The sequence below is a fragment of the Nicotiana attenuata genome, unplaced genomic scaffold (assembly GCF_001879085.1).
Source record: "Nicotiana attenuata strain UT unplaced genomic scaffold, NIATTr2, whole genome shotgun sequence".
NCBI classification, from domain to species: Eukaryota; Viridiplantae; Streptophyta; class Magnoliopsida; order Solanales; family Solanaceae; genus Nicotiana; species Nicotiana attenuata.
The window spans coordinates 87,578-159,666 of NW_017672860.1; the positions used below are offsets into that span (position 1 = coordinate 87,578).

Sequence of the window (72,089 nt, forward strand, 5' to 3'; positions counted from 1 at the left end):
TTTCTTAAGAAGAGCTCAAGTCAACTCAACACAAACTAGTATTTGCAACCACTAATTCAGCAATTAACCATGAAATTGGCCCAAATAACAAACACCCATAGTCAAATTAGCCCTAAAATACAAGACCCATCAATTACCCACACTAGGGTTGAGCCACAACCCTAGCTTATGGGTCTAGCTACTCATAATTAAAGAAGAAAAACAAGAAATAGATGAAGATAAACTCATATTAATTAATTACTAAGATAAACACAAAGAGTCAATGATGAAATGTAGATAAAATTGCCCAAAATGGCTATAAACTTCGAACCCACGAGCGCAGCTATGTTCTGATACTATCTGCCTGACCTAAAAATGGAAAAGAAGCTATTTATACTAAGCTGACAATTCTGGACAAAAATGCCCCTGCGGGGTTAGTGCGGACCGCACAAAATGGTGTGCGGCCGCAGTAGGGCTCTGAACCTCAAAATCTGATTCTTTGAACTCAGGCATTACGGACCACACAGGATGGATTGCGGCCGCGGAGGCTTCTTGTGCGGTCCGCACAAAATCGACTGCGGACCGCATTGGCTTGAAACTCTAAAAATGGCATCTCTCTGATCTTGTGTTCTGCGGACCGCACTAAACCGAGTATGGCCGCATTGCCTTCAGTGCGGACCGCACAAATCCTAGTGCGGCCGCATTGCCTTTATGCCTGAAATTCCACCTCTCTTAATCTCCTAGTGCGGACCGCACAAAGTGGTGTGCGGCCGCACTGGGCCTGTTTTTCCTGAGCTTGTCTTGTCTTTGGCACTTGTGCAAGTTTCACTCCTTTTGAGCTGATCTTTGACATCTTGTCCTTTTGTTCATCAAATATGCAATCAAGTACAACTTGTGAGCCTTTTGGGACTATTTTTTATGAATTTCTAATCAAAGCATAAGCAAGAAAGAGTATAAAATGCGTCAAAATCCCTAGTTATCATATTAAAAAAAATTGAGAAATATCCTATTTTTAAAATATTGTCCCGAAATGTAATGTGGAATAATTGTCTTTTTCTTAGTATATGACCATCCATAAGTAATTTTTATTTAAAATTAATAAATATAAATAAATAAATATTTAAATCGTATTACTCGAGTGCCAGTATATTAGATTTTGTTTATTTGATGAATCACACTATACTCTTAATTTACTGTTTATTTGATGAATCACGATATACTCTATAAAGCTAGTAGTAGTGGTGATAGCTATTGAGCTTAATTAATTATTATATTGTTCCCACTTTGTACTGTGCTGAGTCAGCATATAACTATATCCAGTTAGTTGTAGTAGTTATAGAATTAGTTGTATTTGTGCAGCTGTCATACGTGTACATATATACACATTTGCAGTAATGAGAAATATAGTAGAGTTTCATTTTACAATTTATTTCATATTCTCTCTCTACTCTCTCAGAACTTTCGACAACCTCCATTAGAGCTTCTGTGTCAGCTTCATCTCTTCTTCATAGTGATAATCTCAATATGATATTAGAGCCCGGTTGAACACATCTACTCGAAGTCTACCGGAGTTCCTTTTCTCAGTATCTCAAATCTCTTTTCCTCTTTCATGTGCTAGGGTTTTGGATCCGCGACTTCGACCTGCAATTTTCATATGGATTGAAGATTTTTCAGCAAAATTGATCTATCTACTCACAAGATCGGTTGATATATTCGTCAATTTTATTGATTAGAGCTTCTCAAATGGCTATCGATCAAAACAAAGAAACCACGCCCAGTACGAGCAAAAATGACCAACCAGTCATCAATGCGAGCAGTCCTTTGTAAATTCACCCTTTGGACAGTCCAGGAGTAATGGTAGTGTCGGTTTCATTTGATTGAGTTAGGTATAGATCTTGGAGAAGAAGTGTGTTACGAGCTCTATTAGTCAAAAACAAATTAGGATTTATAAATGGGGAATGTAGGAAACCTAACCCCAATTCACCTTAGTTCATTAATGAGAGAGATGCGATGATATGATAACTTCCTGGATTCTTAGTTCCCTCGTATAAAAGATCTCTGATAGTGTGGAGTATGTTAATGACTCAGTCGAGCTATGGAGGGAAATGGAAGATCGATATGATCAAACAAATAGGGCGAAGCTATATCAAGTCCAAAAGGAGATCAACAACCTTGTTCAGGGCTCCTTAGACATCACTACCTACTATACACGAATGAAGAGACTATGGGAAGAATTAAACACCCTGAGTGGTAAATCTCAGCACAGCTGTGTTTGTACATGTGGGTCAAAGAAAATGTTGCATAAGGAAGAACAGGATCGACGACTCATTCAATTCTCGATGGGCCTAAATGAGGTCTATACAATAGTGCGAGGAAGTATTTTGATGATGAAACCTCTGCCATCTTTGGCACAAGCCTTCTCCCTCCCAATCCAAAAAGAGAAACAAAGGGAATTCAGGCCAAATAATCAGCTAAACCTCGAGTCTACTTCACTGCATGTGAACGCCACATTTGCACAACATCAAAATCCATTCGGAGCTAGAAATTTCAAAACACACTACACTCCAAATAACAGGGGTCAGCCATTTTGTGACTATTGCAAAAGACCAGATCACGCAAAGGAGAAATGTTACAAGTTACATCCCCAAGTCAATTCGTACAACAATCAAAGCTTCAACAACACCGGTGCTCAACAGTTTAATCAGAGAAACAACTCAAATCAGACTCAACGTCATAAGTTCAATAGAGGGAAAGGATCTTGGCAAATGTACATGGAGTTCCAGCTAATTTGCTTCATGAGAAGGAAGATGATTCAGTTCCACATGATGAGAATCAAAATGTCAATCTAATAAGGGAGCAATATGGGAAGATAATGAGCGTGCTGCAACATTTTCAGACAGGCAATACAGGATGATCTCCCAACAATGCCAACATCACTAATGGTGTTGTCAACTTCGCAGGTATCGTGGTATGCACCTATTCTATTGATTTTAACAAACCATTATGCAAATGTTATGAATCAAAGTCTGACCTATGGATCAGAATCAGGAGCATCTAACCATATGAACTTCAATAAAACATCACTTAGCAATGTCACCACACTACCATATCCTCTATTGATAAGTTTACCAAATGGATATAGGGTGAAAGTACTTGAATTTGGAGATGTGATACTCGGCCCTGAAATCATCTTACACAAAGTCCTCTATGTTCCTTCTTTCAAATACAATCTAATTTTGTCCATTCTCTTGCAGTGCATCTTAGATGTATTGTGCTATTTACTGATGCAATGTGTCTGTTACATGCCCCTTCAATGAAGAGGCCTCAGGTGATTGGTAGTAGTAAGGAGGGACTATACTGCCTATGTTCCAGGTGTCCAAAGGGTAAAAATACTCTCTCAAATACAGTTGTGTCAGTTTCCTTTTGCAACTATTTTTCTTCTACTAGTATAAATAGTGAAGACTTCAGAAGTCCTACTCATTCATATCATCATTCGCCAAATGTAAATAGATCCACTCACAATAATAAGAATGAGTTCTCAGCTGTGTTTGGTGAGTGTTATGTGAATCTTCTGTGCCATAATAGGCTTGGTCATGTTCCTTTTGTCAAAATTAGAGGGATATCCTCCATACCTGTGCATTTCTCACCTAAACAACCCTTCATCTACTTAATTTGCCCTATGGCTAGACAAGCCAAATTTCTATTTCCACAAAGAAACAGTACCTCTACTCAAATATTTGAATTACTGCATATTGACATATGGGGTCCTTACCATGTAACCACCCATGATAACTACAATTAGTTTCTCACATAAGTAGTTGACTTCAGTAGGTCCACTTGGACACATTTACTAAGCAGTAAGAGCAATGCTCTACAAGCCCTCAAAGCCTTTATAACCATGATTGAAAACCAATTCAATACTTCTGTAAAGATCATCATATCTCACAATGGGCTAGAGTTTACCAGTCATGAAGCTACCATATTTTATCAATCCAAAGACATCATTCATCAGAAAACCTGCCCTTACACACCACAACAAAATTGGATAGTGGAGAGAAAACACAAATATCTCCTAGAAACTGCTATGGCACTTATGTTTCAATCCAAATTACCAACTAGATATTGGGGAGAATGCTTTTTGACAGCCACCTACTTAATTAACCGATTACCTACTACCTACCTGATGTTTTATACTTCAATACCACACAAGAGGGGGGGTGATTTGTGTGGTGACCAATTTTTCTCTTAAGTTGTTTATGGAAGGATCTGGTTCTTCTATGTGTTCCTTAACCTACTATTGAAGAAATAATAAATGCGGAAAGTAAAGAACACAAGTATTTTACGTGGAAAATGCCTGGCTCAAAAGGTGAAAAAACCACAACCTACTTTCCAGTAGGATTTTTCCAAACTCTCCACTAAAATCACTGAGCCAAAAACTGCATTTACAAAAACTCTTTTGTAAACCTAGGACTAACTCTAATCCCGTTGTAGCGCACAACCTCAACTGTTGCGACAACTTCAAGTTAACTCTAACTTGAAAACTCTGAGTACGTAATACAATTGCTTTCTAGATAAAGCTGAAAGGTACAATATATAAACACCTACTACAATTGAACTAGAATAAAAGATAGACACTTGGAACTGGTTCTTCTATCTGGTTCAAGTAGCTTTAGGTTTGCACGCTTGAATCACACAAATTGCTTATAAAATTACCTTGCTATTTTGCTCTCAATTCGCGTTTAACTTTTCTCTATGTGTGTTACCTGTAAAAGAGAACAACACTGATATTTATGGAGTTAGTAAATAGAGATTGACTAGAAGTCTGATGCTAATCTTCCTTGGTGGAAGAGTTCTAGTTGATCTCAACCTCTAACTCCTCCTCTTTCTTAAGCCGTGTTCTCTTTGAGTAAGGGGTCCTTCTCCTTATCCAATATGCAACCTTTTCAATCAGGATCAGGAGATATCACTTCTGTTAAGTTAAGCTTATCTCCTTCACGTGCATCTCACATGCTTGAGTTAACCATATATGTGCTTAACTAGGATGGATCTGGTCCATGTCTGAGTTCCTTTGTCAATCTTCAAAACTCACATTTACTTGGGCTAACAAATTCCCCCTTTTTGATGATGACAAACTCTGTGCTTTTCATACACTTGGGCCCTACCAGAACTCAGCTCAACATCAATGCAAAGTTAGAAATTTTTACTTATCATCAAGGACCAGGTTCATTAGGTTATAAACATCACTATTCAGAATATAAAGCACACATCTTTACCCCCTTTTGGCATCATCGAAAAGTTGCATAAACAAAGTGTGATTTCCAGATTTTAAAATTACTCATGGCCACTGGGGAAACTGCAAATGCATTCATGGATTAATCATCAGCAATCAACTACACATATTTAGACTATCAAGGAAAAATAAACAGTCAACAAGAGCAAAAACAGCAAACATCATTGATAGAGAATATGATTCTGCCACAATCCACAAAAAGAAACAAAAATAGTTAAAACATGAGCAAAACAACCAAAAAAATCCCTAATCTGGGTCACTGAAGGGTTTGGACAAGGTTTGGGAAATGAAGGCTAAGGAAATTAAGGCTTAGAAGAACTAGAGGGTTGGGCTTTGGCTTGGAGAAGGTGCAGCATGTCTTGAAGAATGCCATCATTCTTCTCCTTTTCCTTTGTGAACTCAGTTCTGAGAGAATCTCTCTCAGATTCAACCTCTGCCAAACAAGTCTTCAGCCTTGCTATCTTAGCATCCTTTGCCCCACTCTCCTGTAATAGAGCTCTGACCTTGCTATTGATAGGTGTCTTTTTAGATGAACCATGTTCATGGGAATGACATTGACCTCATAATCACAAGCAATCAGAGTATTGATTCCAAAATGGTCTTTGCTTGTGGTCGTCTCCCACTTCTTCAATGGCACCTTACAACGAGCAAGAACAGTAGTGAGAATGAAACCATAAGGTGTGGCATGTGCCTTGGAGCCATTGATGACCCTATCAAGTAGCTTGATCATAAATCCAAGCCAGTTGATCTGCCGCCACTTTCAAGACACTCCATCCAAACCAAGTCCACGTAGTTGGCAATGTGCCTTCTTTCCTGCCTAGGCAGCAAACATTTGTTGACAAATTCAAACAGGACTTTGTTGAATGGCTTCATTTCACTCTTATACACAACCTTGGCCTCATTCACTTCTACGCTATCACTAAACTTCCTAGTAATGGCAAGGGCAGTGGGAAGGGAGTTCAGACTTGGCCATCTTTGCCTTGTGTAATCATTATACCCTTCAGAAGGAATGTCAAGGATTTCACCCAACCTTTTTGCATCAAAAGACACTTGAACCCCCCTTTCACCTGGCTGGTAACTCTACCATCCTTGACCTCTGCATTGGCCATGAACTCAATAATCTCATTCCTTTCCAGCCTTCCATCCAACTGAAGGACCATGTCCTTCCATCCTTGAACAGCTAGAGCATCAACCAGTCGAACCGTCCCTGGTTTCTCCAAATCCTTCAAAAGTCTACCCTTCAAGATGGTTCGTTTGCCAAACTTGACCAGCTTGTCTTGTTCATTATCAGATTCACTCTCTTCTTCACCACTCCAATCTTCCTCCTCAGTGATTTTAACTTGCTTGGCTTTCACAGCAGACCTTGGCCTTTTAGCCAAAGGAGGTTCAGCAGTCTTAGATACAGATGAAGACTTCTTGGAGGAAGTCTTGGTCTTCTTGGGCTTAGGGGTCTGCACCTCCACAATCACATGTTCACCCTGATGGACCGGGTCCATCTCATCCACATCAACAGCCTCAACAAGCTCTACAACCTTAGCTTTCCCTTTGTCCATTCTTTTCTTCTTGCTTTCTTCCATAGCTTTTTGCAACTCATCCTCACTCCTCTTCAACTTACTCCTTGTGGCCCTCCCTTTTGGTAGATGAATATCAGCAGTTGTTGGAGAAGTAGCCTTCCTTTTCTTGGTAGTTTTTTCAGTTCTAGGAGCTTTTGGTGTTGGAGTTCTCCTTTTCTTGGGGTTATAGCTTGCACCCACTTTCTTCAGAAGGTCTGCTAGGGTCTCCTCAATAGATGAACCAGGTTCATCTGCTTGTGAACTGAGATTGACAAGCCCTTTAGCAGCCTCCCCTGAACCACTCCCCCCTGTTTTATTGCTACTTTCTACCACATTTTCATGCTCAGCCCCACAGATAGCCATTCTAACCATTTTAGAAGTGGGTGAAGAATCAACCACTTTTTTCCCTTTTTCGCTCACATCACTACTCACACCCCCACTCTCCTTTTCTTTTTCACTTTTATTTTTACATCCTCTCCTTCTTGACTCAGACTTCTCCACATTCACAAAAGACCCAACTAAAACATTTCAACTAGAGCAGAACGTACCTCAGAAGGGAGGATTTTGCATAGATGTTGCATGTTCAGAGTCAGAAGACCCAGTTCCTTCCCCCTCACTAGCAGACATGAAAGAATCATTAGAATTTTTAGAATCTTGGGCTTGACTAGCCTTTAATTTTGCGTTTAGTTTCTTTGAAAGCACACTTGTAGCCACAATTTTGCGAGCAAGCATCTTCACTCGCCTTCTCCTAGGTTGGGGGGTTGTGCTAGGTTGAGGAGTAGTGGAGGAATCGGAAGGGGTAGGTTGTGGAGGATTGCCTGGGTTATCTTGGGGGTTGGTCATCTTTAATAATTCTGGAAGAGAATTTTTGAATTGATTTTTGGAAGAGAGAAGAGTAAAGAACAAAAAAATTTTACGGTTCTAAGAATTATGGGAGTGGCAGTGGTGATGATGATGGATTTTAAAGGGAGAGGGTCAATTAATGTCCAACAGTAGCTTTTTGTAGTCAATTAGAAGTCCAATCACTCTGAAATTTTCAGGTTGAAAGGGTGGTTAAGCTTCCCTAGATTCTAAGCATTTTTATACGGTGAGGATTCTAATTGAAAGAGAACTGGTTCAAACTCAAAAGGATAGGTTTTCTTGAAATTTTTGGACATAGGTAGGACTTTGCTCATGAATTAAATTTTAATGTTTCTAATTGTGCAGAGTGTAGAAAACATACCTCGTTATTCAGATGAACCAATACTGATGAACCAGGTTCTTCACTAAGAATCCTCTTGATCATGCCTCAATTTGCCAAAATAGAAATTTAGAGATCAGTGAGTCATATCAACACATGGCACAGGAGTATACTATTTACAGTATGAAACTGAGCAAAAATTAATCTAAATATTTACACAAGTTCCAGATTTCCTAACCAAAAACAACTTTTTTTCATTGTGCATTCTGAACTGGTTTCATTAGGTGATCTTAATCGTCCATAGTTCTAACCTGTTCCTTTCAAAGCTTTCTCTACTCAGTACTTTTGTAAAAATGTCAGCAATCTGCTTATCAGTAGCACACAATTCTATAGTGATCAGTCCTTTTTCATAGTTGTCCCTTAAGAAATGGTGTCTAACATCTATGTGCTTAGTTCTCTTATGATGAACCGGGTTCTTAGTCATACTAACAGCACTAGTGTTATCACAAAAAATAGGGATGCAACCAACTTCAATACCAAAATCCATCAACTGCTGTTTGATCCATAGCAATTGGGCACAGCAAGAGGAAGCAGCAACATACTCAACTTCAGTAGTAGATAAGGCCACTGAATTTTGATTTTTAGTGGCCCATGACACCAGACATGAACCAAGAAAGTGTGCCATACCTGAGGTTCTCTTCCTATCCACAAGGAAACCTGCATAGTCAGCATCAGCATATCCCACTAGATTAAAGTTACTACCTTTTGGATACCAAAGGCAAAGGTCAGTAGTGCCTTTTAAGTATCTCAATATTCTCTTGACATCAGTCAAGTGGGATTCCTTTGGATTTGCTTGAAATCGAGCACAAAGCCCTACACTGAAGACAATGTCAGGTCTGCTAGCAGTAAGATACAAAAGTGAACCAATCATACCTCTTACAACTTCTGATCAACAGATGAACCAGGTTCATCTATGTCTAATTTTGTGGCTGTTGCAATAGGAGTGTCTATTTCCTTTGATTAGTCCATTTTAAACTTCTTAATCAACTCTTTTGCTTATTTCTGTTGATGGATCATGGTTTCATTTGAGTTTTGTTTAATCTGTAAGCCTAAGAAGAAGTTAAGCTCACCCATCATACTAATATCAAATTCACTCCCCATTAATTTAGCAAGTTCCTTACTAAGTTTTTCAATGGTTTCCCCAAAAATTATGTCATCAACATATATTTGTACCACTAGAAGATCCCTACCCTTTTCCCTCAAGAATAGAGTACTATCAATTTTACCTCTCTTGTAGCCATGTTCAAGCAGGAATTTGGATAGTCGTTCATACTATGCTCTAGGAGCCTGCTTGAGTCCATAGAGTGCCTTGTCCAGTTTGTATACATGATCTGGACACTCATTTCTTTCAAACCCTGGAGGTTGTTTGACAAATACTTCTTACTTTAAGTAGCCATTTAGGAAAGCACTCTTGACAAATACTTCTTACTACGAGGAATCTTATTGCTTCCAATCTTGCAACTGGAGCAAAGGTCTCATCATAGTCTGTGCCCTCCCCTTGGCTATAACCTTGAACCACCAACCTTGCTTTGTTCCTTGTAATAGTTCCATCTTCATCAAGTTTGTTTCTGAAGACCCATTTAGTGCCAATTACTGATCTGTCCTTGGGTCTTGAAACCACATGCCAAACTTGACTCCTTTCAAACTGATTGAGTTCATCGTGCATTGCATTTACCCAGTCTGCATCCTGCAAAGCCTCGGCAACATTTTTAGGTTCAATAAGAGATAGGAAAGCATCAAAAGCACACAGATTCTTTAATTGACATCTAGTTTTGATTCCAGAAATTGGGTCAATAATTATGTTCTCAATGGGATGAGAACTTTGATACTTGTAAGGTTTCACAACCAACTGTTTTCTGCTTGATGTTTCTCCTATGTTTTGTTGTTGAGGAACAGGCTCATGGACAGGTTCCATTTGGGAGTTAGATTGAGTTATTCTTTGTTTAGTTTCCCCTGTCAGGTTGCCCTAGATGCAAGAACCTATTCCATCACCTGTTCCTTCTTCTGGTGCAGCTTCGGCTTGGGCTGTGACTTCATTTAAACCTTTTACCAGCCCAATAGCTTCATCTTCATGTTCCTATCTCTCAAAAAGAATGTTAGTTTCATCAAAAATTACATGTACACTTTCTTCTACACACATAGTTCTTTTGTTGTACACTTTATAAGCTTTGCTATGTGAAGAATATCCCAAGAATACTCCCTCATCACTTCTGGGATCAAACTTACCTTGGGAGTCCTTTCCATTGTTGTGCACGAAGAACTTACATTCAAATGCCCTAAGATAGGGTATATTTGGTTTTCTTCCTTTAAGTAACTCATAGGGAGTCTTCTCTACAAGAGGTCTAGTCATGCACCTATTAATGATGTAACATGCAGTGTTTACAGAATCTGCCAAGAAGCTATGGGGCAATTTACTAGAAAGAAGCATAGTCCTAGCCATATGTTCAAGTGTCCTGTTCTTTCTTTCAACTACTCCATTTTGTTGTGGAGTCCTAGGGGCAGAAAAATTAAGATCTATGCCATGCTCATCACAAAATTCAGCAAACTTAGCATTTTCAAATTCAGTTCCATGATCAGACCTAATTGATGCAAGTTTATTACCTAGTTGTTTCTGAGTTTTTCTAACAAAAGAAGTAAACATGTCAAATGCTTCATCCTTAGAAGTTAAAAACAATGTCCAAGTAAACCTAAAGTAATCATCAACAAGCACCATCACATATTTTTTACCACTTCTGCTTAATGTTCTCATTGGACCACAGAGATCCATATGAACCAGTTCCATCGACCTGGTCGTGCTTACCACTTTCTTGCATTTAAAAGAGGATCTTACCTGCTTCCCCCATGCACAAGCCTCACAAACTTTGTCTTCCTTGAACTTGATGTTAGGCAGCCCTATCACCAGGTCCTTGGAGACTAATTTGTTGAGTTGACTTAGACTTGCATGTCCAAGTCATTTGTGCCAGAGGAGGAGATCATTGTCCAACACACTTAAGCAAGTGAGTTCATTTTCTGAAAGAGTGGACAGATCTACAATGTATATATTGTTTACTCTTCCCTGCAAAATGATCTTGTCAGTTGTAAGATTTAACACAAAACATTTGGTAGAGGTGAATGCTACCAAGTTACCTCTGTCACACAATTGTGATACACTGATTAGGCTATATTTCAAGCAATCTATCAGGTATACATTCTCAATGGACTATGAGTCTGTCTTACCTACCTTTCCAACCCCAATGATCTCACCTTTCTTACCATTTCCAAAAGAGACATTACCTCCTTTTAGGTTCTCAAGTGAAAGGAACTGGTTCTTGCTTCCAGTCATATGCTTTGAGCAACCACTATCCATGTACCATATTTGGCTGCTCCCTCACTTGGACCTGCAAAAGGAAATCAGGGGTTAGTCTTAGGAACCCAAACAAGTTTTGGTCCCTTTCTATAGGCAAAGGGGTGAATTAAATTCCTTTTAGCCCATCCTAATAGCCTAATTTATCCATGAACAAAAGTTTTGTTCTTTTGACTGCCTTTTCTTTTGCAGTGCACTCACTTTTGTAGTGACCAGTCATACCACAGTGTGTGCAGATTTTGTTCTCAGGAAGTGTGATATACTTTCTTTTGGGATCCCACTTAGGTGCAGGGTCCCATAGCCAAGTCCTCTCCTATTGCTGTTGTGGTGTTCTTGTAGCCATGATAGAGCATCAGAGGACTTATCCCATTTACAAGTTCTGTCTAGTTCATGCTTAACCTTGCTTAGATCTTCTTTTTTAGGACTCTTATCTGCTCGTCCTTTTTGTACATCTCATCCTTCATTTTTCCTAGATTTTCTTCTAAGGTGAGATGTGTGTGATCAGCTTTCTTTTTACCTGTTCCTAGTTTCGGTTTTAAATTTTCAGATCTAAGCTCTAGCACAGTGGTGTCAAGTTCAAGAACTTGGTTCTTCAACTTAGCATTTTTACTATCACTTTCACTAGCCCTGAGATCCGGATTTTTGCACTTAGCTTTCAAGATTACACATTCCTTAGACATCTGTTCCTTCTCATTGTTTATGACCTCAGATTCATCAATAAAATCTAGCAGTAACTCAGATAGATTTTCTTTGGACAAAAATTTAATCTTGTCTTTGAGATGAATCACACTTACCTCTGATTCCTCATTGGATTTTCCAATAGCCATCAGTGCTTGTTCATCTCCATCTTCAATTTCTGAATCCTCATCTAAGCTCTCTCCCCAAGCAGCAACCATAGCCTTTGTTGATCCTTTGTTCTTCTTGGGATGAACCTGTTCCTTCTTCCTGTTTCTTCGTTCAGCCCTTTCTTTCTTCCATTCAATTTCCCATTGAGGACAATTTTTGATCATGTGGTCAGTCTTACCACATTTGTAGCAGCCCTCGTTGGTCTGTTTTTCAAGGACCCTTGGTTTGTTAAAGGTTGCACCTCTTGAAGAACCCTTTCCTCTCATTAGATACTTCTTGAAATCCCTCGTGATCATAGCCATTTCATCTTCCTCTAGATCTGCACCTTCAGCTATTCTGAGGGCCAGGCTCCTTTCCTTCTTGGGTGCATCCATCTTCATGGTTTTCCTTCTAAGTTCATAGGCAGTGAGATTTCCAATTAGCTCGTCCAACTTGAGAGTGGCAATGTTCTTTGATTCCTGAATAGCAGTGCTTTTACTTTCCCAAGTAACTGGAAAAACCCTTGTCAAAATTTTTTCAACCTTGTCTTCTTCAAGGATAATCCTTTCAAGAGACTTAAGTTCATTTGTTAGTGTTGTGAACCCTGCACTACTGAAAAATGGGACTACGGTAACGGTTGGACAACCGTTCCCTTAGACTGTCAAACCGTTGCCATAGGTATATTGGAAGGATTTATAACCCGTTACATCCGCTCGCGTGCCAATAGGCCTATTGGACAGTTCGTGTAACGGTTTGCATCATCGTGACTATAGATACGTCTATCGCAACGGTTTTCACCTTCTCTGTTAGAACGTTTATTTTTTTCAATTGGAACGGTTTAAAACCGTTACTATATTGTTTACACAACGGTTCTTAACCGTTACCATATTATTTAAAGCAACACTTATGTAAGCTATTGTTACAGTTATGTATGGATATAGCAACGGTTTCTGTAAGCTATCGCAATGGTTATATTTGTATTTGGAACGGTTTATAGATCAATTTGGAATATTTTATAGGATCTATTGCAACGGTTTACATTGTCTACTGGAATGTCATTTGTGTCCTATTGCAACGGTTCTGGTAGGCTATTGTATCAGTTCAATTAAAAAAAAATAGCACCTGTTATAAATAAATATTTATACATATAACAAAATAATAATAACACTAGTTTTTAAATACATCATAAAATGAAACTATTAATAATATAAAATTATCATTCAAGCAAATAATGTCCATAAAGCAAATGTTGTACCCCAAGTGCATCAGTTTAGTGAGAGTAAGTAAGTTTCAAAAATGTTGATAACAAAAGATTCCTAGAACATTCATCTATAATAATTCAAAATTCTATCTCAAGTAAGGTCTAGTTCTTCTTCATCATCCATTTTTTGATCTACTCCACCTACAAAAGAGGATAAATAAAGTTATTAACAGTTTTAAACTTTTGAATGAAACAACATGATCTGATTGTACTTCCATTACTTTTTTAAAGGAATAAAAGTAATGGAACAACTTCAGCTAACTTTTATGAATAAAACAACATGATCTGATTGTAAATTTCTTCCATTTGAATCAAGAAATCAAGATCACTACAATTACACCCAACTAAGTTGTAAAAGCAGATAACTTTTATGAACTATATATTAAAAAAATAAAAAATAAAAACAGCTTCAGAAATTAAGTCTTCCAATCTGATATAGAGTATATTGACTAAGTAATAAACATCTAGAAAGGGCACATATGAAGCAAGAAATCAAGATCTTTGAACTTACCCAGGTAAATATGTAAAGACATCAAGTCATTGGACTATATATATTAGACAATAGAAGAAGCAACTTACAAATTCAATTTCTTCCAATATTATTCCAAGATTACATTTGACAAAGTCAGAAACATCTAAAACAAGTTAAAACATGGAGCAAGAAATCAAGATTATTACACTTACCCACTTAAATATGTAAAGGCAACAACTTTTGGACTTAAAATATTTTGAAAAATGAAGCAGCAACTAGAAACTTTACAGTATTACTTATTAAAAGCTGAGGCTGAAAAGCCTGCCGACAATGTTAAGAGTAAGCTTTAAATTTTGGGTAATGGCTTTCTTTGGAGGTTGTTCTTTATCTATCCTAGCATTATTACCATTCTTGTTATTATGAATTGTAGGCTACTCTGGTGGTCAAGCCACAGTTGTGGGATCTGTTGTGGTGACCAACCTCACAAAGGGGATAAGAAAAGGAGCTTGGGAAAGGTCAGAGGTATATTTTTTCTCTAAGTGAAGTAATTCCTATGTGTTGGAGACTATTTCAGTACAAAAACACATTTATACTCTAACTTTTAATTTTATATAGAAAGTCTGCTACATGCTGTAGTTTTTAATTTGTTAAGAACTTAGTGTTTCAGTCAATTAATGTTAAATTAAATGTTCAAATGTTTTGTTATTCAGATGTCACGACCAACCCCGGTCGTGATGGCGCCCAACACACTGCTAGGCAAGCCCGACCATTTAGACAACCTTGACCGATTAATCACAGAGGATAAATAAATATTCACAACTAAAATACCAAATTAAATGCGGAATTTCTGAAATAATTTCTAACATTCGAAACCCCAAAATAAAAATACTGATCAGCCCACAGAATCTAGTGTCACGAACATGAGCCTCTAATACAGAATATTCACCTATCACAAGTCTATCTAGGAAAAATGCGAACAAAAGGATAAAGATAGACGGGAGAGATCAAGGCTGCAAACTCCATGCAGCTACCTCGATACTCCCGAATACTGCTGCTCAGCTAAACAAATCCTCACTCACCCTGTGGTGTACCTGGATCTGCACACAAGGTGCAGGGAGTATTGTGAGTACTTCCAACCCAGAAAGTAATAAATATAAATGAAGTCTGAGGATAAGAAATTCCAAATAAACACAAAGTAAAGCTACAAATACAGTAAATCAGCGAAGACAATTATAATAATACCACGACAGATAAAGAATAAATGACAATTAAAATATGCAGTGCAACACATAAACCGGTACTCTCCAGTACCTCGGTGCGGCGTGCAGCCCGCTCCATTTATTTAACGTCGACGACGCTCACTGGGGGTGTGCAGACTCCGGGAGGGGCCCCTTACGGCCCAAGCGCAATAATAAGCCATCTCGTGGCATCAAACAGGCCCTTGGCCTCATATCAATATCATTATTATACCACTACGGCGTGCAGTCCGATCCCATACTCAGTCCAAAATCACATAAGCCTTTCGGCACAATAATATAAAATATTCAGCCCAAACTTCATTTAAAAATATTCCTTTAGTTTCTACTTTTAGAAAAATGGCTGAGTTTACAAAAACAGTGTTAAATACCAGGACTGAGTTCAATAACTAGAAATATGGTAAGAAACCAGTAAAAATAATCCCTGAAGGATTCAAGTAGTTGGCACGAAGCCCAATTATGACAATTAATCCATTTTTATAAGGATATCACAAAACTACAATCAATTAGGTAGTAATTTTATTAAGCGGGACGGACCAAGTCACAATCCCCGACGGTGCTCTACCCCACGCCCGTTATCCGGCGAGCAAGTCACCTCACATAGCACTACATTGTGCGAATTCGGGGTTTCAAACCCTCAACACAGCATTTACATGTATTACTAACCTCAAGCTGGCCAAAGTCCTAGCTTGCTATGCCCTTGCCTTTCGAATTAACCTCCTCGCGCGTCGAATCTGACCAAAACTACAACGAATACGTCACAATATGCTAATGGGACAATACCCAATCGAAAATAATCGAAAAATAGATAAATTTCCGAAAATAGCAAAAACCCGAGCCCCGGGCCCACTTCTCGAAAATCAGTAAATTTACCATTAACGGATTCCTTATCTCGCCACGAGTCTATAAATATAAAGAACACCAAGATCGGTGTCCAAATGACCCCTCAAATTCCCATTTTTGTTCTCTTAGGTTTCAAGCCCTAAACCACCATTTTTGACCTTAATTCCTTGAGTTTTCAGTCTAATTTCATGTATTTGCAAGATAAAATCGTGTTCTAAGTCCAAGGATGCTTACCTGATCGAAGTCCTTGAATTTCCTCTTCAAAATCGCCCAAAACTCCCCAAGTCCGAAGTTAAAAATATTAACTCCTTCAAAATTCGCGAAGGAAATAAAAACCTCTTCTGATCAGTTGTTTCCGCATCTGTGGCTCCTTAGCGCATCTGCGACTACCGCTTTTGCGCTTACGAGTCGCTTCTGCGGACAAAAATGCTTCTGCGATGACTAGACCGCTTCTGCGGTCCCGCATATGCGATTCCTTTTACGCAGATGCGGTTTTTCCTTTAGCCTTCCAAAATTCCGCATCTGCGGTCCTATTGTCGCATCTGCGACTACGCAGATGCGGTCTGCTACTCCGCACCTGCGACACCTGCCGCTTCTGCGTCTCATAACTCGCTTCTGCAGTCCCATTTCTGCAGAAGCGAAAATACCAGAAGCAGCACATGTTCTGCAATCTCCTAAGTTCAAAACTTCCCGTTAGCCATCCGAAATCACCCCGAGGTCCCCGGGACCTCAACCAAAAACACAAACATGACCCAACACCTTATTCAAACTTGCTGGAATCATCAAAACACCACAAATAACACCTAAACCATCAAATTACATCAAATTCAAGCCTAAGTTCATCCAAATCTTCCAAAACTCACATTCGATCAAAAATCCAACCAAAACACCTCCGAATGACCTGAAATTTTGCATACGCATCCCAAATCACCTAATGAAGCTACTGCAACTCTCAGAATTCCATTCCGACCCTCGGATCAAATTCTCCCCTATCAACCGGAATTTGCCAAAATACTAACTTTACCAATTCAAGCCTAATTCTACACCATACCTCCAAAATTACTTCCGATCACTCTCCTAAGTCACAAATCATCCCCCGAAGCTAACCGAATCATCAGAATTCATATCCGAGCCCTCTAACACATAAGTCAACGTCCGGTTGACTTTTCCAAAACAAACCTTCCTTAAAGAGACTAAGTGTCTCATTTCCTTCTAGAACCACTCTAAATCGGCTCGTTTACATCCAACACTGATAATGAAGCATAAAGCAATAGAAAATAGGGAAAAACGGGGCGGTAACTCACGTGACGACGGGTTGGGTCGTCACATCCTCCCCAACTTAAATAAACGCTCGTCCTCGAGCGAGTCAAGAAACATACCTGAAGCCTCAAATAGGTGAGGGTATCTGCACCGCATCTCCCGCTCGGTCTCCCAGACTCCTCCACGGGCCGACCTCTCGACTGCACTTTCACCGACACAACATCCTTCGACCTCAACTTCCGAACCTGACGATCCAAAATGGCTGCTGGCTCTACCTCATAAGTCAAGTCACCCTCCAGCTGAACTGTACTGAAATCTAGAACATGGGAGAGTCCCCAATGTACTTCCGGAGCATAGACACATGAAAAACTGGATGCACGCCCGACAAGCTAGGTGGCAAGGCAAGCTCACAAGCCACCTCCCCGATCCTCCTAAGTACCCCCAAAGGCCCAATGAACCGCGGACTCAGCTTCCCTTTCTTCCCGAATCTCATAAGACCATTTGTGGGTGAAACCTTCAGTAAGACTTTCTCACCAATCATATACGATACATCTCGGACCTTCCTGTCTCCATAACTCTTCTGTCTCGACTGTGCTGTACGGAGTCTCTCCTGAATCACCTTCACCTTCTCCAATGCATCCTGAACCAAATCTGTCCCCAACAATCTAGCCTCCCCCGGCTCGAACCAACCAACTGGAGATCTACACCGCCTCCCATATAAGGCCTCATACGGTGCCATCTGAATGCTGGACTGATAGCTATTGTTGTAGGCAAACTCTGCAAGCGGTAGAAACCGATCCTATGACCCTCCAAAGTCAATAACACAGGCACGTAACATATCTTCCAATATCTAAATGGTCTGAGGGTGAAAAGCTGTGCTCAACTGCACCTGAGTACCCAACTCTCGCTGAACCGCCTGCCAAAACTGAGAGGTGAACTGAGTGCCCCAATCTGATATGATGGAAACTGGGACACCATGCAATCGAACTATCTCCCGAATATAGATCTCTGCCAGCCGCTCTGAAGAATAAGTAGTACAAACCGGAATGAAGTGCGCGGACTTGGTCAGCCTGTCTACAATCACCCAAATAGCATCAAATTTCTTCAGAGTCCGTGGGAGTCCGGTAACAAAATCCATAGTGATCCTCTCCCACTTCCACTCAGGAATAACCATCTACTGATGTAAGCCATCCGGTCTCTGATGCTCATACTTCACTTGCTGACAATTAAGACACCGGGCTACATACTCCACAATATCTCTCTTCATCCTCCGCCACCAATAGTGCTGTCTAAGATCCTGATACATCTTCACGGCACCCGGATGGATGGAATACCGCGAGCTATGGGCCTCCTCCAATATCAACTCCCGAAGCCCATCCACGTTGGGTACGCAAATCCGGCCCTGCATACTCAACACACCATCGTCTCCAATAGTCACATCCCTGGCATCATCATGCTGAACCCTGTCCTTAAGGACAAGCAAATGCGGATCATCATACTGACACTCCCTGATGCGGTCATACAAGGAAGACCGAGAAACCACACAAGCCAACACTCGACTGGGCTCTGAAATATCTAGTCTCACAAATCCGGTTGGCCAAGGTCTGAACATCAACTGCAAATGGCCTCTCCTCAACTGGAATGTATGCTAAACTCCCCATACTCACCGACTTCCGGCTCAAAGCATCGGCCACTACATTGGCCTTTCCCGGGTGATACAGAATAGTAATGTCATAATCCTTATGTAACTCCAACCATCTACGCTGCCTCAAATTAAGATCCTTTTGCTTGAACAAGTGCTGAAGACTGCGATGATCGGTGAATACCTCACAGGATACGCCATACAAGTAATGCCTCCAAATCTTCAGTGCATGAACTATAGCAGCTAGCTCCAAATCATGGACGGGGTAGTTCTGCTCATGGGGCTTCAACTGACGAGAAGCATACGCAATAACTCTACCCTCCTGCATCAAAACACAACCAATCCCAACTCTCGAAGCATCGCAATATACCGTATAAGATCCTGAAGCTGATGGCAAGACTAACACTGGAGCTGTGGTCAAAGCTGTCTTGAGCTTCTGAAAGCTCTCCTCACACTCGTCCGACCATACAAATGAGACACCCTTCTGAGTCAACTTGGTCAAGGGCGATGCAATAGAGGAAAAACCCTGCACAAACCGGCGATAGTAACCTGCCAACCCAAGGAAGCTGCGAATCTCTGTGGCTGAGGTCGATCTAGGCCAACTCTGCACCGCCTCTATCTTCTTTGGGTCAACCTGAATACCCTCACTGGACACCACATGTCCCAAGAAAGCCACTGAACCGAGCCAGAACTCATACTTGGAGAACTTTGCATAAAGCCTCTCCTCCCTCAATCTCTGCAATACGACTCACAAATGCTGCGCGTGCTCCTCCTGACTACGCGAGTATACCAGGATATCATCAATGAACACTATGACAAATGAATCCAGATAAGGCCGGAATACACTGTTCATCAGATGCATGAACGCTGCTGGGGCATTGGTCAGCCCGAAAGACATGACAAGAAACTCATAGTGACCATATCTAGTCCTGAAAGTAGTCTTATGAATATCTGAATCCCTGATCTTCAGCTGGTGATAACCCGAACGGAGATCAATCTTGGAGAACACCCTCGCTCCCTGAAGCTGGTCAAACAAATCATCAATGCGAGGTAGGGGATACTTGTTCTTAATTGTTACCTTGTTCAATTGCCTATAGTCGATGCACATTCTCATTGTGCCATCCTTCTTCTTCACAAACAGAACTGGTGCACCCCAAGGTGACACACTAGGCCGAATAAACCCCTTATCCAGGAGCTCCTGAAGCTGCTCCTTCAATTCTTTCAACTCCGCTGGTGCCATACAATATGGCGGAATAGAAATGGGCTGAGTGCCCGGCACCAGGTCAATACCGAAATCAATATCCCTGTCCGGCGGCATGCCCGGCAGGTCTGCATGAAAAACATCGGGAAAATCCCTCACAACTGGATAGAATCAATGCTAGGAGTCTCAGCTCCCACATCTCTCACAAACGCCAAATAGGAAAGACAACCCTTCCCAACCATACGCTGGGCCTTCAAGAAAGAAATAAATCTGTTAGGAATATAGTCAGTCATACCACGTCACTCGATCCGCGGTACACCCGGCATAGCCAAAGTGACTGTCTTAGCATAACAGTCTAGAATAGCTTGACACGGAGATAACTAGTCCATGCCCAGGATAACATCGAAGTCTACCATGCTCAATAGCAATAAATCAACTCGGGTCTCCAGACCCCCAATAGTCACCAAACATGACCAGAATACGTGGTCTACAACAATAGTGTCGCCTACCGGGGTAGATACATGAACAGGTAAGGCAAGACACCCTCGGGATGTACCCAAATGATGAGCAAAATATGAAGACACATATGAATAGGTAGAACCGGGATCAAATAATACTGAGGCATCTCTGTGACAGACTGAAATAATACCTGTAATGACAGAGTCTGAAGCAATGGCATCTGTCCTGCCCGGCATCGCGTAGAAACGAGCCTGACCACCGCCTGATCGATCTCAACCTCTGGGGCAACCCCTGGCTGCCTGATCTCCACCCTTAGCTGACTGGGCGGGTGATGAGGTAACTGGAGCAGAAGTCGAGGGCTGACCCCTCTGCTGATGCTGTCTGCCACGAAGGCGAGGGCACTGCCTCCTCATGTGACCAAACTCTCCGCACTCATAACAGCTGCCCGGTACTAGAGATGGGGACAGACGGGAACCCCTCGCTCCGGAGTGACTAGCAGATGTACTCGGTGTGGAAGAACCCTGAACTGATGGGGCATGAGATGAACTCTGAGCTGGGAGGGCGCTGAGTGAAGTCTGCCCCTGCTAGGGCCCATGATGACCACGGCCTGAAGATCCCCTACGATACTCTGGGCGAGCTGACTGAGCAGGCCTGAAAGAGCGACCTCTACCCTGCTGGAACTGACCCCTCGAAGGAGCACCACTGTAACTACCCGATCCACGAGGCCTCTTAGCCTCCCTCTCCTCTCGCTCTCTATGGCGAAGTGACTCAATCTCACGAGCAATGTCTACCACCTCCTCAAACGTAGCACCCAGTACTCTCTCTCTAGTCATCAGAATACGGAGATGGTAGTTAAGACCATCCACAAATCTCCTGATCCTCTCACGACCTGAGGGAACCATCCAAGTAGCATGACGAGCCAGCTGGAAAACCTCATCTCGTACTGAGTCAGTGTCATATCTCCCTGTGTCAACCACTCAAACTGCCTACGCAACTCTTCCCTGCGGGACTGAGGTATATACTTCTCCAGAAAAAGAGCTGAGAACTGCTGCCAAGTCAGAGGTGCTGCACCGGCAGGCCTACGCCTCTCAAAGTCCTCCCACCAAGTAAGAGCAGCCCCCCTGAACTGAAATGTAGTAAATTCCATGCCACTCGACTCAAGGATCTCTGCAGTACGGAGCATACGCTGGCATCTGTCAAGAAAACTCTGGGCATCCTCGCCCTCAGCACCATCGAATGTCGGAGGCTGGAGTCTACCAAACCTCTCGAGACGACACTACTCATCATCTGGCATAACTGGAACCACAAAACCCTGAGCTGGTGCAACCTGCTGAGCTGGGGGTGCCTCTGGTGTCTGTAGCCCCTGCACTCCCTGCGCAGGTGTGCGAGCATCGGGGGTCTGATTGCCTCCCCCGGTCTGTGAAGTAGTTGCTGCTGCTGTGGTGGCTGAAACTGCCTGAGCCAAGCCGGTACAGACCGTCAAGATCTGTGCCAAGGTCTCCTGAAGACCCGGAATCACAATAGGCACAGCTGGTGCCTGAGCAGGTGCTGCTGGAGTCTCCACCGCTGGAGCCTGATCCTGAGCTGGGGCAATTATCGGATTAGCAGGTACTGCCCCGGCTACTCTACCCCTGCCCCGACCACGACCGCGTCCACGGCCTCTGGTGGCCTCAGTAGGTGGCACAGGTGGTCGTCTGTCGCGTTCAGTAGCTCGTGTTCTCACCATCTGTGAGAGAGTAGAAATAATAAAGGTTTAGTTCACAGTTCAACAAAGCCGCACGACAAGAGTTTCAAGAATATGAAGTATTTCCTATAGGTTCTGCAGCCTCTCGAAGATAAGTACAGACGTCTCCGTACCGATCCACGAGACTCTACTAAACCGGCTCATGACTCGCGAGACCAAGTAACCTAGGCTCTGATACCACCTTGTCACGACCCAACCCCGGTCGTGATGGCACCCAACACACTGCTAGGCAAGCCCGACCATTTAGACAACCTTGACCGATTAATCACAGAGGATAAATAAATATTCACAACTAAAATACCAAATTAAATGCGGAATTTTTGAAATAATTTCTAACATTCGAAACCCCAAAATAAAAATACTGATCAGCCCACAGAATCTGGTGTCACGAACATGAGCCTCTAATATAGAATATTCACCTATCACAAGTCTATCTAGGAAAAATGTGAACAAAAGGATAAAGATAGATGGGAGAGATCAAGGCTGCGAACGCCATGCAGCTACCTCGATACTCCCGGATACTGCTGCTCAGCTAAACAAATCCTCTCTCACCCTGTGGTGTACATGGATCTGCACACAAGGTGCAGGGAGTATTGTGAGTACTTCCAACCCAAAAAGTAATAAATATAAATGAAATCTAAGGATAAGAAATTCCAAATAAACACAAAGTAAAGCTATAAATACAGTAAATCAGCGAAGACAATTATAATAATACCACGACAGATAAAGAATTGACAATTAAAATATGCAGTGCAACACATAAACCGGTACTCTCCAGTACCCCGCTGCGGCGTGCAGCCCGCTCCATTTATTTAACGTCGACGGCGCTCACTGGGGGTGTGCAGACTCCGGGAAGGGCCCCTTACGGCTCAAGCGCAATAATAAGCCATCTCTTGGCATCAAACAGGCCCTTGGCCTCATATCACTATCATTATTATACCACTGCGGCGTGCAGTCCGATCCCATACTCAGTCCAGAATCACATAAGCCTTTCGGCACAATAATATAAAATATTCAGCCCAAACTTCATTTAAAAATATTACTTTAGTTTCTACTTTTAGAAAAATGGCTGAGTTTATAAAAATAGTGTTAAATACCAGGATTGAGTTCAATATCTAGAAATATGGTAAGAAACCAGTAAAAATAATCCCTGAAGGATTCAAGTAGTTGGCACGAAGCCCAATTATGATAATTAATCCATTTTTATAAGGATATCACAAAACTATAATCAATTAGGTAGTAATTTTATTAAGCGGGACGGACCAAGTCACAATCCCCGACGGTGCTCTACCCCACGCCCGTTATCCGGCGTGCAAGTCACCTCACATAGCACTACATTGTGCAAATTCGGGGTTTCAAACCCTCAACACAGCATTTATATTTATTACTAACCTCAAGCTGGCCAAAGTCCTAGCTTGCTATGCCCTTGCCTTTCGAATTAACCTCCTCGCGCGTCGAATCTGACCAAAACCACAAGGAATACGTCACAATATGCTAATGGGACAATACCCAATCGAAAATAATCGAATAATAGATAAATTCCCTAAATTAGCAAAAACCCGAGCCCCGGGCCCACTTCTCGAAATTCAGTAAATTTACCATTAACAGATTCCTTATCTCGCCACGAGTCTATACATATAAAGAACACCAAGATCGGAGTCCAAATGACCCCTCAAATTCCCATTTTTGTTCTCTTAGGTTTCAAGCCCTAAACCACCATTTTTAACCTTAATTCCTTGAGTTTTCAGTCTAATTTCATGTATTTGCAAGATAAAATCGTGTTCTAAGTCCACGGGACCTCAACCAAAAACACAAACATGACCCAACACCTTATTCAAACTTGCTTGAATCATCAAAACACCACAAATAACACCTAAACCATCAAATTACATCAAATTCAAGCCTAAGTTCATCCAAATCTTCTGGAACTCACATTCGATCAAAAACCCAACCAAAACACCTCCGAATGACCTGAAATTTTGCACACGCATCCCAAATCACCTAACGAAGCTACTTCAACTCTCGGAATTCCATTCCGACCCTCGGATCAAATTCTCACCTATCAATCGGAATTCGCCAAAATACTAACTTCACCAATTCAAGCCTAATTCTACACCGGACCTCCAAAATTACTTCCGATCACACTCCTAAGTCACAAATCATCCCCCGAAGCTAACCGAATCATCGGAATTCATATCCGGGCCCTCTAACACATAAGTCAACGTCCGGTTGACTTTTCCAAAATAAACCTTCCTTAAAGAGACTAAGTGTCTCATTTCCTTCTAGAACCACTCCAAATCGGCTCGTTTACGTCCAACACTGATAATGAAGCATAAAGAAATAGAAAATAGGAAAAAATGGGACGGTAAATCACGTGACGACGGGTTGGGTCGTCACATCAGATATATGTGGTGGAGATAAGGATATTGGATAGGGTTATTAAGATACAGACCAATTAGAAGGTGTGATTTTGATACGCATTCTAACCAAGTCAGTGAAGTCCTCAGCATACTTAGACACATATCTATATCACTGTCCAATTCTAAACATATAATGCAGCGCCAATCCAAAATTGCTACAAGAATGAACCTTAGAGCTACTTCTTAGCAATGTACAATGCCCGAAATGCAGGAACCCCAAACAAGACAATCAAGTTTGACACATAAGTACCAAGTCTCAACCACAACTACAACCTAAACCATTGACTCTCAGTCAGTCACAGAGAAGTTGGATACCAATAATACTGAAATAGGCACATCAATAGGAAGAAAAAGGGATATTACCATATCCACCCGTGCAGATTTGACTTAAACCAAAAACAGCTAACTTGAGAGCTCACCCGTGCAGATTTGCTGCCAAAATTACTACAGAAAACCGATCAGAAATAACCTAGATTTCAACTTTTAATTGCTGCAATTCTGCTGTTAAGTTGGAGCTCAGCAAGAAACAGGACAGTATTAGATTTTTAAACAGGAAGAAACAAGACAGTGTCAGCAAGAAACATGACATTTTGACATTATGCAATTCTCCTATGGCAATCTTAATTCCATGAATATTAAAGAAAAAGTCGTCCTTTCTTATTAATATCCGGTATATTTTATTTTGTAACACCAACTTGAGAATTTTTACTAATTAAATTCCACATGGACATAGGTTCTACCTGTCGTATATATAAATGTAGATGCCTTACCAAACTAACCAAAGCAGGCTTAAATACATCTCTAGCTCTCTGCTTCTTTCAAAAATTGGAAAAAAAATATCAAGAGAAAATTACAAAGAAACAGAAAATGGGTTGTTGGTATGCTGAAAATGCCAATAAAGCTTTTCTCAAAACCATGAACATGGTAAGTACAATTATGAACTTATCATATCTGCAATCTGATATATAATTCAAATGATTTTTTCTCCTCAAGTTGTTACTAATGTTATGTTGATCTGATTCAGGGAAAGAGAGCTACAGAACCAAACGGAGCAGAGTTCATCTCCGCGCTCGCAGCAGGAAATAATGTACAACTTATGGTAGTTGCTTATGCAAATGTTGCAGACTCCACCACCCTTGCACTGGTGGCAGCAGCTCAACAAACAGGAGGACGTGTCGTAGGAGAAGGGCTGTTGCTGACCAGAATTGGTGCAAAGGCGAAAAAAGTTACGGCTCAGGGGATGGAAAATAGAGGACATTGGATTGTTAAGGTAGATAAATGCATAGGAGAAGAACATGTATACAGAGTAAAATCTCCTCGAAGGAGAGTGGTTGAAGCCTAAATCTTGATACATTATACTTGCTACCGGATACAACTAGTCTTTTAGAGAATTTTAGTAGATTGGAATTGTAAATACTTATTTAATGTAGAATTCTCCCTAATAGATTGGGAAGAAACTGCATTATGAACCCGCACGTTCTACAATTTGAAGGAAACAAGAGTGAAGGCATCATGACATTTGCATTAGATTTTGTTTTACTTTGAAAGATCATATTCTTTAAAAAAATTCAAAACACTAGGACTGATCATTGTGATACTTCTTCAAGATAACATCCTCTGTTTCTTTTGGCTAAGCAGGGATTGGGAGCTAAAATAGAATGATAAAGGTGGCATCTTTCTTGCAAGTATACAACAACAAAGAGTCGTCAAGGCAACCACAGTACTACGCAACGATAAAGGGACGGAGGCGAAGTTAAAAAATGACTAAACTAACCAGACTTAGCCATCTTACTAACTTCCCTCTAAAAAAATAGAAGAGAAAGAGAGAGAGAGAGAGAGAGAGAGAGAGAGAGAGAGAGAGAGAGAGAGAGAGAGAGCAGTGGTAGAAAAGCAATAAAAGGGGTGTAACATTTGGAGTATGTACTGACCTTGATTGTTAGTCCCAGTAGATATAGACGATTGATTAGTTGCATAGCACCTTGTTGTGCAAAGGAAGCTTCTCCAGGTGAACAAGCATTGAAAGCTAGCATGTTAGGATCAACCCGTAATCCTGGATTCATTCTCCATTCGAAGCTCGTCATTCTCATAGGGTTCAAAATGGTCTTTCTTTAACTGATTTTTATACTTTCTCCAAGCATTTTGAATTGATTGAAAACCCCACTTTTTTGCATCTTCATGAATGTCATATTTTCCCTACAAATTTAATGCATTTAGGTTAGTATAAACAATATGAAATATCCACAGCACCTATTATATATTGTGAACTTCAAACCTTGATATATTTCCACATATCTTCTTTTCTCTCAAGTTTCCTCCAATTAAACACATTAAGAGAACAAAAGGTTGCATTCCTTGCCAATGTATCGAGGAAGCTACCCAACTTATTTACCGCTTCATCAGTAGGACCTATGGGTTGATTGTTCTGATTTAGCACAATTTGATTGCGCTCTTTCACTCCACAATAGTACAAAGCAAAGATAATCATCAATCACTATTGTTAGTTAATTTTATTCACTCCACAGATATACTCATCTGTCCATCTTAGGAGATTCATCCAACTTTTGTCACCGTAATCCATTATTATCCTATATAACATATTCAAATCACCAAAATTAATATTCAAGGTAAGCAAAGTTAACTCTTATCCATATTAGGCTCAAATTAAGTATAATGCGAAAACCTAAATAACCACCTGATTACATGGACTCTTTATTTACTTTGATGTACTAGATAGAATTTAGATGTGCTTATATCAGATACTCACCTATAAGTGAGTTCATGTAATATAAATAACCACAATTCGCCTACAATATTTAGCCCAAAAATAGCTCCGGATGGAATCTAAAACTGATCAAGAAGCTCATGATTTCCAAATAGTGTTAGTACTTTCCACATTGAGAAGAAAACATATGATCAGTTTAACCTAGGTTGAGATATGTATCACTTTGTGCATACAATTTTAATGGTGACTTCGACAATAAGAAATCATATTAGCTATGAGTTCAGAGTGTTCTGAAAGAAAAGAAAGTTGCAGCAGCATATATCTGCTCCTTAGCAAATTCCAAGTCAACATTATATCAAAAAAAGATTTCGCGATTGAAAGCCCTTACCGCTTTTCAGTTAACACGACTTATTCGGACAACATTGTAACATATCAATTGAAGGTAAGTTACAACAACAAACACATAAACTGGAGTTTCTGGCTTATGGTTGATAACAATGAGAAACTATATCCTTTAGATTCTGGCTTATGGTTGCTAACAATGAGAAAAATCATTAGCGTGGCAAAATAAGGGATATGGATATCTACTTGTAACAAGCAAACATATTCAGGTTTTTGCTCATCTTTTGACTTCAGTATATAATGAAAAGATATTAAAATGTGCTAATTAAGGTCACATATATGCTAAGAACTCATAGATATCAAGAACAAAAGGGAGCAATTATAGTACAACAAAATCCTAATAGAACTCTAACTTAGATTAAAAGCTTCAGTAGAAAAAACTCACAGCTTTAAAGCTGTTAAGTTGAACAAGAAAAAAAAATTAACAAAGATAACTAAATCAAATAGTGATATATCTAACAAAATATAAAATCAAAACCTATCAATTGTACCTACGTAAAGCTTAATTTCAATGAATTCACAATTTCAAGCACAATAAGAAGACATGCGCCATTGTTTTTAATCTCCATTCAATCATACTATGTCGCTCAAATACTCCCAAAAATAAAAATCTGTTGAATCCGATAATAACGAGCATTAATACTAAAATATTCATTCAAAAATACAACTATCGAATGCGGTTATCTAAAATTTAAATTAAAAAGAGATTAAAAAACTTACCGTGGTTTATCCCACGGCTATCAGTTGCAATTTCTTCCTCACTAACGGAATCTGTAAATTATGGCTCAACTATTGAGAAATTGCAAAAGGAGGTGGTCGAGCTTAATCGAGGAAAACCCTAAAATTTTGGGGCTATTTGAAAATGTGGAGCTTGGATTAATAGAAGGAGGTGGTTGTTTCAGGTGGAGGAGACAAAGTTTATGGGTGAAGAAAAAAGAAAATCAAATCTTGGAACTAGTCAAAGAGCTGGAACGATTTTGTTGACGGCGAGATGGTGGTTGTTGTTGACGGCCGTAGAAGGAGGTGGTTGTTGACGGCCATAGCTGTTACATAGTCAGAGGTTCTACTGCGGACGTTGACGGCGGGATGGTGGCAAAGTGGGCGGTTGATGGCTGCCTTTCGATGGTTGTTACAGAGTCGTCGTTCTGGGTGAAGTCCCTTTTGAGAGGGATGGCCTTTCGATAGCCTTTAGTTATTTTTAATTTTATTAGGTATAGAAATTAATTAAGACAAAAAGAAATTTAAGTAAAAATAGGGGTTCTAGCGCGAGTTTTACGAAAATTCAAGGGGGTCGAAATTTTAGGAGGGAAATAACAACCGTTCCCATTGCATTTTTTTCAAGATCCGTGGCAACAGATTTATTTATTGGCATGGTTAGCATAAGCGTTGCAAAAAATAAACCCCTATGGGAACGGTTTTTAGTTAATGGCAACGGTTTTATAGCCAAACTGTGCTAGTATCACCCATGTAATATTACAACGGTTAGAACCGTTCCGATAACTGCTCTGTTGGAACGGTTTCTGAACCGTCACAAAGATATCTGTTCCAATAGGCCCATTTTCTGGTAGTGTTGTATACATCTCTTGGATGGTTTTTCCTTCCTTCATGGTAAAATTCTCATATTGAGAATACAGCAATGTTCCTCTTGGTCTCTTCACTTGAGGAGTTCCTTCGTGAGCCACTTGCAAAGTGTCCCAAATTTCCTTAGCAGTAGTACATCTTCGAATTCTGCTGTACTCATCTGGACCAAGTCCACACACAAGCCACTTCTTGGCCTTAGCATTCTTTTCCCACTTCTTCAAGTCCTCAGCAGTGCAGTCAGCTCTAGTCTTTGGCATATCCACTCCTTCAGCATTCTTCTTCATGGTAGCCAGGGGACCATCAGTAACAATGTCCCAGAGTTCATAGTCCTCTCTGATGATGTGATCTCTCATCTTGTTTTTCCACCAGGAGTAGTACTGGCCATTAAAGAGTGGAGGCCTAGCAGTGGATTGTCCTTCCCAGTTTTCAGGTGGTGCACTCATCTTGATCTGTTCCTAAGGTGTTAGCCTCTTCAAGGATAACCCACTCTGATACCAATTGATGTTTTATACCTCAATAATACACAAGAGGGGGGGCGTTGATTTGTGTGATGAGCAATTTTTCGCTTATGTTGTTTATGGAAGGACCTGGTTCTTCTATGTGTTCCTTAACCTACTATTGAAGAAATAATAAATGCGGAAAGTAAAGAACATAAGTATTTTACGTGGAAAACACCTGGCTCAAAAGGTGAAAAAACCACGACCTACTTTCCAGTAGGATTTTCCCAAACTCTCCACTAAAATCACTGAGCCAAAAATTGCATTTCAAAAACTCTTTTGTAAACCTAGGACTAACTCTAATCCCGTTGTAGCACACAGCCTCAACTGTTGCGACAACTTCAAGTTAACTCTAACTTGAAAACTCTGAGTACCTAGTACAATTGCTTCTAGATAAAGATAAAAGGTAAAATATATAAACACCTACTACAATTGAACTAGAATAAAAGACAGACACTTGGAACTAGTTCTTCTATCTGGTTCAAGTAGCTTCAGGTTTGCACGCTTCACGTGTAATTATCTCTATGTGCGTTACATGTAAAAGAGAACAACACTGATATTTATGGAGTTAGTAAATAGAGATTGACTAGAAGTCTTATGCTACTCTTCCTTGGTGGAAGAGTTCTAGTTGATCTCAACCTCTAACTCCTCCTCTTTCTTAAGCCGTGTTCTCTTTGAGTAAGGAGTTCTTCTCCTTATCCAATATGCAACATTTTCGATCAGGATCAGGAGATATCACTTCTGTTAAGTTAAGTTTATCTCTTTCACATGCATCTCACATGCTTGAGTTAACCATATCTGTGCTTCACTAGGATGAACCTGGTCCATGTCTGAGTTCCTTTGTCAGTCTTCAAAACTCACCTTTACTTGGGCCAACACTACCTAAATAACAAATTTCCTTTTAAACTTTTGTATCACAAGAAACTCAATTACTCTCATCTGATGAGCTTTGGTTGCCTTTGTTACCCTACCGTGTCTAAGGTACACAGGGATAAACTTGAGCCTAGAACAACTCACCATGTCTTTATAGGCAATCCTTTTGGGACAAAGGGTTACAAAGTACTAAGCCTAGCCATTAGGAAGATACATATCTCTAGAGATGTGATGTTTCATGAAAATGTCTTTCCCTTTACTCTAACTCCTAATAATATTTTCCCATATAATGTCTTTAAATCAGTCACAGTTCCTACTTATATTGAGAGTGAAATTCCACTTCCTGATGTTCAAAGTGCTGCAGATATTATATCTCCAGGCGTGCATCAACACCCTGAATTTTCTCCTGTTAATGATAGTTCAACACACACACCTAACACCTCATTCCCTTATGGCTCTGTCCTTGCATCTTCATATGAAGCTGCTAGTCACAATTCACCCACATCTACTTAATCAGAAACATCTATAATCAGGAAGTCCAACAGAACACCCAAAACTCCTACTTACCTCAAAGATTATATATGTACCCTTCCTAACAGAACTCTACCTGCTACCTCTCAATGCTCACCTTCTTTAAATATACTCTTCTTCAATCATAATCACATTACCCCTGATGCTCTGTGTTTTGAAAGTCAGCACTTAGGGTGTGTTTAGTATGAAGGAAAATATTTTCCAATTTTTCCATGTTTGGTTGGCTTAAATATTTTGGAAAACATTTTCCTTATGAACTCATTTTCCTCCAATTGGAGGAAAATGTTTTCCTTATCAAGAGAAAGGAAATCATTTTCCAAAACTCCTTCTCAACCTTGCCTACCCTCACCAACCCACCCCACCCCCTCTCTCCAAAAAAAGTTTTTTTTTTTAATTTTCAGTTTTTCCGTTACCACCCACCCTACTACCCCTCCACCCTACCCCCACCCCCAACCCCACCCCCACCCCCCTCCCGTAAAAAAATATTATTTTTTTACCTTTTTTTTTATTGTAATTTCAAATTTTTGTTTCTTCGTTTTTCTGCACCACCCCCCCCCCCCCCCAACTGCGCTTTTTTTTGTAATTTGAAATTCTATTTTTTTTTCATTTTTTCTGCCCCAACCTCACACCCACCCCCCCGGTCCTTGCCCCCTCCCCCCTACCCCCCCCCCCCCCCCCCAAAAAAAATATTTTTTAATATATTTTTCAATTTTAATTTTTTTATTTATCGGTTCAAAATTTTGCAAGTTCCAAAGTTATGAGTTCGGAGGTTTATGTGTTTGGAAGTTTACAGGTTTAGAAATTATACAGTTTACGGGTTAGAAATTCCGCGGTTTCGAAAGTTTAGCGGTTCGAAAGTTTATGAAAATTGTGGGTTCGAAAGGTTGTTGGTTTGAAAGTTTATGGCTTCATGTTTGTTATATCTAAATCATTTATGAATACTCTTGAGAAGTCATTTTCCTTAATTTGCGTACCAAACACTGGAAAATAAATAAGATTACTACTTGTTTTCCAAGAAAATATTTTCTTGGAAAACATTTTCCGCGGAAAATATTTTCCGTTATACCAAACACACCTTTAGTGACAAATTAAGGCAAGCAGTGAGCCATCCTCATATGGAGAGGCAGCACTTAATCCTGCATGGCAAGCAGCCATGACATGAGAATTTGAAGACCTTCATGCCAATAATACATGGGACTTAGTACCCTTGTCAGCTGAAAAATAGGCAATGGGTTGTAAGTGAGTTTACAAAGTCAAGCATAAAGCAGATGGCAACATTGAGAGATTTAAGGCTAGACTAGTGGTGAAAGGTTATACTCAACAAGCAGGGATTGACTATAGAGAGAGTTTTTTCCCTGTTGTCAAGATGACAATAGTTAGAGCCTTGGTTACTGTTGCTGTGAAGAAAGGCTGGGATATATTCCAACTTGATGTAAATAATGCATTCCTTCACGGCGACCTATATGAAGAAATATATATGAAGGTGCCACCAGGTCTTCTGATTGATCAGTCTAGCTCACATAAGATGGTCTGCAAGCTAAAAAAGTCTTTGTATGGACTGAAACAAGCCAGCAGCCAGTGGTATGCCAAGTTGACTGAAGACCTATCATCAATGGGGTACAAACATTCTGAGAATGACTATTCAATGTTCTCCAAAAAGACCTCATCCTCCACTATCTTTGTAGCTGTGTATGTTGATGATGTTATCATCATTGAAACTGATTCAATGGAGATAGCCAACTTGAAGGCATTCCTTGATAAGCAGTTTAGGACCAAAGACCTAGGGAGACTTCACTACTTCTTGGGCTTAGAAGTTCTTTACAAGTGATGGTGTTACATTTCTCAAAGGAAGTTTACCTTAGACTTGTTAAAGGAGTATGACGCTTTTGCCTACAGCACCTTATGTTCCCCTCTTGATCCTACTCTAAAATTAAAAGCCAATGAAGGGACTCTTCTGCCAGATCCCACATATTACAGGAAACTAGTGGCAAGCTGAACTTCTTAACTAACACCAGACTAGATATAGCATCAGTGTGCAGCTTCTCAGTCAATTCATGCAAGCACCCATAGATACACACTTGAATGCAGCTTTCCATCTTTTCATATATCTCATGAAGGATCCAATACTAAGTATATTTTTCTCCAATAGCACTGATTGTTCCATTTCTGCATATTGTGACTCTAACTGGGCAGCATGCGCTGATTCTAGGAGATCTATTACTGGCTATCATGTTTAGGTGGGAGATAGTCCTATTAGCTGGAAGTCCAAGAAACAAGAGAACATTTCCTTGTCTTCAGCTGAAGCTGAATACAGGTATCTTAGGAAAGTTGTTGGGGAATTAGTGTGGCTAAGCATGTTATTTGAAGAGCTCACTATCCCAGAGTTCAGTCCTATTGAAGTCTTCTGTGATAGCCAATCTTCCATCCACATTGCTCACAACCTAGTGTTTTATGAGCGGACCAAGCATATTGAAGTATATTGCCATTTTGTCAGGACCAAACTCCAGGAAGGTATGATTTCTCTCCATCATGTAGCCTCTACTGATCAGTTGGCTGATATTCTTACCAAAGCTCTCACAGGAGTTAAACACACTACTATCCTTGACAAGTTGGCTGTGAGATCCTCCCATCCAACTTGAGGGGGGCGGGGTATTGAGAGACTTAATTAATTATTATATTGTTCCCGCTTTGTACTGTGCTGAGTAGGATGTAACTATATCTAGTTAGTTGTAGTAGTTATAGAATTAGTTGTATTTGTATAGCTGTCATACGTGTACATATATACACATTTGCAATAATGAGAAACACAGTATAGTTTCATTTTACAATTCATTCCATATTCTCTCTCTACTCTCTTAGAACTTTCAAAAACCTTCATTGGAGCTTCTGTGTCAGCTTCATCTCTTCTTCATAGTGATAATCTCAATAATAACAATGATTTTTTCCCACCTCCCTAGGAACTCCCTGTTTTGTTCCTTTAATGACTGAACTCACAACCTCAAGGTTGAAGGTGAAGGGTGCTTACTACTTGAGCAACCCTATCTTGTGTGCAGTGATGGTTGTGAGGAGGCTTGGTTAACAGCAGTGGTGACAAAATGAAAATAATAATAATTTTTCATCCATATTATCTAGTAAAAAATGGGTTGGATAATGAACATTTTAAAAATCAGTCCAAACATGGATAAGATTAATGTTATCTACTTAAGAATCAGATAATCAATGGATAACCAATATGTTTAACTTTTACATTTGCAAAGACTCAAATTGAGGGTTCCTCAAATTTGAAAAACTGGAAATTCTCCCAAAATGATCATACTTTAAGAAGTCATGAATAATATGGATATCCATATTGTCTGCCATTAATTAACTCATTTTTTATCTATATTAAATATGGGTAGGATCAGATATTTTATCCATTTTTGCATTACTCATTTTTAATCAGCCCATATCTAACACGACCCGCCCGTTTGTCACCCTAGTCAACAATAATAATTGCGAGATGGTGGCTAACAATACAACTATGTGCATGGTATGTAGTGGTTGGTGGGATGGCTAGCTGCTGGTGGAGATGGTTGGTAGCTAGCGGTTAGTGATGGTGGCTCTATGATGAAGCCCGGTGGAGTGGTGGTGGGCTGGTGGCGGTGGCTGTAAAATTGATGATAGTGGAAAAAGTAATGATAAAGTTAGGTCACCTCCACATGAATGTATTTGAGTTAACAAAGTCTTAATAATTTTAAACTTTATACAACCAAACGAGACAGAAAAAATCCGAAGAAACTACGTAATTGGTAAATAGAGAAACTGAAAGCAGGAAGCTAGCATTCCTGAAGGAAATCATTTAAATTTGGGGCAGGCAGCATTTAAGCATTTTCTTCAAAGCAACAGCCGAGCAATTTCTAATTGCCTAGCGAGGAAAATGCTGTGGATTTGGCCAATTTTGCATTTATTAGAAAGGGATAAGAGATAAATTCTTTCAACTGTCTGATTCTGGGTCAACCAGATCACAAGTGTTAATCCGATATTTATTGGCATAAGATGAGTCATTCCACCACATGGAAATAAAGATTGTACTAGATGATATTTTGATTTATTTTCTATGTATTTTAAATTAATAAATTTAATTTGAACTTTGACATGCATACTTATAAAAGAAGAGCTGAAAAATACTAAATTGTTAAGTACTCCGTCTTTTGTTGAGGGAACATGAGTAGTAGTACGAAGATTTCTTTCTTCCTTACTTCCCTTTTGGGGGGGGGGGGGAGTGGGGGAGGGGTTGAAGGGAAGTAATTAGGATTGTGCATCCGATTTATCGATTCGATTTTGACCCTTATCGATAATTACTTATCGATTATCAATTTGTACATATGCTTATCGTTATCGTTCCAATAAGATTTCGATTTTTTCGATTTCGATTTATCGATTTTTGGGGCTTATCGATTCGGTTATCGATTACACCAATAAGAAAATTTGCAGGATTCTACGGAAAGTATATCGCTATAAACGCGCCTATAACAAACTCAAATTTCATTCACCACCCTTCTTCTATTTATACCTTTCAAAAACTCTCTCTCCCAATTAGAACAACTATTTCAAATTCCAAATACCCTGTACACTATCAATAATTAGAAGAAATCAATAATTAATGGAAACACTAATGGAGGAAGAAGAGTACAACTGGAGAGAAGTGAAGCTTCCATCGCTCATACCAATGGTGTCGCCGCCTGAATTGGAGAGAGAAACAAGAGAGAGGCGCCGTGGAAGCGACATAGTCATCGCTATTGATCACGGTCCTAACAGCAAGCATGCTTTTGATTGGGCTGTCACTCATATTTGCCGTCTCGCTGATACCATTCATCTTGTCCACGCCGTCTCCAGTTAATTTGCTTTTCTTTTTCTTTTTCTTATTGGAACCAAAATAATGGGTAGAAGAAATAATAGGGTTAGGGACTTAGGGTAAAGGAAAGGGTATTATAGAATAAGGTTATATTTGTCTTTGTAGTATATCTTATCGGTTTATCGATAAACCGATAATCGAAGAGGACAAAACCGAAATCGAAATCGAAATCGAAATCGATAACTCGATAAGGAAAATTTCGAAATTGATAGATCGATAAACCGATAATAAATAATCGATTCGATTTATCGATAAACCGATTCGAATGCACACCTCTAGAAGTAATTGTTTTAACATGGATTACAAAGAAAATATAAACATTTAACTCCGAAGGACACTAGTACCTTGTGAACTAGGGATTTTGCATTTGAGCTTTGTGAATAAAGAGACTTATGGCATGGCAGGGATACTGACATGAATCCAACTTACTTCTGGCCAATGATCAGTACCGTATAGACAATAATAATAATAATAATAATAATAATAATAATAATAATAATAATAATAATAATAATAATAATAATAATGACACTTAAAATTTTATTAAATTTTGCCGCACATCTAGTACATACAAAAGTTGGAGTAATAAAAAAACTAAATAACCAAATTAATAATAAACCAAACTTTATTTTGTTAAAGGAAGATTCATTTTAGAATATACATTATCTACAAATTTACAGTATTTCAACCTAAGCATTCAAAATAACCACTGCATTATGTACACGGTCGAAATTAAGTATGCCTTATTTCATAGGCTCGAGGGGTCGCCTTAAGCCCGAATTCAGGACAGATCGGGTTCGAGCTCGATGAATCAGGCTCAAGCTCGATGATAGAGTACAAGGCTCGAAGAATTAAGTGCTCAAGGAACGTTGGGGCTCGACTATGACTAGGCCTCGAGATAATGCCGCTATAGATTTGTAACAGAATGAGCAAGATTCCTGCCACGTCCCCAAAATCATGGCGTAAATCCCAGAATAGATTTGTACGAATCCGTACTAGGCGGTTAGACAGCTGTCCCAATAAGATTCTTTACTGTAAATAGAAATGTACCTTATTTAGGGTTCCCCTATTATATAAAGGGGACCCAATCATTTGTAAAGATCATCTAATCATTGGAAAAGAATATACTCTCTTACTTTCTCGCCCATTGTTCATCAGAATTGTCCTTTAGCTTTATTATTCTTGCTCTATTGTTCTTAATCTGTCTCGAGGTCACTTTGGTTCGAGGTCGATACTGCCTAGCAACACTGATTTGATTTATTCATTTCTTTCATTTATACGTTATACTTTTTGATTATTAATTAGTATTGAACATGTCTTTAAAATCACAAATCAAATTTAATTGGTGCTGGTATTTTTGAGATAAACACATTACTACTCTATGCATATTTTACTTGCCTCCAAACGATCACAAATATTATATTATTAAATTTTTCAAGAGAGAACAAACCGTTGAATACATGCCATTTTTCTAATTGTTCTCGTGGAAGAAGGGATCTATAGAATGAGTGCCTCAAGTTCAACTACTTTGAGATCAAATCAAATACGAACATTGAAGGTTCAAGGACATTCGAGAAAGTTGAACCCCACACTTTTGAACTTGTCATATTTGATTTGCTACTCGCTCAATCTTGATTTATCCACAATGTTCATTGAACAAATTACCCTTGCACAAAATTAAAAAGCATGTTATTGCTTAATGTTTATTCTCAAAGAATAAACAGGGGTAGGAAACTAAACAAAAATAGAAGAAGTCAACGACTCAACGTTGACTAAAAAAGGAAATGATCATCTACGATTGACTAGCTCGAGGTGGCTCCGACCACTTCTCCACATGCATTCTAGCTTTTTCAGCCTGCCAAGAAATATATAATTTTATTGTTAAGATGAAGGGTTTTGATAAAAGGGGGAAAAAATGGAAAACAAGAAGCCCTAGAGTTTTGCATTTTCCTGGAAAAAGATCATGACATACCTCTTTTTCCCAATCACAACGATACGTTATAAAAGCCAGTATTATCGTCTGCAAAGCTGTCCCTCCAAAAATCATTCCTGCCCACATGCCCTGCAATTTCCATTTTTCATTTATAACCACAAAATTTGTCACTCCGCAATGTAGATCCACATTCCCAATATAGGAGAAAAATAAAACCACACATTTAATTATTTTCTTAAACTAAATATACAAAGGAGTACACGGTATGATCTAAAAAGTATTTACACAATCAGATTGCTTATAAAATAGTTACAAGCAAATTTGATGATAAATATTAATTTATTAATTTTAGTAACATGATTAAGAAAAAAAAAAGAGACCAACATACCTCAAGACCAGTGTTGAGAACCATACCCATAAGAACTCCAAGAGGGACCCCAACAAGGTAATAACAACCTAGATTAATATAAGCCACTTTTGATTGCCATCCTGATCCAACAGCAACCCCTGTAACAAATATTGCATCTCTCTATTAAAAGTGATCTTTCCCACGGGCAGTATATAAAAGTTAAACTCTTATAATATGTTGTACTTAGAACAAAAAAGTAATGTAATTACCGGATAAAACTGGTTGAACACTGTTTAGAAGAATAGTAACGGCAAGAAGGCATGATATCTTCTTGACAGCATTTAGGACATCAAGGCTTGATGAGAAGATTAGAGCAAATTTATCTTGATATATCATTATTACTACACAAAAGATTAACCCAATCACGGTGGATTGTGCCACTGATACCACTGTTGCGAATTTTGCGGCCTTTCCTCTTCCAGCACCTAGTTCATTTGCTACTCGCACTCTGGGAAGAACAAAATGATTATATGGTGAAGCAATATTAGGTTCTTCATTTGTACAAGTAAGCAATAGTGAATACTCCCTCCGCTCCAATTTTATGTGATGATATTTGATTGGGAACCAAGTTAAAGAAATAAGTAGCAAAAGACTTTTAAAACTTATGCTCTAAAACAATCCAAAAAAGAATTTGTGGTTATAAATCATCTTATTAAGGGTAAAATCGGAAGTTTATAGTTAATTCTTTCTAAATTTAAAACTAATTTATTCTTTTTGGAGCTAACTAAAAATGAAAGGGTATTACATAAATTGGGACGGGCGGAATACCAACACACACATATATAGCTCAAGCAAGCATACACTTTTCGACTTAATATGATAGTCCAAGTAAATAGTCATAAACTTAACAAATGCTCAAGGTACTTAAATGTTTTTGAATGCTTATTTATAAAAGGTCCGTAGGTACTTTTGACATGCAAACAATCACTTAACATAAGCTAAAAGTCCTCTAAAGGAGTACAAATAGATGTAGCTGCTATGAGTGTGATTGATGAAGAAAAATATACTTTCTCGTAGACTAGAATATATGTGTCAAGAATTCTTGTCTTTATATAGTTGTATCGTATTTACGTCCCAATTTTGTCGTCCTATGCACATAAGTTGAAATGGTGGAGTAGGTAGACTTGTAAAAGAAAGCTTTAATTTTGCTTAAGGGATTAAAAGCAGACACAAAGAAGGCTACATTTGTACACCTAACACATTGTTTGCACCTTTCATGCTCAATTGACTATTTAATTTATATATACTAACCCTATGTGAAAAAAATATAAATTCCTGGTGGGATAAATTAAACCATCTGGTATTTTCAACAGATCAATGATCATATCATTCATTTCCTTCTTTCTGGTTTATAAAAGCTAAAATATGAGGACAATCATTGAACTTATCAGTTCAAACTCTAATGTGAATTTCAAAAGCAAACCAAACGACAGACAATCGTTCATCTAATTGTCACTATCCATTTAATTTGCATATTAACCAAATGGTACAAAAGAGACGAGGACATCATTTTCTACATTAATTGTGTAGGTTGTTTATAGAAATACGTCTTTGTGTCAATTATCATGCATCACACATGTTTAGCTCAAAGCTAGAAGCCAGAAGGAGCTGAATATACAAGAGCAAAGGACAGGACGTAAGGCCCGACTATAATAATTAGTAGAGACTGGGACAAGTCGTGATGTTAGGTTTCTAATCTTCGTTACATAATTAAAGCACTTTTTCAGGTCGAAAAGACTCAATATTGCTTCTCTACCTGTTTAAAATCCAACATCCAGGACAGATGTTCGCTGGTTAACTTCATTATTTCTTCTTTTAAAGAAAGCAAATGTGTGACTATAGAACCTTCTTATTTTATTCTATTCTGCTTTATGCATATTTGGTTTTCAAACCATTTTTATAATAAAGAATATTTTGATTATTATAAATTAAATCTCCAATTTTAGACATATTACTTGCAAGTATCTCTTACTTATTTCTCTTTCTGTCACATAATTTTCTTTTTAGTCTATTGTAAATTTTATATTTAAATTTTTTTTTAATCCTTATTGAGATGATTTATAACTATACAAATATCTAAAGTTTGTTTTAGATCACAACTTTCAAAAAAAAAAAATTAACTCCATATGTAAGGAAATAATATCACATAATTGGTAACGGAGAGAATATCTTACTTGTCTGCCCAAAGATAAATTAAAAGAACACTTTATAATAAGAACAAGATTTTATATATAAAAGTAAAGAAAATACTAATACCCGGTGGCAGCGAGGAAAGCAAGCGGTATCATCATCTCCCAACCATTAATATTCATGCTGCAATAGAGTCGGTCAAAAGTACAATAAGAATGTAAAAATAAAAAAACAGAAAAGGAAAGATAAGAACTGAAGAGGGGGAGTCGAAAGAAAAAAATTGTACGTGAAACTCGAATTGATTTTTATAAGGAACCAAAGAAACGACGAATGGCTTACCAGATGGACAACGCATCAAGAGCCAGCGTTGCATTCTCCAAATACCCAGTCATCAACATCAATATCCTATAGTACCAGTTCTCCAAGCTGCAAATAAATGTTCAATACATAATTATAAGATTGTGATTCTTGTAATCACAATTTTTATTCCCAAATCTTGTCTTCAAATAGTATAATTAAGTCAGATATCCAAGGAGATTTACAATTAAAATCATTAAATATTTTTGTTTAAGAGCAGTATTCCCTCTGTTTTAATTTAGTTGACACAGTATTAATTTTGCTTACCAAAGCATGACGCCAGAAGCGGCAGAGAGTCGAATGAATTCCCAAAGTCCCGAAAATGCTTGTGTAGAGAAACCACTCCACGTTTCTGGACATCCACCACATGCGGTGTACCCAAACAGCCCAATAAACAACAACCACCACGATATATCCAGTGCCACGGCGGCTCCCACTATCCCAAGATTCATTTTGTACACGAACAACCAACTAACCACCGTGTGAATCGCCAGCACCGCCAGTGAAACCCAAGCGAGAACCGGCGTCTTCAGCTGGCTTTGCAAAAACCTTTGTATCGGAAACTGAAACGCAAAGCTGAAGTGCAGCGGTATAAACCACAGCGCCACTACTCCTGATAGTTCTGCCACGTCATCCGGTTGGCCTAACGCTTTTAAAATTGGGGTGGCGAATATGTAGAGAGGCAGCAATAGGAAACAACATAGAAATAGAACGATCCATGATCTTTGCATGTATATTCCTAACATGTGATGTTTTTTTGCTCCAAAAGCTTGTCCACATAACGTCTCTAATGCACTCGCCATTCCTAGCTACATTTCCATGTCAAAAATCATACCCGAAAAACAGAAGTTACTCACTCACTTTTGTTGATTGGCAACGTACATATAGTAAGAAATTCTAACAAGAAAACCGACAAGTAAAATAGTGCTGGATTCAGAATTTTAAATTCGTGGGTGCTCGCCAAAAAATAAAATTGAAAGAAAGAGAAAAAAATTTAGGCTTAATATATATTGAAATATTTTGATAATTGTCTATGCTAATTTATTAAATTTTGTCAAAGATAACGGGTGCTTGAGCACCCGCAAGTGGCCATGTAGATCCGCCACGGTTAACAATAGTAGATAAGAATGAAACATGTAACCTAAAAATAATTCTTGTATTATTTTTGTTACTATACCAGAAGCTTAATTATTATATGTCACATCAATCTGTGTATATATAATATTGAAGGGAGATATACATACAAGGAGGCCAAAGTTGAGGCCAACAATGACGGTGTTAGAAATGGAGATGGCAGCAAGTTCAACTTCACCAAGGTGTCCAGCAAAACCTTGAGTGATAACGTTCATGGTATAGGAAGCTATACGGCTGAAGATGGACGGACCAACGATATGCCATAGTTTCTTGGTTTCAATCCATACTCTTGTTTTCAGATCCTTATCATCATCTTCATCAACTCTTTCAACTGTATTTTTCGACAGCAACCAGTTCGCGGAGGTTGCCTCCGCCAGCAACGGTTGCCGGTTTTCGTCGTTATCTTTGTCGCTGCCCATTTTGTAATATACTAGAATAAGGCAGAGCAAGGTGTAAAATTTAGTAGGTGGTTACCAAAATGAGAGTTGTATATGAAAAATCGTGGGGCGATTTTGTAGGGAGTTTATAGAAGAACCCAAGTAATACGATGACGGCGTAAAGTTTTACATTCAGCGTAATTGGACTGATAGCAAAGTAGTTGTCAATTTTGAATTGTTCGGATCATTTCATTTACAACTTCGATCAGTATGGACAGTCTTTTTTTGTCAACTACTAGTTTTAATACTAACAGAAATTACATTTACAGTCAGCAATACTAATTAAATTACATTAACAGCCAGTACCTATTAAAGTAATCTGAATGAATCTTAAAATCGAAAAATTAAACTGGTCTTAGACTGATCGATCCATCCATGTGATTAGAGCTTGTGAAGTAAACAAGTGCAATAGTTAATCGAAAACCTTTGTGTGTGTGTGGTTTTTATTTTTATTTTTAAAAGAGTACTCCAATTTAATTGTATTTTTTTACACTATTAAAAATAAATTAGACCATATTAATCTTAATTTTTCATTGCAAATACAATAAATACTCATAGGCCTACTTTACTCCAAGTGCAACTGTGAAAAAAAGAATAAATAATTCCTGAAGAAAATAAATATTATGGATCATAAAAAAAAAAGCTAAAAATAGTTAACGTGATAGACTGGAGGGAATAGTATATTTTCATAAATTATGCATCATTACAAAAATAAAGGGTTCACGCGGCCATTGGAATCTGTAACAACATATTAGCGCCTCATCAAATAACCTGCATTCATTCAAAAAACAAAATATCAATATGATTATTTAATAAGGTAATTACCTCCATTGAGCCGATCCGAATTTGTAGAGCTGGTAATTGTTCGGTCGGTTGTGTTGATTTAACACTAGATTTCATTTATGATAAGGCCATCTCAGGCTGCACTAAATTTTGCACCAAATCCAAATTTGGTGTAAAATTTAATATTTTTTTGCTCCAATGGAATACCAAATTCTTGCACCATTATAGTGCATGAATAGTGTTGACACCAAATTTGTATTTATTTATTTTATTTTTTTATTCTTTTTATTTTTTGAATTTTTAATTTATCATATATTGTGTATATAATTAATTTTTATATTAAGATCTTTATAATTTTAATTTTATATTCTATTTTTTTGATATATTAATTTTTGTATATATTATATTTATATAAAATTATAAGTTAATTAACCATTATTTAAAAATAAAAAATGCAAATGTAAGATATCTAATGTTGCTAAAATTGAAAAGTGAAAACTAAAATTTAAAAAGAAAATTAACAATACATAAAATAAAAATACATTATAATTAAAGTACATCAAAGGAGGATACATTAAAATCGAAATTACATTAAAAAACATAAAACATAAGTTTAGTAAGTGGCGAATGTGAATTATATATAATCAATATGGAAAAAAGAAAAAAGATAGTATTTGTTTGAAGGAAATAAAAAATAAAATTTAAATAGAAGATAATAATATAATATAGAAGAGAGAGAAGAAATATTATTTTTTGGTGTAAAAAATGGTGTAATGGTTGGAGTAAATTTGGTGTTACACCATTTTGATGTGAAATTTGGTGTGAGGGTTGGAGATGGTCTAAGGAACTTCACTGCTTAACACTGTCATATTTCTAGCTCACTATTTCAAACGATCCCATTAAGGGGACAATACAGTGCGGTTTAGCTATGATTTATATTTTCTCTCCATTTAATTTATATTATTGTACTTAACTAGATTCAAAAATTGTTGTTGTATGTTAATTATACAATAAAGTGTCATTTAAAAAAAAGATTATGTCAAATATAAAAATGGGTCAATATATATTCAAACGATTTTAAAAGCAAACGTAGTATTAAATGAAACGGACAAGTAGCGAAATCAAAATTGGCTCCTTCTCAAGCAATTGAATGCCAACTTGATTATAGTCATGATTCATGACTTGATAACAAAAGAGATGACAAAAGATGTGGTTATAGCACTTTTTTCATTGCTTTTCACGCTAAGGAGCAATTAAATGCTAGTACTAGTAAAATTTTCTTTTCCAGGATAATTTTGTTGCCTTCTTTTTTTCTATTACAATGAGACTTAACACAGATTTAATAAAAAGATAACGAATTTCTAAGCAATGATCGTTAGAGATTAGTAACAAATTGAACCCGACAAATGAGATTCATACATCAGAAAGTAATATAAATGACAAGTACCTAAATCACATAAAAATGCATTAAAACATGTGCTGAAATTAAATACACGTACCACCTGGTATGAACCAGGGCCGCTAATTATAGGAAAAATTTCGTGAAACTAGTAAATATTTCACTAATATGGAACCAATCAGCCACAAAATTGAGAAGTTTAGTTTGAGAAATTCAAAATGTATATTTTTAGCTAATATACCACCAGACATAGTACTTTGGTCTTTGGTAACTCGAACTTCCTTCTACTTTGGTGCAAGCTGAGTTGTGGCGGATTGTATTCATCCTTCCACTTGCCTAAACTCATAAAAAAATTATATCTTTTCCTACTAAAATGTTTGATATTGTTGTTTCCACATAAGGCTGGCAAACGGGCCGGGCCCTAGGCCTAAATGGGCCTCGTGGGCCGGTCCTAACGGTCCCGGACTTCGTGGGCTTTTAGAGGTAATAACAGCAACATAAGAGACAACAAATAAGTGAAAGGACAATAACACAAAACTATGCAAAACAACAATATGAACACAACATAGACTGCTAACAGACCTAGACAAAACTCTATTAGACTATCCTGTACAAAGAGGGAGAAACTCTCGACTACCCCCTAGCCTACAACTCTAATGCTCGACCTCCACATGTTCCTATCAAGAGCCATGTCCTCGGAAATCTGAAGCCGCACCATGTCCTGCCTGATCACCTCGCCCCAATACTTCTTAGGCCGCCCTCTACTGTTCACACCTCCTAACCGGGGCATCTATGGTTCTCCTCCGCAGAACTTGTACAAAAATACAAAAATGTGAGTTCTGAAAACTCTGATTTCTCTGAAAAATAATGAAAAACTGATGCTAATCCTCTGGTCTTTTGATTCATTCCTGTACCATTTTCCTCCTTTCAAGGAAGAACAAAATGAACAAAATAGTATGAGCATGGTCAGACTGCTGCAGAGTCCACATGATAATAAGCATTTAGCTACATCTAAGACCTCATCAGTTTCTGCTCTGCAATAATAGTTACCAACACCAAGCACAAGATCAAGTGGTTGGAGCGCTTTACTTTCTTTAATGAACTTACTCGATGCAAATCTAGATTAGTAGACCAGTGAATTCGAACGTTGAATAGTTAAAAAAATACATACAAAAGCAACTGGAACAAAGATATTATGTGTCACGGAAATGTTATATCAACAAATAGCACAGCTATCTTCCAACATTAACAGACCCCAAGTTTTCTGCTTGCGTGTGAGACCCTTTGTTAGTGAGTGTTAATGAATCAAGAACAATGTTGTTAACATTCCTCTCGAATTTCAGCTTCTCATACCTAAGATGAATGTCCAGTAGAAAAAGTTAAACATTCTATACAAAATTTAGGTGAGGGAGAAAGGTTTCAAGCTAAACAGCCAGTTCGATATTATACCTCTTTATATGGTCCATTGACATCTGATGGTCATAATCGTTAATATCAATGTTTGAACTATAGTCCCTGTGATCATGCCATACCATAAGCCCTGCAAATTTACTTACCACATGTCATCTCCAGTATACGCTTGAGTATATTAGATTGTAGTCGTTTTACCACAGTTGATATTACAAAGGGAGACAGATACTAAAATATCATGGTCTATTGTTTTACATACCGTTAATCCAAAATTTAGTGACCATCCAAAAAATATTCCGAGGGGCACTCCTACTAAATAATAGCTGCCTAAGTTGACATATGCCACATGTGCCTGCCAACCAGATCCAATTGCTACGCCTGAAAACATTGTAGCAAATAATTAACTACAATACATGGTTTTTCATATAAATGTCAGCATCTAATACTTTGAGATGGATTTAACTTTTAAAGAATCTTTACATTATTGACGTATTTTAACCTATTGTAGTAGTTATCTTACCTTATTTTCTACGCTACTAATTCTATTTTTAATGAAAAGTTATCTCTAATTTTCCTTTTGTATATGATAGCACAAAAATTGTTTTACACTGTCAATATATTAAAGTTAACCTCCTTTAAGATTCCTCACCTGAAAGAACTGGTTGAACGCAATTACAAAGGATTGTGGTTGCCAACAAGAATGCAAATCCACACACCATTTTAATGACAGGAGTACTTGACGTGAATATCATTGAAAGCATATCAGGAAAGGCCATAACTATTGACCAAAATAAGATGCCCAATGCTAAAGTGTTCAAGAATGCAACTTTCGTGGCAAACTTTGCACGGTTCCCATTTCCAGCTCCAAGTTCATTTGCAACACGTACCCTGTATTTAAAGAAAAATTTATGGTTACCGGCCAGATGAAACTTCCGTATAGTACTATAGCCCAATGAAACTTCAGTGGCAGAAAACAAGAAACGAGATATGCTCTTTTCTATTATTGGTAAGCATTCATGTACCAGAAGAGAAAAGATAAACACACCATAAGCTAAACTTGATTTAAACAGTAGAAATAAATTCAACTATTTGATGAACATACCCTGTTGCCGCCAAAAGGCCTAGTGGAATCATGGATTCCCACCCGATGATTGTAATACTGGAGGAGAAAGAACATCAATTACTCGTAAAATCAAGCAAAAGATAGCATTTACTTGAGCTGAATATACTATAAAAAAGAACGAACCAGATAGAGAGCGCATCAACTGCAACCTCAGTATTGTTCATGTACCCAGACACAATAACTAGCACTCTAAAATAAATATGCTCCAACCTGAAATATCGAACATTGTTATATTAATGTGACTGTGTTTCTAATAAAAGAGAGAAATAAGGGACAAGAAAGCATACAATAGCATCACCCCAGAAGCCACAGCGAGCTTAAAGAAACCCCAAAGACCAACGAACGCTTGCATAGAGAAACCAGTCCAAGAATGAGTGCACCCACCAAAGGCAATGTAAGCAAGAAATCCCAATACAGAAATCCACCAAGAGAAATCAAGAATGAGGGCAGTCCCAACAATTCCAACTCCCAACTTATATAGAAAAATCCAACTCAAGATCACATGTAGAGCAAATGTTCCACCAGAAACCCAAGCTATTACAGATGTTTTTAGCTGACACTGCAGGAACCTTAACAAAGTAAACTGAAAAGGGAAGCTCAAGTGCATAGGGATCAGCAGAATTGCCACTTTTCCGGTCAATTTAGCCACTGCTTCCGGCTGTCCCAGTAGCTCCAATATAGGTGCGGCATAAACAAAAAGAGGCAACTGTAATATCGAGCTGATAAATAACACGATCCAAGAACGTTGCAAGTATACACCCAACATATGGTATTGCTTTGCCCCATAAGCCTGGCCACACAATGTCTCCAGAGCACTGGCCATTCCCAGCTGACCAATCAATAATACTTCAATAACATCAACAAAATTTCAAACAAAAAAATTATATAAGGAAGCTGATAGTTTTCTCTATATCAGACATGGATTTAAGTTAACTAAACCTCATTATTCATTTCTTATTTTCTCATTTTACAAAAACCAATCATTTGGTGAGTACTTTCTTTCTTTCGAGTTTAAATTCTATACACAGGAAATGTAAAAAAAAGGTATTTAAACAATCTGATTACTTATGTAGTTACAGGTAAAAGGGTAGCCCGTGCACGAAGCATCCCACGTTTATGCAAGGTCCGGGTAAGGGTCGTACTTCATGGAGGTATATACTTATGTATAATCTATGCATATAACTTAAAAATCCTTTTGCTTTTAATCCAAAAAGAATGACATACCAAGAAGCCGAAAGTAATGGGAATGAAGAAAGTGGTGGCAAGGGAAATGGCGGCGAGGTCACGGTCACCCAAGTGGCCGGCAAAGGATTGACTGATAACAGTGAGAGAAAACATGGCCAATCGGCTGAAAATGGAAGGTCCAGCTATTTCCCATATCTTCTTTGATTCTTGGCATGTTCTTTTGACTAAGTTATCTGCTTTTGATTCTTCTTCTTTTGCTCTGTCTTTTAAGTGTAAAAGGGGCTCATTTCGTGTGGTTGAATTCATTCTTCTATTGAGTAACAGCATCGCAACGATAATTATCGAACTAAATGTACGGTAGATCGGAAGGTTGAGAAAGACAACAATGTCGATCCAAAAATATAAAATTAAAAGCCAAGTTGGGAAATTAAATAAAATATAATTAACAAAATTATTAATCAAAATTAACAGACAAACCAGTTAAAATCTTTAGTAAGCTACGGAAATGAGAAGAAAAAATCCATAAATAATGCTTCCCTTTGATCATAGATTTTGACGACTTTTAAAAAAAAATTAAAAATATTATTTATTTATGAAATGTGACCATTTTTAAAAAGAGATTTTTACCTAAATATCGTGTTAGTTTCACTGTTTATTTTTTCTAGCCGGTATACATAGATTATACATTACTTACATAATTATACACATATTATATATAAATTATACATATGTTATGCATTCCGGCTATTTTTAGTTCAAGTAATTGGGTAGGCTGCTATTTAGGTTAAATCTTCTTTTAAAAAACAAGAATTTTAAAAAATTGTCAAGTTCCTAAAAATTGGTTTGGCTCAGTTTTTGGGTGAATTTTTTTTTCCACTCGCAAAACTTCAATTTTTATTCAAAATAAAAAGCATATCCTAACACAACTTCAACTCCCAAAAATTATTTTCAACACAATTTTAAAAAAATCATGTTTCAACCGAATATATGTTCTAGTAAATAATTCAATATTTGTGATAGTCAAAATTCACTATTTTCGAATACGTACTGAACTTTAGTCTTTGAGAATACTGATGAAATAATAGTTATTCGAAAATTATTTTAAGTTAAATTATGCTTTTAATCAGAATCTTTCGCTCTTTTTCTAAGTAATATTATGTTCAAACACAACATCAACTTTCAAATACTCTTTTACAATTTTAACTTCAAATAATTTTCCTTCTGTATTCGGTCAAAATCATATGTCTCCGATTTATAGACTCGAGGGTCCGTCCTAAGCCCGAGTCCGGGCAAAGTCGAGTTCGAGCCCGGTGGACCAGACTCGAGCTCGAAGACAGAATGTGATAATCGGAGATAGGAGTACGAGGAGCACCGGGGGCAAGTATGCTCGATCCCGAAATAGTACCGTTATGGATTTGTAACAGAATGAACTAGATTCCTGCCACGTCCCCAAGATCATGGCGCAAATCCCGGGATAGGATTATACGATTCCGTACTAGGCGGTTAGACAGTTGTATCAAGAATATTCCCTACTGTAAATAGAAATATTCCTTATTTAGGGTTCCCCTATTATATAAAGGGGACCCCAATCATTTGTAACATCGTCTAATCATTGAGAAAAGAATATACTCTCTACTTTTTGGCTATTGTTCATCAACATTGTCACTCTTACTTTACTTTTCTTGCTTACTTGTTCTTATTGTCCTAAACCCACCTCGAGGTCACTAAGCTCGAGGTCACTGGTGCTGAGTTATATTGGTTTGATACATTTATCTCCTTCACTTCTACTTTATACTTCTTGATTATTAATTGGTATTGAATCTAATCACATATCTTTAAAACCACAAATCAAATTTAATTGTTACTCATATTTTCGAGGTAAACACCTTCCGCTTCAACAAAAATATTATTCAAACATCTACTTAAGATACAAAGTGGCAGCTCAGTAATAAGTTGTCATTTAATTTTCAACGATAACCTTTATATTATTTTCCAATGAATTACTGTTTAACTTCAACGACAAAAGAGAATTCATTTTCTTACTTTATCACGTTAAATAATTGAAGATTTCATATGGTACGTGTAGCCATATAAATTTTGTTGAAATTAAATTCGTAAAATAATTTGGACTATATTTTAAATTCAAGACATATTAGTTCAAATAAATTTATTGGACTAATATAATTGAATTAATTATGTAATCCAATATATATGGATTAAATAAATAAGTCTTAATCCATTGAGCTAGCTCATTTAATCGGGCTAAAGTGCTGAGCCCACTACATTAAGCCCAACATGTCATCTTCCTAAAGGTCCAGTTTGGTGCCACGTGTCAAATGACGTGGCACGCCAAGTCAAACAGAAGAACCAATAGGATCATGCCACGTGTCAAAATGACAAGGCATGCCAAGTCACATTAAAAGGCCAATGAAACCGCGCCATGTGTTCAAGTGACATGTTCTGACCAATCAAATGCGGCCTTGGCACACTTCAATTTGATTGGTCGGAAAGAGTTTGTTCTTATCATAACTCTTCCCTCCCACAACTATAAATAGGGGTCTTCATAACCTAGAAAAGACACCAGAAGTTATTACAAGAAGCAAGAAAGAGCTCGTGGATCAAACGCTACAAATTCCTCCACAAGTTTGAAGCTTCAAGCAATCAAGTTCAAACTCAATAAAGAAGAACAAATCAAGTTCAAGCTCAAGAACGAAGAACAAATCAAGGTCAAGTTCAAGCAATCAAGCTTAAGCTCAAGAACAAGTTCATCCTTCGTGGCAACAACTACACATTCAAGATCAAGCTCAAAGGCCCTTGAATTTATTTACTATTGGAAAGAAGAATCAGAGGATTCATAGAGATTGTAACACTCAAATATTCGAAATAAAATACTACGATTATTGGAATATTTTTCGATCATGATTTTATTTTCTTGACGCAAATTTATTGTCTACAGTACGATTTAAGATATAAAGTAGCAGCTCAGTAATAAGCTGTAGACCTTTTTTTTTGTTTAACTTTTAAATATTATTTATTAGAAATGTCTAAGTAGTTATGCACCAACAAAATAAAGTGTTCACACATCAATAGCAATAATTTGTTTTTACTTTTCAAAAAAAAAATACTTGATGATAGGCTATAATTGCGTATTTTAGTCGTTTATTACACTCTAATGCACTGCACTTTAATTGAGTTTGAGCTTTAATGGCTAGTGTTTTACACTAATTGTGTATTTTATGCCTTGTAGGAGTGATTCTGAGCTATGTAGATATTATGGAATGAATTCAAGTGATTTGGAGCATTGAAGTCTGAGTAAAAGCCCAAGGAATCAAGCCGGGATCGTGTTCGCGGATCAATGGATGATAGTTAAGAACGAAATGAAGAATCGAGCGGGCATACGGCGCATTGTCTAGTAAAATGCACATAACCTTTTGCTCAGAACACTGTTTGGGCTCCACAATATATCGTTGGAAAGATATTTGAAACGGCTACAACTTTCATGTTTTGCATTTTCGCGACTTCCCATTACCGCCGCGCGTGGAGTGGCGCGGGGCGCGCCGCGCCTGTGGAAAATTCCTGCAACCTTTCAGAATCAGCTCTCTGAACTTCCCCACAAGCACACCGCGTGGCACGTCGCCCCATGCAGGCCTGTGCAAATTTTATAGCTCCAGAGTCCTATTTCGCGCAGGAAAAGATGCTTCGTCTAGGACAAAACCTATTTGGTATAAATACATGTAAAAATGCTATTTTGAGATGGGTGGGGGCGTACTTTTGACATAATTTAGACCTAAGGAGACCGGGGATTCGACCTAAGGAGGAAAGAACATACTAGGAGCAAGGCGGAGAATTCTTCTACGAGTTTTTCACTTCCTTCTTCCTATTTTTCCATTATTGGTTATGAATTCCAGTATTGTAGTTTTGCGTACTGTATTGGGAAAATCAAGTTAACATATCGAATTAATATACCAAGACACGTGGATCAATAAAAGAGTGACAGCTGGCAAAGGATAGCTGAAGAGGCACGAGCTTTGACAGGCACGGGAAGAGATTCAAGAAAAACAGGGAGGCACAATTACTCGAGCCTCATGGTAATATGAAAAGACATCAGAGGAATGAACCTGGATAGCAAAAAGTACAAATACGTATTATCCACAATTAATGAGCATCAATGATGGAAAACGTTATAGAATCTTCACAAAACAGTTACGATTACCGATTATAACGTTGTATTAAATGTCACTAATTGCTCAAAATGGCTCTATTATGATAGCAAAGGAAACGTATTATTGAGAGATAGCTATAAAAGGAGAGATATAACACTTGTAAAGACACGATATTATTGGAATACACTGATTTACTTTGCTTTCTTTTTACTCAGGTATCAGTCATCTCAATTCTTCTTATTTACTTTCAATTTGATTATCAGTAACCCAAGTTCTTCTAAAAAATACGCTTTGACCTGAATTTCTTATTTTCTGGTTAAACAAATTGGTTTTGTTACCGAGAATCTGATAATCTATTACTTTCTAAATCGAATTTCTCGTCAAAACAATCATGTCGAATGTTAATGACAACAATCAAGGAGGTCACCAACAACAGGAGAATCTGCAAGGCACAGGAACTCCGGTCCCTTCCCCACGAAATTCTCCTCAACAATCTCGAGAAGGAACTCCTGATGGGTCTCTGTCAAATGTGAATGATCAATTTGAAAATGATGAGGCTATTAATGAAGCTTTGAAAAAATTAATTGTTGAACAGGTCAGCAATGCCCTTGAGGCCTTCTCTAACCATCTGCCAGTTGTGCCGCCGATATCAACTCTAAACAACAACACCTTAGAAAATCCTCGCTCAGGACTCGTTAATTCAGGCAGTGGAGGAACTTCTAGCGAATCCCATGATGGAGGGTCAGGTAACCTAGTTAATTCTTATTTACAAAATTTGGTACTAACTTTGCAGAAACAGCTCAAGGAGCAGAGCGACCACATAGAGCAAATACCTGGAGTGCCGCCTATAATCAAGGGAATAGATATAGACAAGTACTCACAACAACCTTAGAAGCCAAGTGCAACCCCTTTACCAATTCCGAAGAAATTCAAAATGCCCGACATTCCGAAATATGATGGGACAACTGATCCAAGGGATCACGTAACTGCATTCACAACCTGTGTAAAAGGCAACGACTTGACCAAGCAAGAAATTGAATCAGTGTTGGTCAAGAAATTCGGAGAAACACTCACTAAGGGAGCATTAACATGGTATTCTCTTTTACCCGAAAATTCTATAGATTCTTTTGCTGAACTTGCAGATTCATTCATCAAAGCACAATCGGGAGCTCAAAAAGTTGAGAAAAGAATGGAGGATATTTTCAAAATAAAGCAAGAGGATACGGAGCTGCTCAGGGAATTCGTGGACAGATTCCAGCAGGAGAGGATAATGTTGCCACGCGTACCAGATAACTGGGCAGCTATGGCATTTGCCAGCAATCTAAATGAAAAAAGTTCAGAAGCCACAAGGAGACTCAAGGAAAGTCTGGGTGAATTTCCTGCAACAACTTGGAATGATGTTTATAACAGATATAGCACGAAGCTGCGGATAGAAGAGGATACCATTATTCAATCTCGAAGGGATGAAAGGGTAAGTTCAAGGCAAACTGAAACTGAAAAAAGGTCTGGAAAAAACAGGTACGAACCATATATGGGACCAGCAGGAAGAGACTCATGTTCTAAACAGGAAAACCCAAGGTACGATCATAGATCAAGAGATAGTGAGTCAGGTTCATCATCAAGGTTCGGAAAAGAACAGAACACGCGAGATACGCGAGATGATGACAAAAGATCGAAGGCAAATATTGGCGGTTACAGTTTTAATGTCAGCACATCCGAGTTGGTGGCTGTTTTAAGGAGCATGGGAGACAAGGTACACTGGCCAAGGGAAATGAGATCAAACCCGAACAGGCAAAATCCTGATTTTTGGTGTGAATTTCACAACGATCACGGTCACAAGACGACGGATTGTAGATTGCTACAAGGTAAAGTAGAACATTTATTAAAACAAGGATATTTAACTGAGTTATTTAGTGAAAAGGGAAAGCAGGCATATATGAAAAATAGGCAGGAGCCTCCAAAACCCCCTTTCACCAAAAAGGACGGTTAATGTCATAAGTGGAGGAGAAGAAATCAACGGCGTAACATACACAGCAGCGAAGACGGTGTCAAAAATGACAGTTACACACGGGAAGCGAGTTCGACAGGTTTTAGAAGAAGATAGTATTACTTTTGATTATGCAGATGGAGATGGCGTACAGACCCCACATAATGATGCACTGGTAATATCTTTACTTGTACATAATACTAATGTGAAACGAGTTTTGATTGATCCAGGTAGTTCCGTTAATATCATTCTTTTAAGAGTGGTAAAGGAAATGCAAGCTGATGATAAGTTGATACCCAAGGCTCATACCTTGTCCGGTTTTGACAACTCGAGCGTTGTGACAAAAGGCGAGATAATGCTCACCACATTTGCAGAAGGAGTAGTCAAAGACACCAAATTTCAAGTAGTAGAAATGGATATGGCTTACAATATGATCCTTGGTAGACCATGGATACATGAGATGGAACCTGTACCATCTACTTTGCATCAAGTTATCAAATTCCCTTCACAATGGGGAATACGGCAAATACGTGGTGACCAGCAAGCGTCCTGAAGCATTAATTCCGTAGCAGATGCAAGCACAAAAAGCGAAGATAAATAGCAATCACAGAACCAAGTTGAGGATGTTGTGACGCAAACCTCAACTAAGCATGGGCGAACAGACGTAGACTCGAGGCCTGATACCATTCAAGAACTAGAAGAAAATGAAAACATCAAAACAACAATCGAGGAGTTAGAAGCTGTAGTATTATTTGCACCCTGGCCTGACAAAAAAGTCTATATCGGGACCAACCTCTGCCATGAAATAAAATGTAAGTTGATTGAATTTTTAAAAGCTAACATAGACTGCTTTGCTTGGTCCCATTCAGATATGACAAGTATACCCCCGGATGTAATGACTCACAAATTAAATGAAGATCCATCATACCCACTTGTCAAACAAAAGAAAAGGAAGCAAGGTTCCTTCAAGAACCAGGTGATTCAAGAAGAGGTGCGGAAACTTTTAAAAATTGGGTCTATCCACGAGGTAACGTATCCGAATTGGTTGGCTAATACTGTTGTAGAACCTAAAAAGAATGGTAAGTGGCGAGTTTGTGTAGATTATACTGACCTGAATAAAGCTTGCCCTAAAGATTCTTTTCCATTACCGCATATAGATCAATTAATTGATGCTACTGCGAGGCATGAATTATTGAGTTTTTAGATGCCTATTCAGGGTATAATCAGATAAAAATAGATCCTATAGATGAAGAAAAGACTTCATTTATAACAGACAGGGGGACTTATTGTTACAAAGTGATGCCATTCGGTCTCAAGAATGCTGGGGCCACATATCAAAGGCTGGTGACCAAAATGTTTCAGGAATATCTAGGGAAAACCATGGAAGTTTATATAGATGATATGCTGGTCAAGTCACAACAAGCAGGGGATCATATTCAACACTTGACCGATGCCTTTCAGATTCTTCATAAATTTAATATGAAATTAAACCCTGAAAAATGCGCGTTAGGGGTTTCGTCAGGTAAGTTCTTGGGATTTCTTGTTTCTAATCGTGGTATTGAAGTAAATCCCGCGCAGATTAAAGCTATTGAAGAAATTCCGGATGTACCTACGAATAAAAAAGAAGTACAACGACTGACGGGGAGAATAGCTGTTTTGGGAAGATTTATTTCCAAGTTATCAGAAAAATACTTCAGGTTCTTTTCAGCCCTAAAAAAGCAAGATCAATTTGAATGGACTGAAGAATGCCAACAGGCGCTTAAGAATTTGAAANCGATCTAGGGTTACAACTATTCTGATGGAAATTTAAATGGGTTAAGCAGTCTTCATCTAAAATTGTACCTCCGAGTCCCGTATGTTTTTCCCTTTTCAGGAAAAGGACCACATGGAAGGAATAATCAAGTGCTCGAGATTTCATACTTCAAAGCCCAAACACTTAGGGGACTATATAATATACATATGATATATGTATAAGGAAGGCAAAGAAGACTGAAAAAATTTCAAGAAAATTTCAAGTCAAGCCTAAAAGTCTACTCATCAAATATCAAGTTCAGAGCAAAGTCACGAGCCAATTACACAAGCCTGATCAAAAAACCTATGGAGAGTACACTCGTTTAGGTTAAAGGCAATATTTGGCCATGGGTTATAAAGAAACCCTTGGATTTTCTTTATTTTCTGAATCTGTTGTAAAGAAAACAGTTACGGAAACGTAATAGAAGATATTCAAATACATGTAAGATGTTATTTAAACTTGACAAAGTTCGATTGAAAACTTTATCAAAGTTATTTCAAGAAACATGTGTGTTCCTATTTCTTTTCTGTATGTTAACACCATTATAAAGTTGAGACGTCTTCTTCATTAAGTGTCATATATAAAAGGGCCCTCTTTTATAAATTCATGTTTGATTCAAAGATGCATGAAGTTAATAAAGCATTTCTAAAAATGCAAAAAGTCAAAAGGGTAAGACAAAAACCCACGAATCAAAAAGCAAGACCTTGGACTTATAAAAACAAGGCAAAAAGAGTGAAATAACAGCTCGAGAGAATTGAATTGAAACAGAAAATTTATAATATAAAACTAAGAACGAACTTAGTCATAAAACTGAGTGTCATTTTTTATAAAAAGCCCCGAAAAGACCTGGGGACTTGACATCAACAAAAAACATAACCCCCAAATGGGACCAGGGGTAAAATCACCACATATTCCACCAAGAAAAAAAAAGACAAAGTCAAATTTCACAAATAAATTTTCACTGTGGAGCAGGAGAAGGATTCAAAGGGGCATCATCAGCAACAGAGAGCTCGACTTGATCTGAAGGAGCTGGAACATTCATTGCACTAGGGTCAGCTTCAACGTGCTCAGGAGTATCGGCCAAAGGAGAAGAAAAACTTTGGCTTTGTTGAGTTTTTTCAATGGTTTCCTTTATCTTAGCTAACTCAGCATCCAAGTTGAATCCCTCTTGGCTAGCTTCCACAAGAGTATCGTGGCGCGTATTCAAAATAGCCCAACTCACTTCAACAGCTGCTTTATCCTCAAGAGCCTCATAATCTCTTTCCCATTGGTCAATTTCACTCTTGAATTCTTCTTTTTTAGCCAAAGCAGTATCATAAGAAGATTGCAAAGGGGCAAATGAACTCTCCAAAAATTTGACCTTATCAGAAGACACACGAAGATCTTCTTGGGTCTGAGTAAGTGTTTGAACAAGATCACCTGCATAAGCTTCTTTTTCGCTCAACAAGGCTTTCAAGCTTCTGATCTCTTCAGAGGCTTTAGAGGGTTGTTCAGCAAATGATGACTCAAGAAAATTTCTATCCTTGCCTGCCTGATTGATAGAAGCCTTCTCAACGGCCAACTCTGAAGTTACAATCTTCAACTGCTGTTGTAAGGTACATTTGTTTTCTTCCAAAACCTCAATTTCAAGCTGGAGACTGTCATACTGCTCTTTCCAGTTGTCTACTTCGATCTGGTAATCATGCATCAATTGTTCTGTCTGGGAAACCCTTTTCATTATCTCCGTGCCGACGAGATTGGTCTAAAGGAAAAAAGGGAATACAAAAGAATCTTAGTAAAAGAAAAAAGGAATATAATATGAAAAGAAATTTATACCTTCAACGATGATTGCACGATATCATTCATCCAAGTCAGAGAACTATGACTTTCCAGCTTGGATTTTTCAACTGGACCAATGAGGGGTTTCAACCATACGTCAGCTTGACCTGACTTCTTTAGAAGATTACCTTCAGCAGGGACCTCAATGGTAATTTGTTTCATCACTCTACTTACACTCGAAGAACCAACTTCGGTTCGAGAAATATTAGTAACGTGGACTGTAGAGGAAGTCATAATAGCTTGAGGCAGAGCAGAAGTAGTAGCAGTAAAAACTGGCAGAGAATGGTCCATGGGAACAGACGCGGGAAAGGAGGCAAGAGGTACTTCATCAGACACCAAATCAAAACTTTCACTATCAAACCCACGAGAAAAAAGTTGTTCATCAGAGCCACGAGCAGCCATATGAGTGTCATCTTCGGAGCTCACTTAGGTGGCTTCAACAGACTCATTCACGGGAACAGAACGGGGAGGAGTAGCTTCATCATCTGAAATGACGCGTCTTCTAACACGCGGCCTTTTAATCAAGGAACCTTCATCTCGTTCCTCTTCCTCTTCAGAATCTTAGGGTTTGTCAGCTTTCCTTTTCGATGAAGAACTCAGAATTATCTCCTGAGCCCTTGCCAAAGAAAGTCAAAAAGCTGAGATAGAATCGGCACTCACCCCACGAATAGGAAACCCTGATAAAAAGAATGGTCAAATACCTTCTAAGTGAATAATGAAAACCATGAGTTTTAACCTTCCAACCAAACCTGTGAGAAAGGTTTTTCCAAGATCTACCTTCCATCGGAGCAACAATCAATAATTTCTCTACCCAACCACGAAAATTGGGAATCTCGTCAACAGTTCCCATAGTTGCTGAAAAAAAAGAGAAAGTTAGGCAGTCACGAGAAAAACAAACCCCTTCAAGTGAAAAAAGAAGAAGAGAAAGTTGCAGAAATAAACTTACGTGCAAAATTCCACTTTTCAGGGAATGGTATATTTTCTTCACCTACTAACCCTACAGTAGGAGCAGCAACAAATCTGGCATACCAGACCACTGTCCTTATCATCCTCAGGACTAACTAAAACTCTCTTACTCCTCGCTACCAAAGTAAAGATCCCATGTCGGAATAGCTTAGGGGAGTAGAGGAGAATCAGGTGAAAAAAGGTAAAAGGCAAATTAGCCAAGGACATAGAAGAAACCTGATTTCTAATCGATTCCCTATCAGAATATAAAGAAAGTTCAGAGGGGACAATTTCATCTACTAAGGGTTCACGAACTGGTTCATTGAAATCTCTGCTTTTAGAAGAAGCTCTGTGTGGAAGAGAACCCCTGGTTCTAGAAGAAGAAGAAGGAGTGGAACTAGGTAAAGATGAAGGCGAACCTCGAATGGAGCCTAAGCTACGTAACCTACCTCCTCTCCTGCTCCTAGTTGGAGCAAGAGGAAGTTCATCTACAATAAGAACTTTACGAGGATCGGGGTTTGAAGAAGACATGGCTGAATAAGGAAGAAGACAAGAATGAATATTCAAAGTTAAGAAACTTTTATGAGAAAGACAAGACAAAGGTTATATTTATACTCAGAAGCAACCGTCAAACAAAAAAGGTAATGATGGGGGCGTCATAATGAAAACTGTCACTTCGTGGTTGGTGCAGCTGCAAAAAAGCCCTAAAAGACGGTGAAGGGTTGCAGACTCAATTAAAGGATGACACATGTCACGAGCATTAAATGGAAGTGACATACAAAGCGTCAGTTCTGAAGAAGGTATAATGGTGACAAAAATTCCCGGTTTAATGAGATCCACTTCCCAAATATTCAGTTGTTGAATAAATGTCAAGTGGGGGGACTATCTGTATTGGGAAAATCAAGTTAACATATCGAATTAATATACCAAGACACGTGGATCAATAAAAGAGGGACAGCTGGCAAAGGATAGCTGAAGAGGCACGAGCTTTGACATGACAGGCACGGGCAGAGATTCAAGAAAAACAGGGAGGCACAGTTACTCGAGCCTCACGCTAATATGAAAAGACATCAGAGGAATGAACCTGGATAGCAAAAAGTACAAATACGTATTATCCACAATTAATGAGCATCAATGATGGAAAACGTTATAGAATCTTCACGAAACAGTTACGATTACCAATTATAACGTTATATTAAATGTCATTAATTGCTCATAATGGCTCTATTATGAGAGGAAAGGAAACGTATTATTGAGAGATAGCTATAAAAGGAGAGATATAACACTTGTAAAGACACGATATTATTGGAATACACTGATTTACTTTGCTTTCTTTTTACTCAGCTATCAGTCATCTCAATTCTTCTTATTTACTTTCAATTTGATTATTAGTAACTCGAGTTCTTCTAACAAATACATTTTGACCCAAATTTCTTATTTTCTGGTTAAACACGTACTATTATGAATAGTTAATTTGTTATCTAGGGTTTTGATGGAACCTATTGGAGGATTATTTTCCTGTACATGAATATAGATTTGTTGTAGCTTTTTCTTTATTTGTTCAACTACGTTATTATTGTGGTTGGTTGAAGAGCTCTCAATCGAATGTGCCTATTTAGTGTGTATTACTCAGGAGAGAGTGCATATTTAGGTAGTTGTTGAACAACATCACTCCTAATGTATATGAGAGATCAATACGGAGGGTTTGAAGGTGGGATTAGGGATAACAAAACCTTGGTGCGATCTGAGTGAGCCGTACTTAATGCCAACTAGCGTAATTCAGGAGAATATGTCTAGTAAATTACGGTAATTACTCGGGAGAGAGTTACGACAGTCAGAGTGCTCATGATCGGTAGAGAAAACTTAGGCAAATTTATAGAAAACGTAGCGGAAAGGATTCCGACAATAAGGGAAATCATAACTCTAGACCTCTTAATCGTTTCTCCAACCCTTAGTATCCCTAGCTGTTAATCTAATAATTTAATTTGTTAGTTAATTAGATACAAGAATCTTAATATTTATAACATAGGAATTGTTCGAGCTTGTCTTCTTAGCAATATTGAACAGTTGTAGCTAAGCCTTAGTTCTTTGTGGGATTCGACTCTGGACTTGTAAACCGGATTATATTTACAGCGACCACTTAGTCCTTTTTATAAGGCATAGTTGGGCGTGATCAAATTTTGGCGCCGTTGCGGGGAACTAACTGTGTAGCTGTAGGTGTACATATTTCTAGGTTGTAAGGTTGAACTTTTAGTTTTGTTCTCGTGTATTTGATTATTTATTTTTAAATTTTTTATTTTTGATCTGAGAGACATGGCATCTTAGAATTATGAGAGTTTTGATGTTGGTAATTCTACTTTTGGTCCTCCTTATGCATATTGTGGAGGAAACCACCCAGGGCAAAATTATCAAAATATTCCCGAGAGCGAGTTATGTGCACCAACTCAATCTTATGTGTGGAATGTGTGTGATATGTGTGGTGGTCAAGATGGTCACTTTCATGGTTGTGCTTATATTTCATATCTTTCCCCAACCCCGTACTTTGATGGTTCTTCTTTTTCTTGTGAAGTTAATAGGATCAAAGAACCCAGGGATGATGACCAAAAAGATCGAGGATATGCTAAAGTGCCTTGTGGAACAATATGATGAAATACAACTGCGGGTACAAAGGCAAATTGCAACTATTCGCAACTTGGAGGCTCAAGTGAGTCAACTAGTTGAAGCTTTTAATGCTCAATATGCCAATATTATGGATAGTAGCCAAGAGCAGTGTGCATTAGAGATGGAAATTGAGGTGCCAATGTAGGGGTCCAAAGTAAAACCCCAACATTCTAACCAGCTAGAATTTGGGGATGCCGATGTTGAAGAAGTAATACTAGAGTCAACCAGGAACGTTGAAGATACAAATTTAGTTGACTCTAGTGTGATTGGTTTTGAGGTGGTTAAAAATCTTGAAGTTCATGTATTTGAGCGTTACAATATATTCAGATGGTGAAAAGGAAACCGATCTGTATGAGCCAATGCAAGAGTCAAAGGAAGAGGTAGATGAGCCCTATATTCTGAAATTTTCAAGGCCGTCTGGGCAAAGTGACACTCCTCGGTTGAAATCCAAAAAGTTCATAAAGTATCATTTAATTTCTGGCTCGCAACAATTTGTATCGCCCCAAGAGCATGATCATAGAGCAGAATCAAAACTTGGGGTCCAATTCATAAGTTCAAAGTGGAGGCAGAAAGTGATTCGCGTCGTGCCGCGACGTTAAATCAAGCGCTTGTTGGGAGGCAACCCAACTTTACTGCTTTCTTTTAATTTTTTTATTATTATTTTAAATTATATTATTTTTGTAGTGTCGATTTTTGATTTTCTAGGAGCATGGAAAGCAAAGCTATTGGAAGGATGCAACAGCAAACCAGATGGTTAGAACTAAGTGTGAGGTACCGCATGAAGGACCAAGCCTGGGAGAAATCTGAGTACCCAATGAGCTGCTAGTGCTTCGGCCTTTGGCCTACCAGGGATTTTCTTTTACCCTCTTATTAGTATGGTGTGCATTAAGAAAAATGCACAATTTTATGTGTGGGATGAGAAGATTGTCTGGTGACTTTCTATGCTATTTTAGTCGTGTTAGTTCAATTGAATAATTTTTTTTTTAGAAAAACAAAGAAAAAAAATTGGACTTTTCCCAATGATGGATATCCTAGACAATTTTCTTGAGGGACTTAAGTCTAAAGAAAAAGGACAAAAAGATTTTCTTTTTAGGTAGTGTAATATTTTCCCCTTGGTTTTTCTTTGTGCCGTGGTTCTTTTCCAAGGGTTTTATTTGAACCGGGTGTAGTTAGTTTAATTTTTTTAGGAGTAGGAGCCAGTGTGAGATGAATTGAATTGAAGCAATATCTCTTGACTTTGTTATGCTTTGAGAATAATGAGTACTTTGGCTGTGACACTTAGGCTCAGTTCTTGACTCTTGTAGAAGTACCATAAATTGTATGATCTTAACTATGCTTAACTGCTTTGACTAGAGTGTCTTGATGAGTCCAATCCTGAGTGAGTTATGTGCCATGTGTGTGCAAGGTTTTGTGTTATTCTGTGCGTTGCATTTGATGTTTAGAACTTGCCCCGTGTGTTTGCAAAGCGAAATAGTAGTTTTGTTCAGTCTTGGAAGTGATATAGGCATTTTTTTGTTGAGCCATATATATATTTTACCCGCCTAATTGTTATGTATTGTAGTTAACCCATTTGAGCCTGTAATTCTGTTTCTTTGGCAATCACATTACTAGCTTTACCCAATTGTTTGAATTAACCATCTATTTGAACCTTTTCACCTCTCATGAGCACTTGAATTGTAATGAACTTTGTAAAAGTTAAAGTGTGGGGCGGTTGATTTGGCTTTTGAGTGGAACTAATGAAATAAAGAAAGGTGCACTGATTTGAAAGAGCAAGAGCCACTTGAATTGAAAAAGAAAAGAAAAGAAAAGGAAAAAAAATAGTTGTATTGTGTGCAGATATCCATTGACAAGTGCTAACTCTTGATGTAATTGTGCTTAAATAATTTGGTAGTTGATGTATATTTATGTGAAGGTGGAGTTTTGGTTTGACATAAGTATGGGATTGAATGTTAAAGTATATGCATTAAAATGCTTAGGGAGGTGTAGTTACTCTTATATCTAAATGTATCCTACCTGTCCCGCAGCCTGCATTACAACCAATTAAAGTCCTACTTGATCCTTGACTGAATGAGCTCGATTAGTAGAGTAGTACACTACGGGAAAGCCTATGGTTCATACTTTGTGGCATATGAATGTTGTTTCTGAGAGTGAGTGAATTCTTTCTATCTTGAGTTCCTAAGTGCTCTTAAATTTTATAGTGTGGACTACTCTCTTTTGTTGTGTGAGGGCACGTGATTCATGAAGGAAAGGTAATCCGTGACCTATATGTTAGAGTAAGTGAGTGAGTTGTGAATAATGCATGGTACTTGCGAGTCAAATCTTGAGGTGAAGATGTTACGCTTTTGTGCTTAGTCTATTTTAAGTATTCTTGGTGTGATGAGTTATGAGAATTGTTTTAAAAAGGTCGTGTCTATATAAAGTGTAGTTTGATTGCTCGAGGACGAGCAATGGTTTGAGTGTGGGGTGTTGATGATAAGCTATAATTGCGTATTTTAGTCGCTTATTACACTCTAATGCATTGCACTTTAATTGAGTTTGAGCTTTAATCGCTAGTGTTTTGCACTAGTTGTGTATTTTATGCCTTGTAGAGTAATTTCGAGCTATGTAGATATTATGAAATGAATTCAAGTGATTTGGAGGTTTGAAGTCTGAGTATAAACCCAAGGAATCAAGCCGGGATCGTATTCGGGGATCAACGGATGATAGTTAAGAATGAAACGAAGAATCGAGCGGGCATACAGCGCATTGTCTAGTAAAATACACATAACCTTTCACTCAGAAACCGGTTTGGGCTCCACAATATATTGTTGGAAAGCTATTTGAAAGGCTACAACTTTCATGTTTTGCATTATCGCGAATTCCCATTACCGCCGCGTGTGGAGCGGCACGGGGCGCGCCGCGCCTGTGGAAAATTCCTGCAGCATTTCAGAATCAGCTCTCTGAACTTCCCCACAAGCACATGGCGTGGCACGTCACCCCATGCGGCGCGCTTATGAAAATTTTACAGAGCCAGAGTCCTATTTCGCGTAGGAAAAGATGTTTCGTCTGGGCCCAACCCTATTTGGTATATATACATGTAAAAATGCTATTTTGAGAAGAGGGGGGAGGGGACATACTTTTGACATAATTTAGACCTGAGGAGGCTAAGGGGACCAGGGATTCGACCTAAGGAGGCAAGAATACACTAGGAGCAAGGCGGAGAATTCTTCTACGAGTTTTTCACTTCCTTCTTCCTATTTTTTTATTATTGGTTATGAAGTCTAGTATTATAGTTTTGCATACTATTATGAATAGCTAATTTGTTATCTAGGGTTTTGATAGAACCTATTGGAGGATTATTTTCCTGTTACGTTAATATAGATTTGTTGTAGCTTTTTCTTTATTTGTTCAACTACGTTATTATTGTGGTTGGTTGAAGAGCTCTCAATCGACTGTGCCTATTTAGTGTGTATTACTCGGGAGAGAGTGCATATTTAGGTAGTTGTTGAACAAAATCACTCCTAACGTATATGAGGGATCAATACGGAGGGTTTAAAGGTGGGATTAGGGATAACGAAACCTTGGTGCGATCCGTGTGAGCCGTACTTAATGCCAGCTAGCGTAATTCGGGAGAATATATCTGGTAAATTGTGGTAATTACTCGAGAGAGAGTTATGACAGTCAGAGTGCTCATGATCGGTAGAGAAAACTTAGGCAAATTTATAGGAAACGTAGCGGAAAGGATTCCGACAATAGGGGAAATCATAACTCTAGACCTCCTTAATCGTTTCTCCAACCCTTAGTATCCCTAGTTGTTAATCTACTAATTTAATTTGTTAGTTAATTAGATACAAGAATCTTAATATTTATAACATAGGAATTGTTCGAGCTTGTCTTCTTAGCAGTATTGAACAGTTGTAGCTAAGCCTTAGTTCTCTGTGGGATTCTACTACGGACCTGTAAACCGGATGATATTTACAGCGAACACTTAGTCTTTTTTATAAGACACAGTTGGGCATGATCAATACTCTTAATAAAAAATTGACAGATCGGAGACAATGAGACAACATTACAATAATTGAAAATGACGCCAGATGGCTCTTTTTAAACTATTACTATTTATCTTTTGACGTCGTTAAAAAAAGTTTTGAGAAAATAATCTCGTGTCAGTATTTAAACACGGTCGACAGAATTTTGAAGCACAAAAATTATGACTATCACCAGAATTTTCAGTTACAATGCTGAAAAGTTCTGGTAATTCGTCAGAATTTGTGCCAAAATCGGACGATCACCATAAGTGTTGCATACTTTAAAATTCTGCCAATATGCTTTAAAGTTCTAACGATCGAGAATAATTCTACCGAGCAAACTAAAAAGTTCTAGCATGAGGTTTGTTCCTAACACTTTTGTTACTGAGAGGAAAAAATCAAATAACACCGAAATATCCTATTTATGTCATTCTTTCTTACAGGAACTTTGTTAGGACATACGATAGAAAAGACAGGTGGGCTTGAAGGTGAATTGGGCCAGCTGAGAAGGTGATTATTGGGCCACTCAGGAAGAGCACTATGTTTGCAACCCTAGTTAATAGCATGGCAAGGATCACTTTTAGGCTGCGGCAGAAATTATTTATATTCGTAAACTGTAAAAATGTATAAAATTTATATATTCTTTTAATATAAAATACAGAAAAGAAAAGAATATATATATATATATATATATATATATATATATATATATATATATATATATATATATATAATTTTTTTTTCGGCTGTTATTTTGAGAGCAACTGCACGGTATCATTTTCCCTAATAGCAATTTTTGGAAGAGTTTGTTATTGTATCAGGGAACTATTAATAGCTGGTCGTAGTCTTAATATTTATTTCTTTAATCCTAGAGCTGTCAAAGTGGGCTAGCCCAGCCCAACCCACCCTAAACCTCGTGGGCTTTTAAATTTGGTGGGCTAGGACGGGCCGGCCCTCCATCAATATAGGCCTTAAAATGACCAGCCCAGCCCAGCCCTGGAGGGCCCCGGGCTAGGGCGGGCCGACCCTTCAATTTTTTTAGAAAAAATATTTTTTCAAATCTTTAGATATTTTTCGTGACATAATCTCTTAATCATATGAACAACTTCTGTTTATTTAGAGTGTACAAGAATCTTGATATTTGACAAGGAATCTCGTAATTGAAATTCAAATTCTCTATATCTCTAGCTCTTCTTTTTTTAACGTTACATGAATATTTTTTTGGTACTTTTCTTTCACTTTCCTTAGGTTCAGGAATTGCATCAACAAGTTTATATGTTAAGGTTTTTTAATTTATGTTTAACATTATTTGTTGATTTCATCATTATAGTCCATAAATTTTTAAAAGTCATGAAATTTGCTAGTGTTGTCAATTCTTTGGGTATTAAAACTTGACTTTTTCCTATACTGAAGAGCAATTTAATAATTAATAATATATTAAAGTAACCAAACTGATTATTGGCCACTTAAAGCAATATTTTCTTTTGAAAAAAATTATTATTGGCAGTTCGTTGTTAGTTAAGCAAAAGAAAAACTAATCTTGTCATACTACATGCATGTCAAAAATATAAATTCTAGTTGATATGGAAGGGTAAATGAGCAATCTAAGATTGAAAAAATGGGGATTATAATTAATATTTTTTAGTTTTTGCTTTTTTAAATTTTAAATTTGAATTTAATTAATTTTTGGCCCACGGGCTGGCCCATCCTCAGTCAAGCCTCAAGGGCCAGCGGGCTGACTTGGGCCGGGCTTATAAGCCTCAATTTTAAATGGGCTAAAAAAATTCCAACCCAGCCCTACCCAAATAGCAGGCTGGGTTGGGCTGGCCTCACGGGCCAAGCCCATTTCAACGGCTCTATTTAATCCTAACAAAAGAGTTTTTTTTTTTTTTTAATAATTTGGTCAAAAACTCCCTTCCCCGGAAACCAATTTCCAAAATAAGTAGATTTAAAAGGAAAAATGACGTTGTATTAATAGCCAAAAAATGTATAAAATTTGTATAATTTTTTGGGTATATATATATATATATATTATGTCTGTTATATACAAAAATTATACAAATTTATATACTTTTTCGGCTACCAAATATAAATAATTTCTGACGCGGGCTAAAAGTGATAATACCCCTATTTAAAACTTGACCCATTAGTCTTTTCTTTTCAAGTTAATTTGTTGCACCTGCCAAAACGAATGAATATTAATGAAATAATTGAATCCCTTTCATCAGATCTATTATCATCTCATTTTTATCTTTCAAGATTTGAGGATGACGCTAGCCGAGTTGGCTTTTCTTATTTAACTGTCATTGATCATTATTATAAGGAATATTATAATAAAAGAATCCCGTTCATCAAATATGTCATCTCATTTTAATATTTCAAGATTAGAGAAAGATAGCTAGAAGAGTTGACTGTTCTTTGTTATGATAACTAAACATAACCATTGATATAACTCATTGAATTAACCAGCAAAGGAACTAAGAGGAATGAGCCAAGGTTCAATTTGCACAAAGCATATATAGCATACACCAATAAAAAAAATTGAATATAAATCTTTTAAATTACTCCCTCTGTTCACTTTTACTTGTTCACTATACTAAATATACATTTTCACTTTTACTTGTTTACTATACTAAATTAATAGAAAGACAATCTTTTTTTTCCTTCTTGTTTTACCCTTATCATTAACTACTCATTCCCCAAATCATTTCTCAAGACTTATGAAAATGCTATCTGTAACGACCCGACCGGTCGTTTTGAGCTTTTGCACTTTGATCGCCAGTTCTCGGGCATGACTTGCCCCGTGTTATGTATTATGACTAATGTAGATCGTTGGTTTTGGTTTTCAGGAAAATTTGGAATGAATTTGAAAGAACAGTTTCAGTTGAAAGCTTTGAATTTGAAAGGTTTGACCAAGAGTTGACTTATTGTATATGAGCTCGGATCGGAGTTTTTATGATTTGGTTATCTTCGTTGGGCGATTTGTGACTTAGGAGCGTGATCGGAATTGGTTTTAGAAGTCCGGTGTAGAATTAGGCTTGAATTGGCGAAGTTAGTATTTGGCGAATTCCGGTTGATAGGTGAGATTTTGATCCGAGGGGCGGAATGGAATTTCGAGAGTTTCTGTAGCTTCGTTATGTCATTTGTGATGTGTGTGCAAAATTTCAGGTCATTCCGACGTCGTTTGGTCGGGTTTTTGATCAAAAGTGTATTTGGAAGGATTTTGGAAATTTAGGCTTGAATTCGACGAGTTTTGAGTAAATTGATGTTGTTTGAGGTGTTTTGATGATTTGAACAAGTTTGGATGATGTTTTAGGATGTGTTGGTACTTTTGGTTGAGGTCCCGGGGGCCTCGGGGTGATTTCGGATGGCTACCGGGATGAATTTTGGACTTGTGTTATTGCTGAGATTGCTGGTTCTGGTATTTCCGCATCTGCGGAATTGGGACCGCAGATGCGGTCTCGCAGATACGGGAAGGAGGTCGCAGATGCGGATTTTGGCATGTGGGAATTTCCGCTTCCGCAGGAGCGGAGTCCGCAGATACGGATATTGACCGCAGAAGCGGTCCTGGGCATTTAATGAAACTCTGCAGAAGCGGAGGATTTCCGCAGAAGCGGAAAGTGCACCGCAGATGCGGTAATGTGCTGGGCAGAAGGGTTTTATATTCCATTTTGTTCCGCGAGCTAAGTTATTTTTCCACCATTTTTGAGCATCCTTGAGAGCTTTTGGACGGGAATTGAAGAGGGTTTCGACTGGGATTGATTGGAGGTGAGTTCTATGACCTAAAAACATGATTTAATTGTAGAATCAACCTAGAAATTCATGGAACTTAAGCAAAAATGGAAGAAACTAGGGCTTGAGATTTTGAAATTTGATTTGGGGATTTGAGGGACCATTTGAGGTCGGATTTGAGTACTTTTGGTATGTATGAACTCGTGAGGAGATGAGGAACCTATTGATGTGAAAATTTTTGAGTTTCGAGAAGTGGGCCCGGGGCTCGGGTCTTGCTAATTTCGAGATTTTTAATATTTTTCGATTGTTTTCGATTGGGTATTGTTCCATTGGCATATTATGACGTATTCGTTCTGGTTTTGGATAGATTCGACGCGCGTGGAGGCCGATTTGAGGGGAAAAGGCGTCGCGAGCTAGAGATTTCGCCGGTTCGAGGTGAGTAATGATTGTAAATGATATCCTGAGAGTTTGAAACCCCGGATTGCACACCGTAGTGCTATATTGAGGTGACTTGCACGCCGGATAGCGAGCGTGGGGTAGAGCACCGTTGAGGGATTGTGACTTGGTCCGTCCCGATTGATGATTTTACCGCGTATTTGACTGAAACTTATTTTTTATTATTGTCACACCTCCTTTTTTACACACCTACCCCGAAGGATAATGTATAAGGGAGTTTTTCCATTTAAAGTGACATTATTCGAAATGGGATTATTTATTTATTTTTTTAGAGTCGCCACTTGGGATAGGATTGGCTTTTGGTGTCCCAAGTCACCGGTTTTAATTTAAATCCCAAATCGAGGAAAAATTCGACTTCCCAATTGGAGTCTGCGAACCAGAAATTCTGAATAAGGAATTCTGTTGACCCAAGGGAAGGTGTTAGGCACCCCCGGATCCCGTGGTTCTAGCACGGTCGCTTAAATTATTATAATTGGCTAAAAATCTGATTTTTTATACATGTTCAAACTATAGTGCAATTTTAAATTATTTACCGCTTTCAATTAATTTTAAGAAAATTGAACGTCGTCTAAAACATGTCTTTGGATTGCGTCACATGAAATGCACCCGCAGTCTAAAACACATTTTATTCAACGTTTTAGGATTTGGATTTGGGTCACATGAAATGCACACCCGAGTTTAGGAAGATAATATTATTAAACACGCGCCTAAAGTAACTATGCATTTGGGCTTTGCGAGGGCCGTGGAATTTGCTAAATGGCACCCCTCGAGTTCTAAGGATCAATTCAAAATTAAAACGAGGGCCATGCAATTGTCACTTTTGTTCGGCACATCGCACCTCAATTCGTAAACATGCGAGCAATTTTTAATCGCCGATGGGCTAAAACTTCCCAATTCCCGCATCCTCAATAATCATTCGAAACAATTTTCATATGGCCAAACCAATCACCAAATAGATAACAACGTATAGGCATCTAAAGCAGTTAAAGAAACAAGAATTCACCCTAAGAAAAACTGCTCCAAACATTTATGCATACTGTTAAAATTAACTAACGGAACCAATAATTAAAGAATGCCTCAATTCTTATAGAAACTCACGTGTCTGAACCACTGTCCATTTACTCCAAATAATAAAAAATGCAAGTGATACCATTCTAATAAAAAAAAGAGGTTAAGAAACAGAAACTATTATCAAGCACGGATCGAGTCTTGCTCAATCACAAGCTAATTAGGATCGATTATATAAATTCTCTATCCATTCTGCTCTCTTAATAAATTAAAAATTTCAAAGGAATCATCAAGGTCATATTTGTTTTTATGCTGAGAACCCTTCTCCTTAATCCCAAGTTGGAACCTACTATGCTTTGCAGATAGATAGAGTTAAAACAAACTTTCAGAAATTGCTAACGACGCAGTCCAAACAATAATCGATTTGCTCCAAGTGTAATTAAATTAAGAACACAAGAGTGGAAAAGGGACCTGTTCAACCGAAATTCATTCTCAATATCGAATCGACAGATACAAAACTCGGCTCCACAAGGACAGCTATAAAATCGAGCACAAACCAAGGACCAAATTGAAGAGATGAACAAACCTCAAACGCTTTTATTCCAGAAATATGACCAGCCACCTCTGACCGGAAACGGAATCGTCAAACGGCAACCTCACCGGCGACCTCGATAATGACCATGTTTGTGACTGGTTTTGGAGTGATGTAAGCTGAAGGAGAAGATGAAGAAGGGTTAGCTGGTTTCAAGGGATGAGGTCGTTTGTTGTCAGCTCCATAAGCAACCGTTGCTGCTTGTTTTTAACGAAGAAGAACGGGCTGGGGGATTATGGTTTCTAAAGGTCCTAAAGTTTTGGTGTTCCGATTTTGTGAAGAAGATGTGTAATGGTTATGGGGCCTGATTTTTGGGTGTTGTCGTTGGTTCCAGCGGTTG

The 72,089-nt window shown here is 38.2% G+C and overlaps 3 protein-coding genes across 3 annotated transcripts; 1 reads left to right on the forward strand and 2 right to left on the reverse strand.

The window, feature by feature from the left end:
* The first annotated feature begins 2,084 nt into the window (after positions 1 to 2,084).
* On the forward strand, positions 2,085 to 2,828 carry LOC109214736. Its single transcript, XM_019378686.1, has one exon. It carries the CDS (start codon positions 2,085 to 2,087, stop codon positions 2,826 to 2,828), a length of 744 nt encoding a protein of 247 aa, XP_019234231.1.
* A 34,867-nt stretch (positions 2,829 to 37,695) lies between these two features.
* On the reverse strand, positions 37,696 to 42,891 carry LOC109214737 (protein DETOXIFICATION 27-like). Its single transcript, XM_019378688.1, has 8 exons — positions 42,362 to 42,891; positions 41,385 to 41,926; positions 41,100 to 41,186; positions 40,887 to 40,943; positions 38,840 to 39,078; positions 38,610 to 38,728; positions 38,261 to 38,350; positions 37,696 to 38,143 (listed from the first exon to the last, which is right to left on the reverse strand). The coding sequence occupies exons 1-8, from the start codon at positions 42,668 to 42,670 to the stop codon at positions 38,081 to 38,083; spliced, it is 1,506 nt and encodes a 501-aa protein (XP_019234233.1). The 5' UTR covers positions 42,671 to 42,891; the 3' UTR covers positions 37,696 to 38,080.
* A 3,021-nt stretch (positions 42,892 to 45,912) lies between these two features.
* LOC109214738 (protein DETOXIFICATION 27-like) lies at positions 45,913 to 48,968 on the reverse strand. The gene is made up of 8 exons (XM_019378689.1): positions 48,628 to 48,968; positions 47,691 to 48,232; positions 47,527 to 47,613; positions 47,383 to 47,439; positions 46,930 to 47,168; positions 46,540 to 46,658; positions 46,320 to 46,410; positions 45,913 to 46,223 (listed from the first exon to the last, which is right to left on the reverse strand). The coding sequence occupies exons 1-7, from the start codon at positions 48,913 to 48,915 to the stop codon at positions 46,324 to 46,326; spliced, it is 1,419 nt and encodes a 472-aa protein (XP_019234234.1). The 5' UTR covers positions 48,916 to 48,968; the 3' UTR covers positions 45,913 to 46,223; positions 46,320 to 46,323.
* Between the last annotated feature and the right edge of the window lie 23,121 nt (positions 48,969 to 72,089).

Excerpts from the sequence above, each read along its gene's own strand:
- LOC109214736 (XM_019378686.1), top strand. The coding sequence starts at position 2,085 with ATGGAAGATCGATATGATCAAACAAATAGGGCGAAGCTATATCAAGTC.
- LOC109214737 (XM_019378688.1), bottom strand. The coding sequence starts at position 42,670 with ATGGGCAGCGACAAAGATAACGACGAAAACCGGCAACCGTTGCTGGCG. Across the intron at positions 39,079-40,886 it reads GCTTTCCTCGCTGCCACCGG|AGTGCGAGTAGCAAATGAAC; the intron begins GTATTAGTATTT and ends TGTTCTTCCCAG. Across the intron at positions 38,351-38,609 it reads TTCTCAACACTGGTCTTGAG|GGCATGTGGGCAGGAATGAT; the intron begins GTATGTTGGTCT and ends TGGAAATTGCAG.
- LOC109214738 (XM_019378689.1), bottom strand. The coding sequence starts at position 48,915 with ATGCTGTTACTCAATAGAAGAATGAATTCAACCACACGAAATGAGCCC. Across the intron at positions 47,440-47,526 it reads GTTGATGCGCTCTCTATCTG|TATTACAATCATCGGGTGGG; the intron begins GTTCGTTCTTTT and ends TTTCTCCTCCAG. Across the intron at positions 46,659-46,929 it reads CGTTCAACCAGTTCTTTCAG|GCGTAGCAATTGGATCTGGT; the intron begins GTGAGGAATCTT and ends CAATGTTTTCAG.